This window comes from Alosa pseudoharengus, unplaced genomic scaffold (genome assembly GCF_046254945.1).
Source record: "Alosa pseudoharengus isolate Yale_2024_CS ecotype anadromous, Long Island Sound unplaced genomic scaffold, YU_APseudo_1.1 YU_APseudo_1.1_scf_1, whole genome shotgun sequence".
Lineage (NCBI taxonomy): Eukaryota > Metazoa > Chordata > Actinopteri > Clupeiformes > Clupeidae > Alosa > Alosa pseudoharengus.
The window spans coordinates 15,009,408-15,070,355 of record NW_027468564.1 but is presented as its reverse complement, the minus strand read 5'-3'; the positions used below and the strand labels follow the sequence as shown (position 1 = coordinate 15,070,355).

The window sequence follows — 60,948 nt, the reverse complement described above, 5'->3', positions numbered from 1 at the left end:
CGCATCCGGCCCGCGGGCCGTAGTTTGGTGACCACTGCTTTAAGAGCTAAAAATGTTGATTAGAGAGTCACATTTGAAATGTTGGGTAGCCTAAAATATATAGCCTATAGCTTGTGCATCTCAGAGGAAGAGATTTTGGAGAGAGAGGATTTAGGTGATGATTATTTGTGTCTGGTGGTAATTAGACTTGAGTATGGATACGAATTGTTTTGAATAAAAAAATATAAGACAACAAATGAAATGTGACCCTGCAAGGAGGAACCAGTCGTTTGGTAAAATTTACAAAATTAAGTTATTGTACTCACACGAACGGCCATAAACTAAGCTTTCCAACAATATGTATATCGATGGTATTGCAAATAGTATTGGGTGTTTGATATAGTCGCCGACCCTCATTAGATGTGGATATTTGGAGGTTAGGATAGCCTTCAAGAAACAAGGTTATCGCAGTTGCTGTGAGACATACGGCCCTTCTCCAGTCTCTCTCAAAATCAAAACACACCCAATTCACGCTTGGACTTTACGATTATGTTTCTAAATGTTGGGACTGATGGACACTGAACTCTGGGGGTTATTTGAACGTTCGTTGTGAAGTGGTTTACTGTAAAAGGAGCATCGGATATCCCGCCTGTCTTTGCACAATTATAGGGCCATGATAATGCATGCGCTAGCCTAAAGTCGAGAGAAAGCCTAAATAAATATGCAGACATGTTATGGGCAATTCAACAACTGCACGCCTGACATATAAAAGATATAGGCCTAGCCTACATTATTGTGTAGTAAATTGAGTTCATCCAACCTGCTGGCAAGCCAAAATGCGTTGCACATGGCTTTATCATTGTCATCTAAAATGCAATATAAGTAACTATATCACACATCCAGTTTGAACACCCTGATGGACACTGAACTCTGGGGGTTATTTGAACGTTCACTGAAGTGGTTTAGGCTACTGGAGCGTAAGAATTTCGCCCGTCTTTGCGCAATTGGCCATTGATTGACGGCCATTCATTAATTAATATAGGTGGCCTGCACGCACAGAGTTTGTTTGATGCATGGAGTTTCCGACCGTTTTCCCCTGAGAGCTTAGAAAATAAAATGAGGAGAGCTACCTGTGTTTTACATAATGTGTAACATTTATTCACATGGCCAGTTCAAAATCACCTAAGGTTTTGACTGAAATGTGTGCCGATATCAATTATTGGGAAAAACATTGTTTGGAGTGGATGGCGGGTGGATTGTTGATGTAGCTGCAGGTGCAGATGACATGACTACAGCTCATCCATGCATCTAGGATGTTGGAAATTTGATAGGATACAGGAACTGCAGAGATAAATTGAAAATGAGGATTGGTAGCCTAATGTCGGAATAGCGGTACTAAAAAAAATCGGAGTAGGGGCATGTCTAAATAGAGGCATGTCGTAATAACGGTATGTCGTAATAGAGGGTTGTCGTAATAACGGGATATCGTAATAAAGAGTGAACCCCGCAGAATATTCAATGGCTACCCGACAAAATCTCAGTGCAAATTCCAAAATTGTTTGTCTATTTATTTCCACGGTTCAACAAGACTGAACACCCAATGTAGCCTACAGTAATGTGTACATTAGCCTATAGAGCATAGTTTGGCTGCAATGGCTTTATTCATTTCTGCCAGTTAGTGCATTTTTCCCTGTGTATAAGTTACTAAATGCATTATTGTGTTTGACACTGAGGATAGCCTATCTGAGACGGTGGTCTGGTTCAAATGAGTTACGTTGTGAAATTGAGAATGGCACTCCGATTACATCACTATTTCTTTGTGTTGTGAAATTGAAATGAAATATGGACCATTGCAATCAATATGTTGAAATTAACTAAAAGGAATACATTTCTATGGAAAAATCTCTGTCTGTTGTGTGCATGTGTAAAGTTATAGCCTAGCCTATGCGCATGCTGCGCAAAAGCGCCACTCGCGCCTATAATATATCACCTTTAGGCTATGCGCCGGATGTGCCAACTTTTATGAAATAGAGAGACCCCCTAAAAGACAAAAAGATAATTCGAGCCCTGGTTTAGACGGTGAATCAACTGCCGTCTTCTCATTAGGGCAGTGGCATGGTTTTTCAATTCAGCAGGTAGGGGAGGATGATCATCTCATCCAGGGTCCTTGCGCATCTCCTCCTGTCGCATCAGCATACCATGGCTCAGAGATATGTTGTGCAGCACACAACATGCCAAGATGATCTGGCACACCTTGTTGGGCTCGTATAGCAACTTCCCTCCCGATGCATCCAAACACAGCCACCTTCCCGTTAGCATACCGATAGTGCGTTCCACTACCGACCGCACTTGGGCATGGGCGGTGTTGAAGTGGGCTTCTTCGGGTGTCTGTGGGTGCGCCACGGGGGTAAGAAGCCATGGCTTCAGAGGATAACCTCTGTCACCTAATGGGTGGGTAATTTAAGGGGTCATTTGGTTATCTCATGCGTATTAAAGCAAGAAACGAGAAAGTAAAATATAAAAAGTGTTTACCTAGAAGCCAGCCATCTCTGCCTGCTTCAGCCTCTAGATGATTCCCCACACTGGAATTGCGCAAGATGAATGAGTTGTGCGTCGACCCTGGCCATCGTGCAACAGCGTTAACAATTGCCATACGAGCATTGCAAATGAGCTGCACGTTGATTGAATGGACGTTCTTCCTATTAACATAGGCATACTCATTCACATGGGGTGCTCGTATGGCAACGTGAGTGCAATCTATTGCACCGATGACGTCGGGGAATCCGCAAGAAGTCTTCCTTCACATCTCGCTGTTCTTGGACAGTATAGGGAAACTTGATGAACCGAGGAGACAAACGAATGAGTCCTTGAAGAACATCAGGCAAAATCCTGCTGAAGGATGGCTGGGAAATACCTGACAGGTCTCCCATTTCTCTTTGGAACGTTCCTGTAGCCAGGAAACCAAGAACTGTGCAGATTTGCACCTCAACAGGTATGGCCTGGTTGCGTCTGGTGCGCCTCTGTAAGTGCGGGCCCATTTGGGCACAGAGGTCCAACAGAATGGCTCTTGGTAAGCGGTACCTGCTCATCAGCCATTCGTCGTTATGTGCCAAGAAGTCCGCTCGGTCGCCAAAAATTCTCTCTCGCCTTATTGCGCGGTTGGCAATATCTTCTAACAGTGCCAATGCTGCCATAGTTCCTCTCACAAATCACGGCCCTATTGAACATTTTATAGCATGTTGATTGACCAAAATGTTTTACACGTGTGGACCTAATACATGAATTTTCCTGAAGGATCATGTGTCAATTATACTGTGCTTACGTTTACTTAATTGCTTAATAACTTGATTGTGCAGACCAAAATGTGATCCGTCTGGCAATACACCTAAAATACTAATACTACTAGTACTATTACTAATAATGATAACAATAATAACACCTATAACTATTAATACAGATGACGACGTGGAAACGGCAAAATACATTGTATAGCTTACATTGAAATATTACCTTTCTGTTACGGAGCTGGGAATAGGCCTACAGTACCATGCATGAGGCCAATATACTTTTCCTTTCCTAAACGTGGGCAATAGGACATTTTATGGTCAATATTACATTGATGAGAACACGAATATACTATATCACCTGTAAGAATGTTTCAATCACTCTACCATAGGTCTTCGTGTTTTTTTTTTTATGAAATAAGTAAGCTACGTTTGTTTTCACTCTCTTAAGTGAGGTTAGTTCTCATTAGCAGTTTTATGCCAAACCATGAAACATTAAGCTGTGTCCAAAAACGTCTCTGAAAATCTTCTGATATTGATCATGCATATGGCAAAGAAAGACATGAGATCATTGGTTTTGGAATTTTGAAAATGCATCACACTTAGACCTCAGATTACTTGCAGTACCCCTTGTATTACCACAAGGAAATGGTCGTACGTCAAGTTTGAACCTGACGTGGAGATAAGCACTTTTCCACGTCAAATACAGTTTTTATCATTCTGAGCGTTGGCATGGATTTGAGCGTACGCACGGTCTAAGATCAAATCTGTGCGTAAGAACGCTTTATAAACGAGGCCCCCGGTGTGATAATTCAAAATCCCCATGCTATTTTCCCATAGGAAAAATCGCCAGATACCGGATGTCAAAGATGGCAGCTTTTTTGTAGGCGAACTTCAGAGGTCTATTCCACTGATAGCCCAGTTACTCATCCTCCTTACACAAGGGAGTGCAAGCGGCCATCGCTCTATCGCAATCTCCGCTTCAGGCATTCCAGGACCACGGCCAGCTATGATGCCAAACACGCGTTTAGCTTATACCAAAGTCCCTCCACTTGGCGGCCATATTGCAACGCTTTTTGGGCACTCATCGGGCATCCTATTTGGCAAAAAATGCGTGTGCGCAAGGCTTCATAACACCAATCTTGCTCCAGCGGCAAGTTCACACCATATGATTGGCTCAATGTATTCACATGTCGACGTTTTGCTGAGTAAGGGGTGGGATCTATGTAGACGTTACAAACTCGCCCCATGCATTTCTATGGAGGATTTTTTGAGTGCTGTGTCTCCTCATTAGAAAGTCTCTGCTTATACCAGTCCCTCCAGGAATTTGCGATGTTGCGATCGCAACAATTAACGCAAATTCAGCAAATCCTCGTGAATTCTGGGCGACCTCGCAATTTTGTCCAAACACTGCAACTTTTTTGCAAATTTGACCAATCATCATGGTTTCCCCGTGAAATTTCACCTACCACAACAGCCCCTCGCGCAGAATATTGACCTAGGCCACACTCACTTCTGCAGACACCAGAGACTGCCCTATAACTTGTTCACTCCTCTGCAGTTTTGATGACAATAAATAGAAGGCTAACGTTAATGATCTGCTTTACTTGCATCTGTCATCTCAACCTAGTGTTGCTAACCTGCCTAAGCTATGAAAGTAAGTTAATTAAGGCCTACTTGGTTTACTGACATTTGAGTAGGCTACAATATGCATGGCAAACGTTTACACCTGGAGATGTCATTTTAGCTCGTGTCATGTTTGCTAGCTTGTGGGCTCAGTTTGTGTAGTGCAGTGCTACCAAAATCATAGAAATTAATAACATTGTAAGGCATTTACCTCTTCTATGATCCAGGAATGATTTCATACAAGTTATTTTTTAACATTTATTTTAACTAATGACATAGAAAACATCCCGAATTCTATCCACATATCGTGATGCACTATGCAAAAAGTTATTTCCAGTCGTAGCCGAACACAGTGAGATGCAAGCGTTCCAATCCACTTAGATATGTTATTACGCTACTCTCACGTCCTTAAAGTGGCAGGCAGTCAATTAGACTTACACACCACCAATGTAATAACATTAAAGAAAAGTGTAGTCTAATAGTTTAAAATCAATATGAAATTACTAGATACTTAGTTGGCTATTAGTAATTATGCAAGTCACAGAATATGAATTATTAAAAAGATATGAACTTAATATGAATTACAACATATATGAATGTATTGAAACATATGGCATTATGCCATCTATTTAGGGGGCTGTCTTTTGGACAGTTCTACTAAAGGTTATACTGCTTTGTGAATTACCCCAGTCAAAGTATTTACACAAATAAAGAAAAGTTTGATTTTCTGTAACCCCCTACTATTTACCTTTACTTATCCTTTTTAATAAGCATCAAGATAATCAGTGTAATTTTGGTCTTACTAACCTTAATTACCCCTCAATTAAAAAATAATAATAAAAAAAAAAATCGCAACTATTTTTGCAATTTTCACTTCCTCTCGCAATTTCTTCACAACAAACAGCTAAAAACACCGCAACTTCCATCGCAATTTTTTAGAAAAGTTGTCGCGAAATCAGCCATTTTAGATCGCAACAATCTCAAAAAATCCTCCCGAAATCCTGGAGGGACTGTTATACACTCATAGCAATCACTATGATAGCATAGCAATCATACTGACGGCCGAACTAGTGAATCCAGAATTGCAAAAAGTGCAATGTGATGTACACAGTCAACATCACTGATCACCAAGTAGTTTAATTTAGTGAATACTAGTAGTCACTAATAAATTACACAATGCATAACATGGTAATGTGAATCATAAAATGGTAAAGTGTATCATAATTCATAACATGGTAATGCAGGGATTAAAGTGAAAAAAAATCGTTTGACTGAACTTTTTTCAGGCCATAAGTCATACGTTGTTCATATGTACCTATAGAGATAGCACCCCTTTTGCGGTCGCGACCTATTGGTTTTTAATGTGCAAAAAGATGCAAACAGCAAAGTAAAGGGAGTATTCGCCTTATTCACACGGCGGCCATTGTTTAAACCAAAACGAGGCTACAGGGTACACTTACTATATAATTAATGCCACCTACAGGTGAATGCATAGAACATAACAATCCTATGGTTTGTGTACCCTGTAGCCTCGTTTTAGCCGCCAATGGCCGCCATGTGAATAAGGCGAATTGAGTGTTCTTGATTGAGATTGAGTTTTCCTGATGAACAAAAATATTTTTTAGTACCATCCCTGACCATTGCTGATTAGCCATTGCTGTTCTTTTCTACTGCAGCAATATTGTAGAAAGGCTTTAACACACTCTTATTTAATTACTTCAGGCCAAAAGTGTTTAAAGGGGAGATTTTTTTCTTGTTAATATGCAATTCAACACCAAGTAAAATCTATAAAATCAAGTTTGCAAGACTTCCCATTTCCTCATCAAAGTAACGAATCAGAACATTCTAGATATTGTTCATATTTCCATTTGTTGCCTCATCCGCATTTAATGAAAACATGGTAATTTTGAGTTTCAGACAACTCAGTTTTCCAATGAGCAGTCTCTCAGTCTGTGTGTGCTCATGCAGGAGGTCTGCGCATTTCATAACGACAATCTGGAGACGGTGCTTTTGTCTTCAGCAACAGATTGTATAAGGTTGACAAGAGGTTGCGATATGGTGAGGGACAGGTCGTGTTGTTGCGCTATGAAAGAACATGCGTAGCCTACTTTCTAAACGTAAAAACGGTCAGCCATAGATAAACGTAGCCTACCTCTGTCGTGGTGGCTAGTTGCACCAGGTAGGGAAGATGTCCTGAAGTGCACGAACGTTAACCTTATGGCGGTCTTCTGATTGGTGGCGTGCTAAAACTTTTTCCTATTGCATCCATAAACAATTTTCTTGCAGCGAACCGCGCAAAAGCAAACCCCTGGCACTTTAATTTCTTTACACCATGGCTTGTTAGTTCTCCCCCGTTTCCAACAGCTGCCCATCTCCATTTATTTTTTAACTTTTGACACCTGCCTTGCCTTCCTTTAGCAACAACGCATCCATGACAGCTAGTGGCCTTGCCAAATAGACGCACACAAATCATGACGCTAATATGCGAGGTTCTGGTAGGCCTACTGGTTATGGTTTTGTGCTATAAATTAATAATATTTTATAGCAAAGTTTTAAGTTGACTATTTTAATTGTATGGTTATTTTTTGTCAACATACACTCACAACCTACTGTCGTTAAAAGTGAGGCCTAAGCAAAATAGGCTACAAGGCTGTCTGTGCGTCACAAACAGACTGACCCCCTCACCAGTGTTGGGCAAGTTACTTCAAAATCGTAATGTACTATGCATTACTTATTACTGTCATTTCAAAGTAATTTGTTACATTATAATATTACTGTCTCTGAATTGTAAGGCATTACACTACTATTGCATTACTTTTAAGTTACTTTCACCAAAATATCTAGAAATATGGATTTGCCATTCTAAATGCAGTTTATTACGCTCAATGCAGCTTGCTCTTCCATGCAATGGAGGGAGATGTGGTATAGCATAATGACTGAGCTAGGCTTAAGGCAACAGTAGAATGCAATAGGCGCAGTACTCATAATGCAATACAAGGAACAATCATAGTCAGAATTTTGTTAAAAACCGACAAAAGGTCAAAGTCTGGTAAATTGTGATAGAAATACTGTAACTTTAAGGCCTAGGCCTACTCATTAAAATCAATAGAGAGCCTACTATATTGTAAATCAAAGCTTAAAGGAACCGTATGTAAGATTGTGGCCAAAACGGGTACTACAATCACTTTCAAATTACTGTAGAGCGGTGTATCCCCTTCCCCTCCCCTCTGACTGGCAGAGTTGGCAACTGGATGACGAAACACTACTGACTTTGTGATTAGTAGATAGGTGGAGGGTGGCACATTAGGCCAAAACACAACATGACAACATCAACATCAGTTGAGGGCTGCAACTTCACTTTTTAAATGACAATATCCTGGCCAGACTACTGTTGTCAGTGATATAAGAATTTGAAATGAACATGATTTCTTAATGTCTAGTGACATATCAGTGCAATTTTATGATTAATTGAAATACATTTTTTACATACGGTTCCTTTAATAAAGACATGTCAAGATGGTGGCCTGCTGGCCATTTCGGTGCCCTATGTGAGTGGCTTTGAGTGAGTGACATTTAAATGATAACTCAAACACCTAAAGTAAAATAAAAGGCCTATTATTTACAGACCATTACTGTGTATTTTTAAACATTAATTTCTGAAGAAATGCTGTTTTACTTATAAATGGTGCACTGTCACTTTAAGAGCATTGATCTTTACGTTGTCATAATGCCCTTTTGCTAGCTCTTGTTTACAAGCCTTATTTGTTTGAGTTACATTGATAGCACAATATTAACAATAATATGCACATTGTTAAGTTGTTTTAAGCAACCGTCATTGCTTTGGAAATGGAAGTATGCAATGACATGTGGCTTCACATTTCGTTTTGTGAATACAAGTGAATTATGAGCCTGGTATCCACCTAGCTATCTGAATGGAATGCGTTTCAGTCGACTCAGCATATCATGTGCTTCATGTAGCCTAAATGCTTGGAAAACGAATGATTGAAGACCCACCAATTCTAGTACTACGTGGTAATTGAGAGAACCCAAAAGGTATCAAACTTGCATGTAACATCGTGTTAGTGCATTTTGACATTGTAAACGTTATTGATGAAGAGTGAAACGCAGTTTGCAGTAAAGCTACTATTCATTGGTTACATTTGGGTGCCCCCTCTGTCCTTTGGTGCCCAGCGCAAAGTGCGTGATGCGCGTGGTGGGAGCGGTGGCACTGCCAGGCTACACAATCTTTTTCTGCATTTCTATCCCTTTATTCTCTTCAATTCAAGTTCACAACACAAAGCTGACATGCACAACAGCATAGTTTGTGTTTTATCAAGAATCAAAAAGATTAGCGTGGCACTACTTTAGATGTTTCATTAATTTACTTGTGCTATTTCGCGAGCTGAGAGATATTTCGGTTTCGCACACAAAGTGCACTAACTATTATGTTCTTCATAGCCTTGTCTCTGACAAGCTGAAAATAATGAGCGTAGGCTTATGTCCATCCCGCAAATAGAGTCCGCCTGCGAGTCTGCTGCAGCCACAGTCATATTCAACCAGTATCAGGAGATAACGTTCTACTATTTTGCGCGGATTTTTTCTCCTCTGTTGTTCTCGCGTGGTGTTTGCGAATATGTATCAAAACAAAACAAGCGCTTAATTTTGGGTTAAACTGCATTGTAACGCGCGTTACTGAAGTTTGTACCGAGTAAATATTACCCAATTTATTTTTTGTAATGCCTTACATTACCGCGTTACCGCAAACAGCAATATATTACAGTAATTACATTACTTTTGTAACGCATTACTCCCAACACTGCCCCTCACTCAACAGTTCGCGATGATGACAGTGATATTATTATTTTTTTTATGCTAACACGCTCAGTCAAAACCTTCCGTCGCAAATTGTGAAAAACATTGTTGTACATGTCATAACAGACGGGATAATAAATTACATAGGCTACGGTTCATATTGCGTTGCTTTACACATAATGTTAGTTGCATTGATTAAAAACTGTAACAATAATAGTAGCCTACATCAGGTGGCATAGCAGGCTATCTGTTCAAGTCATAGGTGACACCCAAAATGAATGACCTCCCCTGACAAGAGTTCGCGATAGAACACAGCCTACGCTTCTTCTCCGAATTCGCACATAGAGCTCACAATATCATATCCAAAAAAGGATTGGCCAACCTCATCAGCTGTCTCTAATGTGTCACTATAATCCAACTTTTAGACCGTTATAGTCCTCCATACGTGTTCTTTTTTTTTTTTAAGCAAACGCCCGAGACAAGTGTGTAGTTACAACATAAACAAAGCGAAACTCATGGCTGACGTAGGCTATCTTCTTGAGCGGTCACTGATTAAGACACAGAAAGTTCTCAAGAACACTATTAGGTCTTTAAACATTTACCATCACACACATTAATTCATCGGACCTAATATTTGTAGTTGCCTTAAAAAAGGAAAAGCAAAGGTGATAGTCCCCCCCCCCCCCTCCTATTTTTTTTTCTAATCGGATCTGCATGATCTCAAATATGACATTTCTAAAATCAAATTGACGGAAATCCGTCCTACGACGGAGAACTTTAATCCTTGGGTAATGTGAATCATAAAATGGTAAAGTGCATCATAATTCATAAAATGGTGTTGTGTATCATAATAAATTATATATATATCAATGTATCATAATTCTTAGAAATATCCCTGTGTGTGGTGGGAACAGGAAATGACCCGGGCTGGACCCAAACCTGCATCCCCGTGGGAACTTGGACCCAAATATGCTGTTGCCATGGTCACGGTCATTTATAACTGAGCAATTGTGGTAGCATAGGGTGTTTATTGGTAGCTAGTGACAACCAGATGGTCAGCATGATAACTTAAACTATACAATGCATAACAAGGTAATGTGTATCATAATTCATAAAATGTTAATTCTATCATAACATGGTAATGTGTATCATAATTGATCATGAAATGGTAATTGTTTCATAAAATGGTATTGTGTATCATGAAAGAAAACTCGCACACACGTTGCCTAAAACTAACGCATCCGCACGGCCTTGAGTATTTGGCACCCTACCTGTCTAACCTGAACTATTGTGTATCATGATGCATAAAATGATAATGTTATCATAACATGGTAATGGGTATCATAATATGGTAATGGGTATCATAATATGGTAATGGGTATCATAATTTAGCATATGGTAATGTCTAGCAGCATAACATGGTAATCTCTATCATAATTCACCATATTCCTATGAGCTGATAAAAGTTTCTGGTACTTGTAAATTACATTTAATGGCAATTGTACATTAATTCAGTTTCTAGTGACACAATAATCACTCCATATTTATGATGTACATCACATTATTTCCTCTGTCAAGTCAAGTCAAGTAAAGTTTATTTATATAGCACATTTCATACACAGAGGTCATTCAATGTGCTTTACATGAACCAAACCAAACAATAATAACAAGTAAAAGCATAGAAGGGCAACATAGTCAAAGAATAGTTAAAAGGTAAAGATCATAATACAAAGAAAACATAAAACACAAGGTAAAATCATTTAAAAATAAAGAATAATCAGTAAGCAAAAACAAAGGCAAAAGTAGTAAAAAAAAAGTAATAAAAGACAAGGTAGAATAATTATCAAGGCAGATTCAGAATGTGTAACTCTTGTAACTCTGTGCTCTTGTTCTGACGGTAGGCAAATCGGAAGGGGTCCAGTGAGGTTGTAGCCTAGAAATCTAGACACACCCTAGCGGCAGCAAATATAATTTGCAGCCAGGGTAGTCTAGCAACTTTCTGTTAGCTAGTGAGCTGGAAAAATGACATTTGAGTTTAAGTTTAGTTGCTGTTTAGACTTCACGGTCACGTTATGCTTCTTCTCTCTCGCTTAACTGATTTCATTTCATACATGCAACAAACCCCATAAAATTAACAAAATAACCCCTACCCCAAACAGAAATATATACCGTATTTTCCAGACTATAAGTCGCACCGGAGTATTAGTCGCACCAGTCAAAAAATGTTTAATGAAGAGGAAAAAAACATATAAATAAATATATATATGTTGCACCTGAGTCGCAGGACCGGCCAAACTATGAAAAAAAGTGTGATTTATAGTCCGGAAAATACGGTGGTTCAGTCCAAGCATGTACATTTAAACTTGACCACTTTGTTCTACAAAGCACCAACCCCAAAGTCATATAAAGCGCTACCGCAACTCCTGGTGCGCACAATGTCCAACAGAAAACAGTTTCGAGTCGCTCCTCGAAACAGAAAAATGCAATAATCCAATAGTCCCGTAATCAAAAATCCACAAAAAATAAACTGGAGGCCTACAGCGTAGGAAAAATAAACACAGCGGTCTCCCCACACCGAAGGCCTGAATGTCATTAATGTCCCGCCGCTTCTCCGTTTCTCCCCAGACAGTAGCCACTCCAGCGAGAGAAGCGTTTATCCTTTTTTTCGCACGAAATGTGCCGAGAATAACCTGCATGCAGCGTGTATTTCAATAATCTCTGATAAACGTTTACTCTCCCAAAAAGCAATTCCCGTCTGGCCTCCCCGCTACCCTTTTAAAACCTCCCTCCCCTCGGGAATAGGCCAGGTGCATATCTCACATGACCTCTCTACGTACAGGTACCAGGTAGCCAAAACAAAATACATTTTCATTTCAAACAAATATTTCATTACAGTTCAGTTCAATTCTGTGTAATAATCATAAAACTCAAAGTGAATGCTCCTACCAACATCATATTCAGGTAGGAAATGAAAAACATTTCAGTTATTATCCCATCTTATGCATTCTTCGATTCATAGGACAATAAACATATGCACAGGTTACATATTCCAATTCATAGGACAATAAACATATGCACATGTTACATATTCCCTGCTACTTGAAAACAATGAAGATGGATGCTGCTGCTGGCGAACAGCGGTCATAGAATCACAATTCGAGTTAAACTTTTTAAAATGGGCAAAAGTTTGATCAACTAGCTCCGCTGGTGGGAAAATGCATGGGACTCATGAGTTGTAGCGCTATCCTATTGCGTGCAGAGGAAATTTGAAAGACAACCGTTTATCCCGCCCCTCGGATTGAGTAGGGCCAATGGCGAGTTCCCAGACCCTACATCTTGATGTAGGTTTGGCCCATCAGGCTAGTGGGGGTAGGGTGGTAAGCAGGTCTTGAGATGGGCCAGGACCAGAATCTCCAAGCCGGCACACAGGGTAACCAGTCCCGATTTTGAGTTGCGTGTCCCGAGTTCCAACAAAAGCCTGTCAGGAAGCTAAAATGTCCCGGTTTGCACCAACCACTATTAAAGTGTGGTTTTATTATAGCCCAATCATTAACTTAATCCATGTAGAAGTTGGGGCCAATCTCAAAAGAGTGAAGTCCAACAGCATCTAATAAATTTGTTGAACTTTTTTACAGCTCGTCTGATATGAATGCTGCATAGGCCTACTGCTGCCGACTCCTCGGATAGGTCAAGGCTATTACAGGTATCGATTGCTTCTGATGTCAAGTAATGACCATTTGGATATTATTGTAAAATATCGAAGGAGTTGTGGGATGTTTAAATAGCAAACTGCATGTTTATTTTGTCCCCCATCCCTGTTTCATTCACCCGGACCAGGAGGTAGGCTGCGAACGAACATAGGCATGTTCTGCTGTTGTTGAAATAATTCCTGAACGGTTTTATTCCGGGCTGAAAATGCAATGATGGCCTATTTGACAGAAGACAGGTTGCTAGTGACAAAATATTAGCTTTCAGTGTGGTACGATCTCTGTTACGTTAATTCAAGTGTTTCAATCATCCCACTCTCCCTTATGGTTGGCTAGTGGTATCTCGTTTCCAAGGGGAATATTTTCACCCCTATGTCTTGCCACTCTGTTTCGAGGGACAAGGGCTAGGGGTAAGATGAAGGGATAGGGGAAGGGGTAAAACAGAGAATTGCGATTGGCCCTATAGCCTTAACCCTCTAACCGCCCATGTCGCAATATTGCGACAAGCGTCATTACTGAATAAAACAGACGATAGACGCGAGTACAGTGTAAAATCTCATTTGTACTCTTGACCACTAGTTGGCAGACACCCAGAGTTTCGATTCAAGCTCAACCTTTTTTTTTCAAAGTTTTCAGGAAGCATGTGAAAAACACGTGAGAAACACATAAGAAGACGTGCATTTCCTCCATAACACGGAAGCAATGCAGGCCATAGTTTTGCACAAATTGAAGCAGAAATACACCAAATGTTGAAGAAAAAGTTAACATGTGATAAAGTCTTGGGTCTGTTATTTACCTAGTCTGATTCTGAAGGAGAATATCTGCCTTTTGGAGAATATGAGCGATCGTCTAGTCACGCTGCGTCTGTGAATGGAGGTGCGTCATTTGCGTCTTTCCGACAGTGTTCACTAAGCATACCACGCTTATGTTGACCCTCTGCCCAACGTAGCTGAAGGTGCCAGTGGTAAAGGTGATGATAGTGTCCGTAATGGACGTAGTAAAGACAGCAGGGGTAGTAAAAATAGGGCTCTGAAGAACTACAAAGTCACCCGCGATAGGAACTGATTTGACCAGGCTACTTTATTGTATAGTAGAATAAGGTTTGTGGTAATAGTAATAGTTTACTATTGTTGGGTTTACATGTGACTGTATTCCTGTTCATTTGTTATGTCGGTGAAATGACAAAAAAAGAAAGTAAAACTGCTCAAATATGTTCAACATCTAGTATTTACTGAAATGTGCATAATTCACGGTGGTTACCATCCAGTGACGTCATAATATGCAAATTAGATGAGTAAATTCACCCCCTTCATAAACTTCTGTTCATACTAAATGATTTTCACGTTTACAGTAGGACTTTATCTCTGACCACTTGCAAGCCATGGCCTTTTGAAATTTTGATGTACAAATCCAATTTATTCTTTTTAAACCCTGGCGGCTAAAGGGTTAAGCGTCTGGCGTATGATGATGGGGCAGCCGTGGCCTACTGGTTAGCGCTTCAGACCTGGAACCGGAGGGTTGCCGGTTCGAACCCCGACCAGTAGGCACGGCTGAAGTGCCCTTTAGCAAGGCACTTAAACCCTCACTGCTCCCCGAGCGCCGCTGTTGTTGCAGGCAGCTCACTGCGCCGGGATTAGTGTGTGCTTCACCTCACTGTGTGTACACTGTGTGCTGAGTGTGTTTCACTCATTCTCAGATTGGGATAAATGCAGAGACCAAATTTCCCTCACGGGATCAAAAGAGTATTTATACTTACTTATACCAGCCAAACTATGAAAAAAAGTGTGACTTGTAGCAAAGTCCTTTTAGGCAAGTACCTCCACTCAGCGGAGTGCTGTGTCTCCTCATTAGAAAGTCTCTGCTTATAGTCTGGAAAATATATGTCAAGCTAACATTAGCTAGCTTTCTTTCACTGTGTAAGCAGCGATCCAATTTAGGCTAACGTAACTGCCAATGTTCACCTACTGTCTACTGAGTCAAGTACATGCGCTACATATGTCAAGCTAACGCTGTCCTTCACTGCTTATGACTATGACTACGGCGCAGGTGAGTTCTGAGATTTGATGATTGGCTGAAGCCCTTGCCACATTCAGCGCAGTGGTACGGCTTCTCTCCTGTGTGAGTACGCTGGTGTATCTTAAGAACTTTTGGGGTAGAGAAAGCCTTTCCACACTGACCACAAGGGTGAGGCCTTTCTCCGGTATGAATGCGTTGGTGTTGTTGAAGGTGACCTTTTTGAGTGAAACCCTTGTTGCAGAGAGAGCAGTGGTACAACCTCTCCCCTGTGTGCACCCGCTGGTGTATTTTGAGCACATCCACCCGACTGAAACTCTTGTCACACAGGCTGCACTGGTGCACCTTTTCTCCCGTGTGTATGCGCTGGTGTACCTTGAGACCTTGCGCAAGAACGAAACTCTTCCCACACTCAGTGCAGTGGTGCAGCTTCTCCCCTGAGTGACTGCGTTGGTGAGTTCTGAGATTCGATATTTGGGTGAAACTCTTGTCACAGTCAACACAGTGGTATGGTTTCTCCCCTGTGTGAATGCGCAGGTGCATCTTAAGTTCCTGCCCAGAATGGAAATTGGTACCGCACTGAGTGCAGTGGTACGGTTTCTCTCCTGCATGAACACGCTCATGTCTTGTCAATTCCTGTTTATTGGTGAAACTCCTCTCACACAATGTGCAATTGAATGGCCTCTCTCCTGCATGTATACGCATGTGCTGTTTGAGACCTCCCAGTGTGGTGAAGCCTTTGCGACACTGGGAGCAGTGGTATGGCCATTCTCCAGTGTGAAGTTCCTTATGTGTTTTGTAGCCAAACATATTAGTGAAACTCTTGCCACACTTTGTGCAGTGGTATGGCTTCACCCCTGAGTGACTGCGTTGGTGGGTTTTAAGATTCGATATTTGGGTGAAACTCTTGCCACACTCAGTGCAGTGGTATGGTTTTTCTCCTGTGTGAACTCGCACATGCACCTTAAGTTCTGTCCGAGAAGTGAAACTTTTGCCACAGTGAGTGCAGTGATGTGGTCTCTCTCCAGTGTGGATGAGCTGGTGTCGTTTAAGAGCGTCACGACTACAGCAATATTTACCACACTCAGAGCAGCAGAACCGTGTCTCCCTCTGAACGCGCACCCTATTGGCCGATGAGTTGGATTCTACAGTGGAGTTTTCGCGCTGTGTTTCGTTGTTGATGGGTTGTGGTTGACTTCTGTAAAATGGGGTGCTCAGAGTCTCTGGTCTGATATCTCCAGATCTCACCATCCGTGTGTACTCTTCATGGTGGTTTAACTTCATGTGCTTGTGGAGGTAGATTTCAGCCGTGTAGGATTTTGGACAGAGGGAGCAGGAGAACACCTGAAACGCTGTCAGTCCTGAAAGAAAGAGGAAGACAGAATTTCAGTAGCTGAGGGGGGCGGGACATAGCGAAGAGTCAATTGACAGGATGCAAAACTGGCTGCATGATTGATTGGTCTGAGAGTGTGAAGACGCATGGACGTCGAAACGCTAGTCGGTTTGCACAAATTAAAAATCACTTAAAGCTTTGTGTGCTCCGGTCCCGCTCCTTGGTCTTTTTTTATTTTTATGATGTACAGCCCAGCAGTCACAACCTTTGTGTGTGTGTGTGTGTTTGTGTGTTTGTGTTAGCAGTGTAAAGGTACACAATATATTCAAACCAAAACTAAGCCTTTCTATGAGGAAAGAGAAGGGTTAATCGAAACACACTCTGATGAATATTCTTGTCTAAACCTTTCATTGTGGAAAGTGAAGGGGTAATCGAAACACATATTCTTGTGTGAGTACAGACCTATCTTTGGGGTGCCTGACATCCAGAGTTTGGCTGCAGGACGCCTGGGGAGTCTGGCTCGGTCTGGGACTCGTTCAGGATGTGGGGTGTCGGGGTCTCCTTCAGGAAGTGGAGTGTCGGGATCACTTTCAGGAAGTGGAGTGTCGGGATCACTTTCAGGAAGTGAGATGTCGGGGTCACTTTCAGGAACTGGGATTATAAACAAAAGATTATGAGTTTACATTGTGATACAACTCAAAGGTGTTCAATACATCACTATAAGGCTGTATAATAAACGGGTGTGGGTAGTGCACATCACTATAAGGCTGTATAATAAACGGGTGTGGGTAGTGTACATCACTATAAGGCTGTATAATAAACGGGTGTGGGTAGTGTGCAATACATCACTATAAGGCTGTATAATAAACGGGTGTGGGTAGGACAGGGTAATGTAGAGGCTAGGGATATTGGCTAGCATGTAGTAGCCTGAAAAGTTCTGGGTTCAATACCCGGCTTCCACCATTGTGCCCTTGAGCAAAGAACTTAAAGGCACACTAAGCAGGTTTTTTTTAGCTTAATATGCAAGTTTTTAGTTTAATTGACCTTCATTTACCAGCTTCAGAGTCATTAGAATGGTTATATGATTTTTTTTCGGGTTGAATGGTGGCCGCCTCGCTTCTCTCTAGCGCCTGTGAGCGGAAAAACCACCCTTGCAACTGTGGGCCGGCGTGCCGACGGTCTCAATGTCAGGAAGTATAACGAGTGCAACGAATTGCTTTACTGCATTCAAATACACATACAAGCCAGGCACCGGCTAGAAAAAGGTAGCGATGGAGTTTCATAGACATACATCATTACAGAGCCAGCGAAAAAGAAGAAACCGAGAAAACAGTAAGGAAATTGCCAATACTGCATAGTTTACCTTTAACCCCAAGTTTCTTCAGGGACGATGGCCCTTGTAATGTAATCCACATATATAAGTTGCTTTGAATAAAAGTGTCTGCTAAATTTTTTTGTGTGTTTAATTTAAGGCCATTTCCGTAACTTAGGCTATCGTCTGCTAAATGAAATGAATAAATAACCCAAATATGAAAAAATATTTGCATGCATTGAAGTCATTAGAGATAAAGAGGAGACAGAGGTGCAACTCACCTAGTTTGTGTTAGTCAAGTAAGTGCAACTCATCTAGTTTGTGTTTATTAGGGGTCCAAGAAGCGAAGCTGCGGGACTCCTATTGTTTTTGTTCTGCTTTTTAACCATTTCATGAAATTCAGTGAAATTCATGACATGAATGTTTCCACAGCAAAATCGTATCTACAGCCATAACCAAAATAGGTACAGACACAAATGTTTCACCTTAGGTCCCAAATAAGTGCATTATCTCACAAAAAAGCAGTTACCAATACCTGTCCCTAGGGGGTGCTTTAATATGCATATTTACATTTTTATTCCTATTTATCACCCGAAGAGAAGAAGCACTCTTTTCTGATTGGCTGGCGGGGTGGCTTTTAATTCTGAATAACGGGACACCTATGAAGTAGATCTGGTAAAAAAAGTTTAATCGCCGTTCCATATCAATGCTTATGAATGGCAACTATAACAACCATAGTAGGACGACGGTTGAGCCCAAAGATTCTAGAACAGAGCTCTGGAGTTGAGCCTGGAGGCAGGCTTCGCAAAAATGGAATCAACTGTTAACAAGCTAACTTTGCGAAAGTTGTAGCCTACAACAAGCTGTGGGCTTCTTTTTAAATGGAACCGCGTGTTTCCTTTGTGTGCTATGAAGGCATGGCTTTACAGTGGCAACCGGGTGATAAGCGGGATAACGGCCTTCGAGGTCCAGTTATACGGAATTAATGGACTCGGGCTGCGTGTCTTTGCCCATTAATTCCGGATAACAGGCGGCCGTTATCCCTTACTTCAGTACCTGTACCTATAGGGGTGCTTTAATAAGCAAATTTACATTTTTATTCCAGGAACCGTATGGAGTTTTTCACAACTGTCTCTTTCCTTTTGTTCCTTCGGAGCTCCTGCATCCAATTAAGTTGCCATGGCAATTTGAGCATTGGTAAATTTTCCCACCATTTTCAAAAATTTTCAAAAGTAAAACTAATCTCCGATTAGACTGTTGATCCAATTCAAACAGAATTCGGTACACATTATCTACAGACCAAGTCTAACAGATTAGCTTTTTCTGATTTTTGATTTGTCACTCAGTTTCAAAGTTACGCATCAATCAACTTATAGGACGTGGCTAAATAGTATCCTGTTAAGGTCCAATCCTATTCAAACTTGGTACACAGAATTAACACAACATTCTTTGAACGCACAACAAATTTCCTGAAATTCTGTCTTTAGGGGGCGCTCTCATTAAGTAAAAAATGTAGTCTTATTCAAACTTGGTACATACAATCAATAGGGCACTCTGAATTTCATTAAATTCTGTCCATAGGGGGCAATTAGTGTCTGCAACCATAACCGGTGCCAAAGGTCCAAAATCAATGTATGATTTCACAAAACAAAAATGACCCATTTCTGACCATAGGGGCGCTATAATAAATCTCCAGAAGCGTAAGGAATTTTTTACTAATTATTCTTTCCTCTTGTTCCTTTAGAGTTCCCGCACCCATTTCCATCATTTACTGTACGTACACACTGCCGCCGATTTGAGCTGCAAAAAGATACAGGAAGTCATTCATTTCCAATGGAAGCCGGCTTCTGTCGGCGTTGCGTTTTGCCCGTCTTGAGCGACCAGAGCATCACGCAGAAAGTTGAAAGTTGGTCAACTTTATGCTAATGAGCTATGATGCAGTTCAGCGGCAAACAAGCAACGTACAATGCTGCAACGTCAGAGTGGCCAAAAGTGTCAAAAGCTTCCCTGTACTTTTGACAAGTGTACTTGACAAGACGGCCAGAGCTTCTTTTGCAGCTCAAGTTGGCGGCGGTGTGTATGTACAGTTACATTTTCCTTCCATTTAAAAAAATAAAAATAAAAAATGAAACTAATCTATCTCCTCCTAGTCCAATTACTATGAACGTCAGTACACATCATCTATAAACCAAGACTAACAAGTTGGATTTTTCAGTACACATCATCTTCAGTCTAATAAGATGGATTTTTCAGTACACATCATCTTCAGACTAACAAGTTGGATTTTTCCAATTATTTATCACTCCATCTGAAAATTACACATCAATCCACTTTTTTTTAAAGTATATTTATATCTATATTTGGCCTTTGTATGTCTTTAATTACAGGACAGTGGAAAATGACAGGAAACGAGTGGGAGAGAGAGTATTGTATTATATCGTATTATATCGTAATTTATAAAAGGTCCATTCCTATTCAAACTTGGTACACACAATCAGTACTACAATCTCTGGATGCACACCAAATTCCATACAATTCGGTCCATAGTGGGTGCTACAGCCTCCACAATTTATTCTGCTAAAGGGCGCTTCTTGGAAATTGCTTGGACCCCGGCAATTACCGCTTGTGGGTATGTTTATTATTATGATTATTATGATAATTATTATCATTATTAATAACTCACCTAGGGGGTATTCCATCAACCTCGCTAAAGGCCAAACCTGGCTTATTTCGGTAAGTCTCGCTAATTTTAGTGAGAATTCCGCTCCATTAATGAGGTTAACGTGAATCCCAGCTTAGTAACTATGGGAATTTATGCCACAGAACTAACCTGCTCCGTAGCACGTGGGTGTCGTTCTAGGGATCTTGCTACTCTGCGTCATTTACATTCTGTGGTGGTGTAACGTGCAGCGAGATGACACAGCAATCGAGTTACATTCTTGCGTGTTCACAGGTTCGCTTCCCATACGAAGTTACATAGGCTACATAGCTTATCACCTTGATAATGACATTTTTTGTTATACTCTTTAATGAAAGACATAAACTGTTGATAAAGGGTCATGCACATTTGGTAGGCTGTTCATTGACAGTATATGCTTTGCCAGTGGGCTGTATTATATCTGATGCAAGCCAAAGGATAATTCTGTAGCCTGTAGGCCTATAGGCAGCTAATAATTAAAAATGCTTCATGTGTCGATGATTGTTCATGAATGTCAAATCAACTGTGTGCTACACAGATTAAATACTAGGCATAAATGACAAATTGAAAGCCATTGCATTTCAGATAATTATATTTCAAACACTTTGGGACTTATGGGAGACAATACTAATATGTTGATACTAATTTATTTTATGACCACCTACACCTAGATAATAATTTGAACTCTTTTACAGTAATCTAAGAACGTAGGCTATAGTATAGATAGTTACTAGATAGATAAAAAAGTTGTTTTTGAGTTTATACTATTTATTCATTCAATCGTTCAAGCATAGACTGTATGACTGTATAGAGCGAAGCTAATCAAACTCGCAATTTATTTCAAACCATTAGCATTGTTGTTTTAAATGTAGGCCTATGCTTTTATTATTCTCCAATTTCTGTAGGCAAAGTCTATCATTTTTTTTTCCTCTCGATGTTAAATTTGATGACTTTCGATGAAAATCCAATAGATGGCGCTTGCCAAATCGAACAGAAATTATCTAGTATTGTCTTTTATGACATATATCCTCTTTTCGTCAATCTACTGTTTTGGTCTACTGTTCTACCTCGTGCACGAGCAGAGATGAAGCTGAACTAAACCTTGCTTGAATAAACGAGGCCAAGGATGCCGCTAACTTGAGTTAATGGAACGGCTTCAGCCCCAAGTGAAAGTCTACGTTAGTTCAAGCCAGGCTATTTCTGTTAAGCGCGCGCCTTCATTAGCGAGGTTGATGGAATACCCTCCTAGTTTGTTTTATTATTATTATTATTATTATTATTATTATTATTATTACTATTAACTCCTCTTGTGAATCATTTGTGTTCGTGACTTCAGTGCAACTCACCTAGTTTGTGTTTGTCTGTATTGGTCCCTTTAGATTTGTTGAGTTTGGGTTCATCTTTGGGTCTGTTGAGTTTGGGTTCATCTTTGGGTCTGTTGCGTTTGGGTTCATCTTTGGGTCTGTTGCGTTTGGGTTCATCTTTGGGTCTGTTGAGTTTGTGTTCATCTTTGGGTCTGTTGCGTTTGGGTTCATCTTTGGGTCTGTTGCGTTTGGGTTCATCTTCGTCCTTGAGCTCCTCTTCCTCTGCGTGTCTCACTCTGGGTCTGTTGTCTGGGTCTGTTGTTGACTGGCCTCCCTTCTTCTTCAACCGCATTCTCTTTGACACTCCTGACAGACACACAAAGCAAAAATGTTAGTTGTAATAGTTAGTTGTACTCCATGTACAGTACCATGCTGCACACAAGTAATACACTGTAAAAAATATAATCTAACCAAGTGTTATTAATCTAACCAAGTGTTATTAATCTTATATTAATTAAAAATAAAATACAATCTAACCAAGTGTTATTAATCTTACATTAATTGCCACATCGCTCTTTTATACCATTACCACGCTCAAAATACAATGATCGCGGACGGATACAATACCATATTTTCCGGACTGTAAGTCGCACCAGTCAAAAAATGTTTCATGAAGAGGAAAAAACATATAAATATATATATGTTGCACCTGAGTCAGATATATAGTCGATATATAGTCCTGAAAATACGGGTAATAAAAATAGCATATTAAAAAGATATTCCCAATCCGGGTGGGCACGGGCCCAGCTAGCTTCAGTGGTTTTGGGTAAAAGCGCCAAATAAGATAATACTTATCCTACCGGGCTCAGGCTGTTCAAATGAATAAGTGAGTAATATCTCACCGGTCTCAGGCTGTTCAAATGAATAAGTGAGTAATATCTCACCGGTCTCAGGCTGTTCAAATGAATAAGTGAGTAATATCTCACCGGTCTCAGGCTGTTCAAATGAATAAGTGAGTAATATCTCACCGGTCTCAGGCTGTTCAAATGAATAAGTGAGTAATATCTCACCGGTCTCAGGCTGTTCAAATGAATAAGTGAGTAATATCTCACCGGGCTCAGGCTGTTCAAATGAATAAGTAAATAAATATCTCACCGGTCTCAGGCTGTTCAAATGAATAAGTGAGTAATATCACACCGGTCTCAGGCTGTTCAAATGAATAAGTAAATAAATATCTCACCGGTCTCAGGCTGTTCAAATGAATAAGTGAGTAATATCTCACCGGTCTCAGGCTGTTCAAATGAATAAGTAAATAAATATCTCACCGGGCTCAGGCTGTTCAAATGAATAAGTGAGTAATATCTCACCGGTCTCAGGCTGTTCAAATGAATAAGTAAATAAATATCTCACCGGGCTCAGGCTGTTCCTCCTCTTTTTCGTCCTCTTCCTGTGTCCCTCGTTGTCCTCGAGTTGACCTACTGCAGTCCTCCTGCACCACTGGTTCCGTCTTTAACTGGACACTGGAAACGTTTCCTTCCTCTCCACTACACGGCCCGTCTGTGGTGGGGGTGTGCTGGTGTCGTTTAACCTGGTGTCGTTTAAGCTTTTCTTCTTCAATATAATACTGGCCACACTGAGGACAGGGGTACGGCATCTCTGCTGTATGAAAACTCTGTTTCAGACTTGACTCTAATAACAGGGAGCGATGATCGTAGATTAGGCTTCTCTTCAGTGCCTCCGTACTTATGTCTTTTAAGATCTCCACCTAAAATAAAAGACATAAAAAGACATGTCTCATTCTGATCACTGTAGTAGTTGCCGATGGTAAGTTGCTACATACTACAGGTTAATTTGTGCCAGTAGCAGACAGTCAGGGCCTACTAGGACTTCTAAGGCCTAACTATTTTGAAATAAATGAAAAATACTATCAGTAATATTTAGTTTATTGTTAATTCTGAGCCTGCCTCGGTTTTTCAGTCCATATCCCTGCGCTCTCATTTCCCTACACAAGATTCACAAGTCCGAAGCCCTAGTAGGCCACGCCTGCCCCAACTTGTGCCTTTTAGTTTTGTATGTGATGTCTTTTTAGTTGTTGTTTTTTGTCTCAATGTGACTACCCTGGCTAAATAAAGGATAAATAAAAAATAAATAAATAAATTTGAAGGCCTTCGTGCTGTGACACGAAAGTGGCTCTGTTTTAGAGTCGCTGTATCACCATTGTGTCTTATGCGGTCAACCAAACCTGGTCGGAAGCAGGTTATGTGCTCAATAGCTCAAATCGTGTAAAACTACCGCCCACTGACCAATCAATTATCTTGAAAAACGAAGTTCTCTCACATGTAGGATTCTGTCATATATCTTAATGGGCGTTCTTTAATCTTGTATGTATTGGGCGGGTCGTTCTTTAATCTTGTATGTATTGGGCGGGTCGTTCTTTAATCTTGTATGTAATGGGCGGGTCGTTCTTTAATGTTGTATGTAATGGGCGGGTCGTTCTTTAGTCTTGTGTGTATTGGGCGGGTCGTTCTTTAATGTTGTATGTAATGGGTGGACCATTATTTAATCTTGTATGGAGGGCCGGCGGAAGGCATGGGCATTCTGGGCAATTGCCCAGGGCGCCAAACTACCAGGGGCGCCACAGCGTGGCGAGCTATAGGCTACAACATTGAAAACACATTGATTGTCAAATAATGACAGACGGTTTATGCGGGAGCAGTAAGTAATTCATTTTCAGCGATATCGGTTAAATAACATAATGATACGTTCAAAGCTGCAGAATACAGAAACGTGCGCAGGTTAAAAAAAAATCCCGCATATGGGTGCTGATCTTCAGCCTGAATCGGCAGGTTGCTAGCAGTGGAACGTAGCAGAGGGACGACAATGTAATAAGGAAAAATCTGAATCTCACCATGTCACCGAATCAGGGGAGCAATGACCTCGTTTCCCCGCAATAAGATGGTCCTCTCGCGGGGTGATGGGGCTACGACAGGTATTTGAGTCATTTGCAGATGGCTGCACACTAAAACTCCGAGTCAAAATCGATGGATTGCCCTTATTCAAGAGTAGTGGGATTAAGGTGTGGCCAATTTTAGGATGTTCAATACGTTTTCCAATTAAAGAACCTGTTGTCATTGCATTGTTTTGTGGACCACAAAAACCAATTCTGAGTTGAAAGAGTTGGAGAGTGGAATTGACTTTGAGGCCAAAAGGATTTCTGTTAAGTTAAATTCTGTCATTTGTGATACCCCTGCCTGGGCTTTTATAAAAAACATTAAGAGTCACAATGGATATTTCGGATGTGATAAATGTTCCCAGAAAGGAGAGTATGTATCTGGCAGAATGACCTTTCCCTTAGTCTCTTGCCCACTCAGGACAGATGAATCATTTGGCCAAAAACATAATGAAGAGCATCACCAGGGCCCTAACCCTTTCCAGGGGTTGAACGTAGGGATGATATCTCAGTTTCCGGGAGATTATATGCATTCTGTTTGTTTAGGTGTCGTTAGGAAGCTTCTGAACATTTGGCTTAGAGGGGCTCTCAGGTTCTGTTTACCTGCTTCAATTGTTGACCGAATGTCTGACAGTTTAACAGGTTTGCGCCGTCATATTCTGTTGGAATTTGCGAGAAAACCAAGGACATTGAGGGACATTGACAGGTGGAAGGCAACAGAATTTAGGATGTTTTTGCTGTACATTGGACCTGTAATTCTGCCTTCATATTTGGACACTAATATTTACAAAAATGTCATGCTGCCGTTTTCCAGCATTGCCATTTTAGTAAGCCCAACCTTGTCCTCAATGCACTGGCAGTATGCCAAAAGGTTGCTCCATATGTTTGTTACACATTTCGGAGAAATATGTGGCAGAGACGCAATTGTGTACAATGTTCATTCACTTATTCATTTAGCACAAGATGTAGGACACCATAATTGTCTCGACAACATATCAGCCTTTCCATACGAGAACCACTTACAAAAACTCAAAAGACTTGTCAGAAAACCCCAACGCCCCCTCGCCCAAATGTTACGTCGATTGTCTGAGCAAAATACTCATCAAATCACTGATAGAATATCAGTCTGTTTGAAAAAGCCCCACTTTGTTGGACCAGTTCCAAATGACCTTGCTTCTAAAAAGGTTAAAGAGCAGTACAGCCAAATGGTTACTGACGATTGGACTATCAAAGTTTCAACAGGAAACAATGTATTTGCCATTGCTGATGACATTTGCAAGACCTACAACATTGTTGAGTGTCTTGATGGCATTTAATTAGTTTATAAAAGGTTTTCTGATAAGTCCATCTTCTTTACATACCCATTCAGCTCAGACATTCTGAATATCTACAGTGTCTCTGAAATATCGGAACAATACATGTATGCCAAAGTGTCTGCAGGGGCATATAAATGTGTACTGCTCACCCACAGAAGAGGTTTTTCATCCATACCAGTTCTACATTTTGTGAAGTAGTTTGCAATTTAGTTTAGTGTAGTGTAGTTTAAAGTAGTTTGCTGTTTTTGAAGGATCAGTTGTTTGATAAATTCTAGTTTTTAAGTATTTTTGGGTAGGGTGATATTACAGGTGATAGTCTGTTAGTTGTGGTTAGATGTAGTTTTTTCAATTTTTATGTACATGTACACTTTCATGACACCAGTAAAATGTATTTTGTTAAAGGAATTATCCGGAGTAAAATGCACTTTAGATCGATTTCCGGATGATTGGGGGTACATACGTTGAGTTGACATCAAAATTATGTCATTCGGATGTGTTTTGAGAAAGTTCGATTGTACCGTTTTCAGTCACAACTCGTAGCCTGGAAGTGAGCGGGGCATTTCAATTGCGCCGCTACAAAACGCTATTTTTATACCTCTTCTACAGTTCCAAACAACATAACACTTACGTGGTAGTGAGTAGAGGGTCCCTAAAGCCAAACCGAAGTATCCCGAGGTCTTTATGTGGTCGAATAGAGAGTCCAGAATGAATTTCATCAAGCCAGTACCTTTCCGGAAATGTTGCCATCTTTGCCGCCACCTTCAGGGGAAAGTCCGTAGGAGTCTTATTGCTGTGTAACACGCTCTGGAAATTCACAATTTCGTCGCCGTTTAAAAAAAAAAAAAACATAGTCCAGTCCATACAACTTCATTTCAATTTCGAAAGAAATACTGGACTATGTTTTTTTCTTTTAAAAAACGGCGACGAAATTGTGAATTTCCAGAGCGTGTTACAACACACTCAGCAATAAGACCGTGCCCGGTCACACACTGAACAGTAATTTCTTTTGTTTTTTTGCGCTATGGCGCAGATGCCGGAGGAAACTATGAAGTTGACGTTCATTTAAGTGTGGGTAGCATTGACTTGTTGATGCTCATGCAAATCAAACCAGCTAATAGGCTAACTGAAATAACACCCATGCCAATCTCTAGGTATGGTGAAGGGTATGTGATGTGGGGCTATTTTAATTCCAAAGGCCAAGGTAACTTTATCAGGATGCACAGTATTCTGGATCCATGAAATAACTGGCCTTTAAAAATAAAAATCTGCCTGTCTCTATGGGAATTTAACATAGGGGTGGGAATACTTATGACCCCTGTATTTTAAGGAAGAACATTTATTTATTTATGATACATTATTCATTCACTAAGAAAATTGGTGTCTTTAAAGGTTAGATATTTCCTCATTTTTCACTTAAGGCATTAAGATCAATTTCCAAAAGATGATTTTATATTCCTCTTTTCAGTCAACTTTAGCATGGGTGCCAATACTTTTGGCCAGCACTGTAAATGGGTTAAGGGAACAGGTCTTTGCCAAAATGTGGTCAATTCCATAACTCATCACACTTACAGGAAGGCTACACTGCGCACGTAACTGAAGCATTCAGTTTGCAGAGCATCTGTTGCAACAATTGGCTTCCACTGTAGTCAATGGAACTGGTTACACCAGACGTGATGGCGTACAGTATGTTTAAAAACATTGGATTAGTCTTCTAAAATTATTTTTACGCTCTGCGAACCGAGTGCTTCACTTGCGGACTCGGTGTAGCCCAGGCCTTACAGGTGGTAGATTTTGTCACAGGTAGACAGAGCAGATAGCAGCCTGCTGGCGGCGGTGGCTTTATATTCATGTAGCAGACATTCCGTTTAAAAGTAGGTAGTTATGCATAACAACTCATTTTGTTATGCTTCTATGATAACAGATGCTGTGAGAGTCGGTGGTTCAACCAGCCAACAAACAGGAAAAGCTCAAGGCGGAGTCTTAACTGTCAGCAACTCTACCCAAAAAAATCAGGCTACTGTTATTTCCCACTAAGAAAAACAGTGGTCTGGTATGAAGGTTACCTGTGTTTTGGAACATGTTCTTACACTCTTAAAACGAATGTGTTAAAAATCAACACATTTCTTGCGTAATGGTGATTTCAACAAATGTTGTGTTAAATCTCAGCTGAGTCTGAGGAAAACTGCACAGAAGTTCTAGCCTACGCAAAAATGTATTAAATGCAATGGCCAATCAAATCATCAGATGAGCCAATTGCTGTATCCAGATGCGTGAGAAGAACCTGCTGCCTCCTCAGTTTGATTTCTTACGGTAAGTGAAGCTGACATTAACGTAACAATGTTTATAATTTACTACCTGACAATTTACACTGCTGTATCACAAATGAACACGAATATATTAGCTTTAGGCCTACTATGTTTTTGGCGTACTGGTGTAACATACTGAGAACATAGTGTTAATCGTTCAATGACTGCACGCTAACGTTAGCAAACTAAAGAATGTTAACGTAGATACATACAGCTAGCTTCTAGCCTACAAAAACGTTTCACCAGGCGATAATAGGGCTGTTATAATACAACATTTAGGTTGCTCATTTACGAAAGTAAGCCAATGACACTAATTGATAAACCTATTCAATTTAATGAACACGTTTGTTAGTTTGCTTTCGCATGCCTTCAGGGGTGAAAGTAGTTTTCATTTCTTGGTGGTACTATGATATAGAGTTATAATGCGCGCATAGCGTGCGCCGAAAATTTCACTTAGCCTAATTATTTATTATTTATTTATTTGTTTATTTACTGTATTATAGTCTACTTATCAAGCATTCACTAGGACTTCTTATCACTCTAGTATCACTCTTTAACCCACCTACAGGCTTGGAATTTCACCATTCTGGGGGCAAGGCCACTTGGCCTTCAGTTGGGCATATTTGGTGGGGGGCACAAAGGCCACATGTCAGGGCACCAAGGCCAAAGTTAACTATACAGTAGTAGGCTATAAAAATGATCAAAGTTGTATTTGGCCTATTCACTGCAGTAGACCTGCATCACTGTATGAAACATTACAAAAACATGAAACATGACATATTACATAGAACTGTAAATCATCTGATCATCTAATATTTACAGATATCTAGGCTATATATAACATTTATTTTATATTTGGCCTGTTATGAAATCATGTATTGAACAATTTAAGCACAGCTCAGCTTTAAGAGACTCAAATAGCCTAGATGCATGCCTTTTGTGATCAAATGCTTTCACAAACTCTTAGTCAGCTGTCCTATAATTTACCAATATCTAGGCGATATTTGTAACGTTTATTTTGTATTTGGCCCGTTATGATATCATGTGGAACAATTTAAACACATTGTAAAACGCAAAGCCCAAATTTGGAGACATCCATGCATGTCGAAATTTACTGCAAATTCAAAACTAGATTACTCTGGAACGGCTAACTGTACAGGGGACTGCTTTACACTTTTGTGTTCGGTAAGGTCTGCTGTTTATTCCGATATATGGTTTGCCATGTGTTAAAAGAAGGGTTCGTGAAGTATTCCACCGAGATGAATGGGTAGGGAGATCATGGGACGCAAAACCTTCAGTAGAATGTATGATTAAATTGAATTATATTTAGGCCTACTTTTCTCGCGAACCGTTCAACACAGCAATTATCGGCTAACATCGTTTAAAAGCTGAGAAAAAGCTCTTTCATGTGATACTTGTGATGTCTGTGTGATGTATAGGCTACTTCGCGAGTAGTTCAACTGAGAAGAATGGGTGAATTGGACGCACTTTCTTGCGCTGTCACTTTCTCCACTGCGTAAAAGACTAAATTAATTTGCGCTGTGAATGCTAAGATTATTTTGACAGGCCACAGGCTAACTAAAAATCGCTATTAGTAGGACGCAAAGCAGAATATTGAAAGAATGGGGCACCAAGGCCACCGTGGCCTGTAAACCTCTGATTTTCAAAGGGGCTTCACGGCCAATGCAAGGGGCTACGACGGCCATGGCCGTCGTGGCCGCCGTGAAATTCCTACCCTGCCCACCTGTATCTGTTTTTGATTATGAATAAATTGCAAACACTTAATTTCAACATTTATTTATTTATTTAGCCTAGTTACTCTGCTCGCTCCCACTTCCAATCGTTTTTTTTTTAATATAGGCTACTGTATATCATGAAACACGTTTCTTTGAGTCATGCCTTTTTATTTGGGAGACTGCAACATACTTCTGTCCGCTAAAACACTTTCACTGCACACGTAAAACTAGAATAGGCTATTGAAACATCAACATATTTTTCTTTAGCCTGTATGTTTTTTATTTGGGAGACTTTCCAAGAAACGTCCGTCTGCTAAAACACTTTGGATACCAGTGCACGTTGGCGCAATTACTGTAGGCTACTGTACGCGCGCTATAGCTTGCTCGTTGTCTGTCCAGCTGCACGGGAGGTTTAGACACAATTCAGATACAGTTCAGAACGATGTATATGAAATATATTTTGGGGGAAACGTGTTGCTTTTGGTAATTTGACATTAGCAGTTGTGTTGTCATGCTGAAAGTGCAATATTTATCAGAGACAGTATAGTTTTTTTTTCGGTACGGCGTACCCTCTCCGAATATTTTAGTGGTACTCCGTACCGGCCAGTACCGGCTTACTTTCACCCCTGCATGCCTTGGATGCTAACTAATTTGACCTCAGTCAGTAATGACGATGTCACACTGCTAGCGACATTTTGTTGCCTTGACATTAGTCGGCTAGCTTTACTGACTTTAGTTCGCATTAGTTCGGTAAGATAGGTAAGTTAATGTAATGGAGTTTGGCCAAGTTATGATGTGTAGGCTATTTGCACAATACATTGTCTTATGAATACATTTGTCTTTTGTAGGTGTATTTTTTTACAACTTGTTGGCGGCGCCATGTCGGGACTTCCACAACCAAGGTATGATGTATTTGCAAAGTGCATTGCCTTATGCCTAAATTCGATTTTGTAGGTTACAGTTGCCTTGGATGCTAAAGTTGCCTCAGTCAGCAATGTTATACTAGTCATGCTGATGACTTGCATTACTTTGCCAAAAAAGCCAAAGTAACTTGGCTTGTTAGTTCAATAATGCATAAATAAACTGTTTTGAAGTTTGGCCCAGTTAGGACCAGTTAGGGTAACGTCACTTCTGTTGATGTTCAAACCAAGTGGGTAGGTACTATGGGCGGCTACCGTGAGATGAGGTACGAAGAGCCATATATGTCAATGTATTAATGCAAACAGGAAGTTGATAGGGTAGTAAGCACAAATCCTAAATTAACTTGTGCATAGAGTGTATTAATTATGTTTCAATGTTTAATGTGTCTTAATTGTTGCTAAAATTTGGAGGAAAATTTAATGTAAAGCTCTGAAAGGGATGACGGGAACATTAGAGAAGCTTAAATAATCTTATTAGGCTGTCTGTTTTATGTGATTTTTTTCTCTGTAGAATCAAAGTGCTTTAGAGGTCTCAAGATGCTCACCTATTACCTGCCCCTGTGAAATGCAGCGTGAAGTCCACTCTGTCTTACATCTTGGACATACAGCCAGTAAGTTAACTTTAATGTCTGAATCAGTCAACTTTTAAAGATTTGTCCTTCTGTTACATGGGATAGGCATGGGGCGGTGGTGGCGTAGTTGCTAAGGAGCTGGACTAGCATGCCGTAGCTAGCCTGGCTAGCGTCATACCCTCATCTCAAATGAGACGGGGTCTGGAAACCACATGCTCATTTCCTCGTATTTGAGGCGTGCTTTACGAATGCCCAGAGCCGTTTATTGGGCGCTACGAATGTCTGTCAAATGCGCCTGTTCCTAGTTCATAGCCAATCGTTTCAATTGTACTTGATGACGTGACGCTAGCCAGGCTAAAAGCCTGTTGGTAGCAGGGCAAAAACATCCTTCTTGGTCACGAAATGTTTCAACGCCAAAAGTTGCTCTTCTTTCAAAGTAAACTTGCGTTCCAAGCTACTTAAAACACTATCTAAGGCTGCGTCGAAAGGTACCTTCGCTTCGGCTGCCATGTTGGATGTAAACAAACTGCTTCGGTGTGTCGCATATTCGACGTCATCGTCTTGCTGCACCCTCCCCGCTCTGTGATTGGTCCCCTATCTCAGGCGAAAATTTGCTCCATGGTTTCCAGGCTGCCTTGCAGCGCGAATTGAATCGCGCGCGCAAGGCAGCATGGGAAAACCCAGGCTATGCCGTAGCCTGAAAAGTTGTAGGTTTAATACCTGACTTTCACCGCTGTGCCCTTGAGCAAGGCACAGAACCCCGAGTTGCTCTGGGAACAATGGCCTGCGTAAAGTAATTTGACATATGCAAGTCACTTCGGATGAAAGTTAAATGTTAAAAAAATTAAACAAATAACTAAATGTGTGTTTTGTCTGCCCTTTGTATTTTTCAGACTGGAACAAGCATCAGTAATCTGCAAAATCCTGAGGCCCAGACTGGAGAAAACCAACCCCGCCTTGTCAGCTTAGGACATCCCAGCACATCACCCCAATATGTCATCTTACCCAGAAGAGATCGCGTTGCAATTCCACTTCTGGATGAGGGCCTAACGTGCAGTCTGGACAAACTGTTTGAACTGTATTGGGAATGCAACCTGGCCTTTCCTGTGCAACTTGCCTCAGTCTTTGGGTTCATGCAGCATGTTTATGGCCAGCCGATAACCTCTGGTGGGAAGAGGTCCAGAATCATGAAGCTTGCTGAAAAGCTCCAAGTACTGTGAGTGAAGTTGCCATGTACATTTGTCCAAATGTGAGACAGATCTGGACAATTTTGACTGTACCACTGTGGACAATGTGGACACCACTGTGGATTGCAATTTTCAGGTCCACAAGAACTGTGCAGCATCTTTTGTTGACAAAATGTACTCATAAAACACTACACTGACTGACGTTCAAAAAAGTATAACTTGCACCAAAGAGTTGCTTGTCAAAACACTGGACTGCTTAAAAGAAAAAAAAAACATTTCTATGCTTAATATGTACTCCTATTTGTGAAAGTGAAGAGGTGCTCATGTTTCTCAGACTACTAACCGTTAAATATTTTGAAGAGCACCTCCACAGGCAATGGAGAAGAAAGACAAAATTTGAGAGATGTTGCAGACATTTTACTAATTTATTTATTAACTTATTTATTTAATAGTGATTCTGAAATCCACATAAATGAGATAAAAAGGTTTCATTGTATGATTAGTACTATTACTAATAAAAAATTATGGTAAATGTATCTGGTTTGTTTGTGATTTGTTTTCAATTGTAGTAATTATAGTAATAATTACAGTATTGTAGTAGTAAATTTAGTAATTCAAGTTGACACACACGTGTTGATTTTGTGTAAGAATAACGCAAAAGTGTGTTATAAAAAATTACACAAAAGCTGTGTAACACAATGTGACACTAGTGATGTGTTAGAAATAACGCACGGATACGCAAAGGGACCGCCGCGGTGTCTGATCGGATCCGCAAGCCGCCATCGCGGCGGATACGCCGCGGTGTGCAAGTGGACACAGTTTTGGATCCGATTTCTGGATCCGTTACGGAGTTCACCGTACCTCCGCGGCGGATGCGTTTCGTAGTCCGTTTGCTGTCTGGGAATATATTTTGCTGTCTGGGTAGTTTGAGCATACAGTAGGCTACAGGCCAAAAGTTTGGACACACCTTCTCATTTCAATAGACTTCTCCAGAATATATCCCGCCTCCTAACTTCCGTATCCATCCAACTTCCGGGCGTGGATTGTCTATGGGAAATAACATGGCGTTTTGAAAGATCGTACCTGTCAAACTCTGTAGGTGACAAATTAAAAAAAGCTGCTGGGCAGATTGACCTACACACTTCTGCCATCTAGTTTCCACTGGATTTTTTTGATTTTCGGTGCCGTTTAAGTAGTATAGTCTATAGTATACTACTTAAACGGCACCGACAATCAAAAAATCCAGTGGAAACTATATGGCAGAAGTGTGTAGGCCAATCTGCCCACCAGATTTTTCAACTTCGCTACCTACCTATGTTTTACCGGTATGATATTTCGAAACGCCATGTTATTCCCCATAGACAATCCACGCCCGGAAGTTGGATGGATACGAAAGTTACGGAGGCGGGACTTATTCTGGAGAGGTCAATGTGTTTTCTTTATTTTCATGACTACATTGTAGATTCTCACTGAGAGACCGGTTTTTGGTGACGAAGTGAGACGGTCGAGGGTGGAATGGCGGCATCTGGAGGAAAGGAGCGTAGACGTTTGTCTGTTGATCGTGAGCTACAGGCGGTTGGCAACAACTGGACTGTGAATGGTCAGAGGTCAGGAAATGACGGATCAGGAAGTGAGGATGGGGAGATGGATGTTGGACGCGGGAGGTTGGATGAGTGGAAAGTAATCAATAGGAAACGGAAAACTAAAGATAGAGACGAATCAGATTATAGTGACATTGATAAAGAAATAAAAACGGTGAAAAGGAGTGAAGATGAGTTCAAGGTGTTTATCAAATTGTTACAAGAGGGGACTACTTTTAACGAGTGGAGTCCAATCCAACTAACCAAAAGTCTGCATAAAGACATTGGGGAGGTAAGGAGCGCTAAACAATTGAGGAATGGTTCTTTACTGGTAATATGTAAAAGTGATGAACAACAACAGAAAGCAATAAAGACAAATAAACTAAATGGACAGCGAGTGAAGTGTTCAATGGCATATGACAAAAACTTTGTTAGGGGTGTGATCTCTGGGATTCCTCTAAGTGAGTCAGTGGATTCAGTGAAAGAAGGAATACAAAATGTTAAAGTAAGGGAAGCAAAGCGACTTAAAACAAGAAGGAATGGAGTTATATGTGACAGTCTATCAGTACTGTTAACTTTTGACGAAGCTAAACTCCCAGGAAAAGTCTTGATTGGTTACATGAGCTATGATGTCAAGGTTTACATTCCTCCACCACTGCGGTGTTTTAAATGTCAAAGATATGGGCATGTAGCGGCGATATGCAAGGGCAAACAAAGATGTAGCAAATGTAGTGGTGAACATGAATATGGAAAGTGTGAAGAAGGGGCAAAACTAAAATGTTGCAACTGTGGAGGAGAACATAGTGCAGCATATGGAGGTTGTGAGGCTAACAAAAGAATGCAGGAGGTACAGCGAATTAAAGTAGTCCAAGGGGTTTCCTATGCAGAGGCAACTAAGAAAGTCCCAAGAGGTGTAGGTGTACCGGTAGAAACAATAAAGGATGGGACTAAAGATGTAAAGGAATGTGTAAAGTGTGATCAACTAAAAGAAGATACGTTGATTGTGAGTAAAGGTGATTTTGTGCTCTTCATGGCTGAGATAATCAATTGCTCAGCACAGACCACTAGTAGAACTGAAAGAATTAAAATAATTGTAAAGTCAGCTGAAAAATACCTGGATGCAAAGGGAATGCCTTGGGAAAGAGTAAGAGATATTCTTAATGATGAAACACAACAATCACAGTCATGGAGTGGGCCTGCATAATGGTTTTAATTATACTTCAGTGGAATGCTAGGAGTTTAATTGCAAACGGCCAAGAATTCAAAAACTATGTTGAAAATTTACAAGAGAAACCTAATATTATTTGTATACAAGAAACCTGGCTAGTGCCTAGGTTGGATTTTGTAATAAAGGGGTATGACTCTATAAGAAGGGATAGGGAAATAGGTAAAGGAGGAGGAGTTGTAATTTTTATACAAAGGGGACTTCAGTATAGAGAGGTAAAGAGGGGGAATGACTTGGAATACATTGCTACAGAAGTATGGACAAATGAAGATAATGTGACAATTATAAACTTTTATAACCCATGTAGACAAGTGGAGATAAGGCAACTGGAGGATATTTGGAAGGATTTGTCAGGGAAAATGATCTGGTGTGGGGATTTTAATGCACATAGTACATTATGGGGAGAGAGGGATGATGGGAATGGAAATGTAGTCAAAGAATTTATGGAAGAGAAAGAGTTAGTATGTTTGAATGATGGATCTGGGACTAGAATAGATGTGGCAAGGGGTACAGAGTCAGCAATAGATCTAACTATTGTCACAAAAACCATTGCAGATAGATGTGACTGGGAGGTAGTGAGGGAAAGCACAGTAGGAAGTGATCATTATCCTATTAGAATTCAGATAGGAGTGGAATTAAGAATTGAACATGACATAAGAGAAGAGAGATGGATTTTAGGAAAAGCAGATTGGGGTAAGTATAGAGAAGTAAGTGATGAATTGTTACTATCTATTGATAAAAATCAGGATATTGAGGAATTGTGTAATGAAATTGGCAGTGGAATAATTGTTGCAGCAGGAGTATCAATCCCAAAAACTAAGCCTAAGACGTTAACTAAAATAGTGCCATGGTGGTCTACAGAATGTAAGGAAGCAATTAAAGGTAGAAATAGAGCGTTTAAAAAGTTAAAAAGAACACATAATTTTCAGAATTTAGTTCAATATAAAAGATCTCAGGCAATAGTTAGGAAAACAATAAGACAAGCTAAAAAAGATCATTAGAAAAAGTTCTGTGACTCTATTGGTCGAACTACTCCAGTGGAGAGAGTTTGGAATATGATTAAAAAAATGAAAGGGAATGGAAGGGAATATGGATACCCAGTGTTGGTTGAGGGGCAAAGAACGATCGATCACCAATAATAAGGAAAAAGCAGAGGTTATGGCTAAAACATTAGCCAAGGTGCACAGCTCAGGGAATTTAAATCAAGAAGAAAAAAGAGGTAGAGAAGTTACAATTGAAAAATATCGCAATGTGTTTGACATTGAGGATAGCGAAGAAGGGGTATTGGATGTGTTATTTACGAAATCTGAACTCAATAAGGCATTAAGTAAATTAGGTAAGTCATCTCCAGGGATGGATAAAATCTGCTATTCCATGTTGGAGAACTTAAGTGATAAGGGGAAGGAAGTTTTGTTAAGTCTATATAATAAAGTATGGATAGATGGCTGTATTCCTAGAACATGGAAGGAGTCTATAATTATTCCTATTAGGAAACCTGGGAAAGATCCTAAAATAGCAATTAACTATAGACCTATTGCATTAACATCCCAGATGGGAAAAACTATGGAAAGGATGATTAATAACAGGCTTACATATTGGGTTGAAACGAAAGGATTAATGAGTCATTATCAAAGTGGATTCAGGAAAGGTAGAGGCACCATGGATCCCATTGTATGCCTTGAAGATACAATAAGGAAGGCTCAAGTGAACAAAGAAAATGTAGTGGCAGTGTTTTTTGACATTGAGAAGGCATATGATATGTTGTGGAAAGAAGGTATACTGATAAAGGTTAAAATATTGGGAATAAAGGGACGGATGTTCCAATGGATTAAAGGGTTTTTGTCTAATAGAACAATTCAAATTAAAATAAATGGAGAATTAAGTGAGCAATACAGTGTGGAAAATGGTGTCCCACAAGGAAGTATTGTTAGTCCACTATTATTTTCAATAATGATTGATGGTATTTTTAAAGACATACAAAATTCAGTTGGGGTGGCATTGTTTGCAGATGATGGAGCAATGTGGAAAAAAGGAAGAAATATAGATTTTGTGGTGGGTAAGATGCAACAGGCAGTGAACAGAGTCCAAGAATGGGCCCTTCAATGGGGGTTTAGGATCTCAATAGATAAAACAAAGACTTTATTCTTCTCTAGGAAGAAAATAAATGTAGATGTTAAAATCAAATTATCTGGGGCAGATTTAGAAAGAGTGGAATTCTTCAAATATTTAGGAATGTGGTTTGACAAACGATTAACTTGGACAATGCATATACAAAAAAATATTGAGAAATGCAAGAAAGTGTTGAATGTGATGAGGTGTCTGCGTGGAGTTGAATGGGGAGCAAGTAGACCTGCTTTAAAAGCCATTTATACAGGGCTGATGAGATCTGTATTTGACTATGGGTGTGTAGTGTATGGGTCTGCTGCTAAAACATCACTTAATAAACTAGATGTAATTCAGAACCAAGGTTTGAAGCTATGCTGTGGGGCAATTAAGACCACGCCAGTGGCAGCAGTCCAGGTAGAGATGGGAGAGATGCCTCTCTATCTTAGAAGAGACCAGCTGTCTCTTGTGTATTGGACAAATCTAAGGGGTCATAGTGAAAAACACATGAGTCAATCAGTCTTATGGCAGTGTCAAGAGAGAGAGAGTTACCTTATTAAAAGTTTTGGTTGGACAATAAAACAAAAGGTAATAAATATGGGAATCAGTGCTCTTGAAATAAGCCCTACAGTGGCATATCCTGTTGTTCCTCCTTGGCTGATGTCAGAGGTTCCAGTAGACTTGGGCTTATTAGAGGAAAAGAAGGATGTTGAAGTGGATCATTACAGGGTCCAGAGTTACATTGCGAGCAAATATAAAGAAGCAGTCATTTTATATACTGATGCATCTAAGCAGACTGATAAGAAAATGGGAGTTGCTTTTGTTATCCCTCAATTAAACATTGAATCTGGAAAGAGAGTCAATGATGATTTAGCTGTATACACAGCAGAAATTATAGGAATATGGATGGCCTTATTGTGGGTAGAGAGCAATAGACCTAAGCAAGCTGTGATTGCGTCAGACTCTAGCTCAGCTTTAATAAGCCTTAAACGTTGTCACTCTGAGTCTAGACAGGACATAGTATATGAAGTAATGCAATTAGCCAACAATCTGCTTAAGTCTGGTATTAGTACTACATTTATATGGGTACCAGCTCATATAGGTGTAGGAGGTAATGAATTAGCAGATAAATGTGCAAAGAAAGCAGCAGGGAAGTCTGACATAGAGTTGAATATTAAATACAGCAAAGCTGAAGTCAAAAGTATAATCAAAGCTAAAATAAATGAAAAATGGCAATTTGTATGGGATAACGAACAGTCTGGAAGACACCTGCATAGTATTCAAGGAAAGGTGGGGAGGAGCAGGAATACATGCAGAAGCAAGCAAGAAGAAGATGTGGTGTCCAGAATGAGGCTAGGACATACAGGATTAAACAGAACATTAGTTACCATGAAAAAGCATGTTGATGGAATGTGTGAATATTGTAATAGTCAAGAGACCATAGAGCATGTAATTATGTTTTGTCCTGAGTACCATCAAGCCAGACAAAGATTTATCTCACAACTTGGTGAAATCCAGATGACATTAAATTTGAATGAAATACTGCAAAGAGAATCAGGTGAAATTTGTTTTTCTTTTTTGTTTTCTTTTTTGAAGGTAACTGGGTTATTTAAAAGAATTTAGGAAAGTGTAGGATGACCATTTGATCCACACTCCAGTCCAGATGGTGGCGGTAATGCACCAAAAAGCTGGTTGCCAACCGCCATATAAAAAAGAAGAAGAAGAAGAAGAAGAAGAAGATTCTCACTGAAGGCATCCAAACTATGAATGAATGCAAAGTTATTTGGCCCACAGATGAATATTTGTCATGCTTGCTGAATATATGGTATTAAATAAAAAAAATAACAACTTTGAAGAAACTAGAATATAAGACATGTTTTCAGTTATTTCACACTTTTTTGTTAAGTAGGCCTACCTAATTCCACATGTGTTCATAGTTTTGATGAATCTACAATGTAAATAGTCATGAAAATAAAGGAAACGGATTGAATGAGAAGGTGTCCAAACGTTTGGCATGTAGCCTAGCCTACTGTAGGCTACTTGAAGTATTGTTTTGATGTGTTGAATGGAAGTCAATGAGAGTTGTTAATCACTAACTAGCGGCGACAACGACAGTCACAGAGCCCATAGGCAACAAATCAGGGAAACAACTTACTTTTCAAAGGAGAACCACGGTGGTCTTGGTCACGCCTTTCTCCTCCTCCTCCGTTGTCGTTGTAGCTACTTCACAAATGTGGAGTTTAGTTCGTCTGTTCAATCTGCTTTCGTTTCCCAGTAGGCTAAAGTTAAAACGGGACTATGCCCCAAGATTAAAATCCCCACGTCGTCCTGTTGAAGTCAAATTGTCTCAAGCGATATTAGCTCGCACAGTGACGCACGGTAAAGTCCAAGAGTCGCGGCGTTGTTGCGGTCGTGGTATCTCTTGTTTCCTTCCGTTTGGCGATGGTATAGCCCAGGGGTCGGGAACCTATGGCTCGCGAGCCACATGTGGCTCTTTTGGGAACTGCATCTGGCTCTCGGACAAACCTGCCATTTGTTTACTCAATAAGTCATGAATAATTTTGGTACTGTATTAAATTAAAAATGGACCTACTGAAATCAAAATGTTAAAATAGTGTTCGAAATATAATATATGTTCACGTAGTTTAATCCATCCCATGTCTGTTCTCTACCGCTGAAGTTCACGGTTACGTCGATGTACTGTACAGATATGAAAAACGCTTTTTTTTATTGGACAATGCTGTGCCGAGATAACATTCCACCCGCTGATGCTTTACTTAAAAAATCAGCTAGCTAACGGTTGTATCCAAAACAAAGAAAATGGCGAAGAGAAAAATAGATGAACGAGAACACTTTAATTGTTATTGTTGATGTGCGCTTGCTGTAGGCTAGATAAGGAAAATGTCAAAAAGGAAACGTCAGTGACCACAGCTTGCGAGCGCGAACACAAGCGGGCTGAAGTGGGAAAGTTTCCATCCGAAGACTGATTCTGAAAACGCGAAATGAACTGCCAGTTATATATCGCACACTGCAACGAGTTAGTATTGCTGTGATAACCCTGTTCGATTCCACTTGCATATGAGAAATCTTTCTCACATATGAAAAATATAAAGACAAACCTGCGCTCACGTTTAAGGGCAATTCCGCGCAAAACTGTCACATCCATAACGCCAACACAATGCCATGTTGGCGTTATGGATATATGACAGTTTTGCGTGGAGTTGCCCTTAAATGATGACAGCCTCAATTCTTGCCTGAAACTTAACCTCACTGAATATGAGCCAGCCAGACTCCAAGGCCATCATCAAATCTAATCTCTGGTACAGTAGGCCTAATGTTCAATTTCGCCAATGACATGTCATGTCATGAAAATTGAGTGTTGTGTTGTTAACTATGAGGTTACTTTGCATACATACAAAGAACACTGGGAAAATAGGGGGTGGTGTTTAGCCTACATGAGAAGCCTAAGGCCTATACTTCTGTCATTCCACTTTACATTTCAAGTTACTTGCACATTACTTTTAAAACTACTGTAGTAGAACATGTATTTAAAAATCCTCTGTTGAATGAAAGTAAATGTACGTTAAATATCTAAACTTTTTCTTGTAACCGTCTTTATGTGGCTCTTCTGAGATTAAAAAAAAAAAAATTTGGTAAAAGTGGCTCTCCAGGCAAAAAAGGTTCCCGACCCCTGGTATAGCCTGTCTCAAGTAAATTCACGCACGATGACTGCTGCAGTGTCACCCGTTACAACAAGCTAAAAGACATGTGTTAGTTATAGGACGTTCGACACTGAGGCATCGAAGCTTGTATCCCTCCGGTGAAGCAAACTGTTTCGACAGAGTGTGTTGAAGCTTGAGTCAGTAGCCTACTATCGATGCTGCCTGCACGATGCAATCTGCACATGCGCAAGATGTTCGCGCAGCTGTCAAAACAGCTGTTAACTTGTACCAAATTGGCATAATTGGCATGGTGATGTCCGAAGCTTCAAATAGACCTCTGAAGTTCGCCTACAAAAAAGCTACAATCTTTGCCCATATATAAGGACGTTACCTTGGGGATTTTGGTAGTGATGGCGAGCTGAAGCTTTCTGAACCAGATCAGCTCAATCCAGTAGCCTACTCGAAGCCTTTTTGAACAAACGCCCCCTGACTTCATCATGAATCTCCTGATGCCCCCCACCCAACACACGCACTTGCACTCACACACACACACACACACACACACACACACACACACACACAACGATATAGACCACTGATATGCTCATAATTGCCTAATGATGGTGATAATAATAATAATTATTATTTATTATTATTATTATTAGCCTACTACTACTACTACTACTACTACTACTACTAATAATAATAATAACAAATGATTGTATAAGTGTTGGAATCAAAGTGGTCTATGAGTAGTCAAATTAAGGTTTTGTTTGAGATAAGACCTCGAGTGAGTAGCCAAGGTTTTGTGCTTGAATGCTGTTTGGCCATAGCCTGGGTTTTCCCATGCTACCTTGTTAGCCAGGCTAGTTTGGCCAGATCTGTGGAACATGATCAAATTCTTGATAATACTTCATTTATGTTTTGTGTGTGGTCTAATTGTTTCAGTTCACTAGTAATAAGGGAAAAACATTGCACAAGAATTGGGGAAGTTTGAAAGTATGTATTTGCACATTCAAAACGCAACACCAGAGATTGATGCAGGTCTCTGGTAACAGACATTTTAACATCAATCAATCACGTGAACAGCATGCCTCTTTGACCAATGACAATAGCGTTCGGTCACGCACTCAATTAAGCTGATTAGCAGCCATATAAAATAAAATTTGAAATCGCCGTTATTTAACTGAAGGCGGGGGAAGACGACGGCAACAGCCTGTCGCCAATTTTAAACAAGAAAAATAGAAATTTGAGGCAAAGAACTTCGATGAAATGGACATTCTGTGGGATAATTTTTATATGTCTCTCATTGAATGTTTAGTATACCTTACATACATGTAGTGAAATCTAATTACCATCCTCTTACTCTGAAACTTGTGCCATCTGAAACCCCTATGTTGGAATGTTTTGACTTAGGAAAGCTAAGATAACCCCTGTGTCACCGAACTAGGGGTGACCCTCAAGATGTGGGGTCGTAAACATTTCTTATCTCTGTTAAAATACCAGATGGTTAGGTGATCACTGGAGGGTGACAACTTGTGATTTCTGTGGGTGTGTGTTAAGGGTATAGAGTTGGCTTCATCCACAAATGTGTGGGCTTGTTACTTTGACATTTCATGTGTGTAACATGCTCCCGGCGTCGTGAATAAAACTGCAGTCTCACACCAGTTGTCTTGGATTAATGTAGACCACATTAATGGCGACGAGGATGGGATTACCTATCTCTGATGTATAGCGAGGAGGACCAAAGGCGCAGGACCCCAACCATGTCGACTGGAGGGAGATCTCTTTGTGATCTTGGGAGAAGGCCGTCATTGGCAACAAACACTGCTCTGCGGCACCCAGCCTGGCCAGAGGGAATCCTCCTGTGTCTCGGATATGGTAACGACTGGATTTGGTGGTCACAGACAACTTGGTGGTGAGTCCCTGATTTTACACTTTTTAGGGCTATGGTAGACAGGGTAAAAGAAAGTAGGGCTGCGCAGAAGAGAGGCAAAGGCTATACGGAGGACATCATGGACTATGTTATGAGCCAGCTTGTTACTTGGAGTATACAGTAGCAGCTCTAAAGGAACTGAACAATTGAAAACGATGAAAGGCTTGAAGGAAGAACATGGATGTGGCTGTGGGGCTAACCAGAGGAGAAGGCCACTCAGCAAGCCACTGTGACAAGGAACATCAGAAACAGTACTGGGATCACCCATCACAGCAGCGCTCTCAAACTCCTGTCTGGTCTCAGCAGGACAAAGCTGAAGAGGACAGAGAGGTCTGAACAGGAGACCCTGTGGTGACACTTCTGATTTACAACTTGAACTGTTTTCCTCAACTCACTCTGAATGCATCAGCACAGCCTACTCAGCCAACTCTCTTTCTGTTAATGGGGATATTTTTCTTTTTGAACGAGACAGGAGCAGATATTAGTGTGAAAGAAAAGAAGGAAAGTGTAAGTATATGACAAGGAAAAGTGCATGTAACAGGAGTATCAGATCAGTTCATATTTGAGAGAGTTCCTTACCCATGGGTAGTTAAATGTAAGGAACATGTAGTAAAACAGCATTCCTCCTCAGCAGTGTTTGCTCCGAAAATTTACTGGACTGGGACTTAATGTGTAAATTATATCTTATAATTTCACTCACACATAATGGGGTTGGTTTAAAGGGACCATTAGCAAACAGCCTAGTATAGTATTAACATCTCCAGTCTCAGTCCAGGAAGATAAGGAAACTCCAGAGTGCTTGCATTTTGTGATGAAATGTTTTCATGAGACCCCGGATCCGGAATACTTAGAAAATGGTACCAAGTAGGACTGTTGACTGAGTAAGACTGTTGAAATAGCCGGCGTAATTACAAGTAAAGCTACTCTGCAGATGTAGTAGACCTGTCATCTGGTCTGACATTGTTTGCAAACTCAATATTCTTATCCCCAGGTTGATTTTTAATTCAGTTGGGGTGTGGTAATGTCCAACACACCTTGGGTTATGTATTATCATCACAAAAGACATAATTTTTCCAAAAATGGTGTTTTTGTAAAAGTCACCCCTGTGCAGAGACAGATCTTTAACAGCTTTCCTTCTCTGCAGGAGGAGGTTGTGACTCAAGTTTGACTCTGAATGCAACGTGTTTCTCTGTAATTGATATAAAAATGCATAAGTTTCAATTAGAGCGGATCCATATTTTAGTTTTGATTTGCGTTTACTTTCTAAAGGACGATGGTATATACTTTGACACATTTGCCACAAAGATACACAGAGTCAGCGTCCGTTTCAAACAAAGCTCTGGTATCTTGCCCCTCAAAATTAATTCCGCTCTTACCAAGCCTCTCCTATGTCGATAATGTTTTACTAACAAGTCCGTCGAGTGAGGTGTGCCAAATTGACACTGTGGCAAAATTAACATTCCTGGCCAGTGTGAGACTGAAAGTCTCCAAACAAAAGTTGCAACTCTGTCAAGAGAGAGTGAAGTACTTGGGTCATATACTCACTCCTGGCTGTCGGGCCCTAGATGCATCTCGCATCTCAGCAATAACTGCTTGTCCCAGACCCAAGACAAAGCAGCAAAAGTTTTGCTTCCTAAGAATGATTGGCTACTGCCGTGCTTGGATTCTAAATTAAACAGAGAGGCACAGCCTCTCCAAGCATGTGCAAATACACAGCCCTCGTTTCAGCCGTCCTCGTTGAAGACGGACGCGGTCAAGACAAGCAAGTTTACCTGTGCAAGTTCACCGAGCACAGGCGCCGACAAAGGCAAAAATGTGCCATTCCACCATATCTGTTATCACCGGCCATCGCAGAAAACGGCATCATGCCAAAAGGGGCAGAAATCTGCTTAACCTCCAGCAACTTAAATGGTCCTCACCTACAGAAAACTCTTTCTCCATGGGCTTGTGGAACTGTCAATCCGCAGTCAACAAAACGGACTTCATAGCTGGCTATGCCAACCATCTTTCATTGGAACTCCTTGCTCTCACTGAGACTTGAATCAAACCAGAGAACACTGCCACCCCGGCTGCACTCTCCACTAACCTTACACTATCCCACACCCCTCGTCCATCTGGACGAGGAGGTGGGGCGGGCCTGCTGATCTCCAACAAATGGAAATTCACCCCGCTACTGCCTTTAAACAAATATGTCTCATTCGAATTCCATGCCATCACAGTGATCGCCCCAGCAAAACTCTACGTGCTGGTCATCTACCGCCCTCCAGGCCAACTAGGCGACTTTTTGGATGAACTTGACACTCTGCTGTCCTCCATCCCTGAGCATGACTGTCCGCTTCTTGTTCTCGGCGATATCAACATCCATTTAGATGCCCCAGGCTCAGCGGACTTTTTGGCCCTGATCCACTCCTTTGACCTCAAACTGGTTCAAAGCCCACCGACACACAAAGCTGGCAAAGAGCTTGACTTGATCTTCACTCGGAACTGCAGCACAGACACCCTCACGGTGACGCCTCTCCATCTTTCTGACCACTTCTTCATCCAGTTCACCGTCAGCCTGACAGAACAGCCTCCGGCTCCTCAGCCGATGGTCACGTTCCGCCGCAACATCCGGAACCTGTCTCCAACGCACTTTTCCTCTGTGGTTGCCTCCGGTCTACCTCCACTCAACACCTTCTCCTCTCTGGAGGTTAATGAGGCCACAGACTCGCTCTGCTCCACACTGAGCTCGTGTCTAGACGAGCTGTGCCCTCTTACCACAAGGCCAGCTCGATCCAAACACTCTCATCCATGGCTAAATGATACCCTCCGATCGCAGCGCACCAAACTCAGAGCCGCGGAGAGGAAATGGCAATCCAAACTAACTGATGACCTCAAAAACTACCAGACACTCCTGACCTCCTTCTCAGCCAGCATCACTGCTGCTAAGACGGCTTTCTACAATGACAAAATCAACAGCGCTACAGACACTCGAAAGCTTTTCTCAACCTTCAAATCGCTACTCAACCCTCAGATGCCTCCTCCTCCATCCAGCCTTACTGCAGATACCCTCGCCTCATTTTTTACAAACAAAGTGGCGGCAATCAGCAGTCAATTCTCTACATGCCCACTCAAAGCATCTGACTCAGATACCGCACTCCTACAACCTCTAGGGACTGCTAGATCATCTTTTTCAGCATTCACGCCTCTCTCCGAGAATGAAGTATCTAGACTCCTGACATGCAGCTGTCCTACCACATGCTCGCTGGACCCTATACCCACGAGCCTACTTCAGTCCATCAGCCCGACCATCGCACCAGCTATCACACACGTGATCAATGCCTCGCTAACCTCCGGCACATTTCCAACAGCGTTAAAAATGGCCCGGGTAACACCGTTACTTAAGAAAGCTTCTCTCAACCCTGCTCAAGTCGAGAACTACCGCCCTGTCTCACTCCTGCCTTTCCTATCCAAAGGCATTGAACGAGCAGTCTCCAAACAGGTCTCTGACTTCCTTTCACAGAACAACCTTCTGGATCCAAATCAGTCTGGGTTCAAAAGCGGCCACTCTACCGAAACGGCTCTGCTGTCTGTAACAGAAGCCTTAAAAGAAGCCAGGGCGACCGCTCGGTCATCAGTACTCATTCTGCTTGACTTATCGGCTGCCTTTGACACGGTTAATCACCGCATCCTTCTCTCTATACTCGCTAACATGGGAATCTCCGGTCCTGCTCTCTCCTGGTTTGAATCCTACCTCACAGGACGCTCGTTTAACGTATCATGGCTTGGTCAGCTATCTGCACCTCACCATCTCACCACAGGGGTCCCCCAGGGCTCAGTACTGGGCCCCCTTCTCTTTGCTATCTACACCACCTCCTTGGGACAGATTATCCGTTCGCATGGCTTCTCATACCACTGCTATGCAGACGACACACAGCTCTATCTGTCCTTTCCACCTGATGACCCCTTGGTTTCAGCACGGATCTCGGATTGCCTCTCAGACATAGCTACATGGATGAAGGCACACCACCTCCAGCTGAACCTCTCAAAGACTGAACTGCTGGTCCTCCCAGCTAAACCTACCATACACCACGACATCAACATCAAATTTGACTCCCTGTCTGTTTCACCTACCAGGACTGCAAGAAATCTAGGAGTTGTTCTCGACAACCAACTAAACTTCTCAGATCATGTTGCCTCAGTCGCCCGGTCATGCCGTTTCGCACTCTACAATATACGGAAAATCAGGACTTACTTAACTCAAGATGCCACCCAACTTCTGGTTCAGGCAATAGTCATCTCACGACTCGACTACTGCAACGCCCTCCTGACAGGTCTCCCAGCCTGCGCAGTGAAACCACTTCAGATGATCCAGAACGCGGCGGCGCACCTGGTCTACAACCAACCCAAGAGGGCACGTTACCCCGCTACTCATCCAGCTACATTGGCTACCTATGGCGGCCCGCATAAAATTCAAGGCTCTAACGCTTGCCTACAAAGTAGTCTCCGGTTCTGCTCCCACCTACTTGAATGCCTTCATACAGACATACGCTACCTCCAGACCGCTGCGCTCCTCAGACGAACGACGTCTAGCTCTACCTCCGGTACGCTCAGGCCAATCCAAACTTTTCTCATCTGTTGTTCCTCGTTGGTGGAACACACTGCCAGTTCCTACAAGGGCAGGGACATCCCTCTCCATTTTCAAAAAACTCCTGAAGACCCAGCTCTTTAGAGAACATCTCCTCTCATAGCAACACTTACAACAAGTCTTGCTGATCCTAGCACTCACCAGCCGTCTTAAACGGACACGTAACTGTTAAAAACAGCACTCACTTATTCTTACTGTACTTATTCTTATGTTTTTAAATTGTCCTAATATTGTTGAGAATTGCTCTAAAACTTAAACTGTTTACCATGTTGTTAGTCGCTTTGGTTAAAAATGCGTCAGCCAAATGTAATGTAATGTAATGTAAATACATGTAAAAAACTTGACTGACAATGTGACTTGGACTGACAATTATGATAAGACCTTTACATATTATAAATAGGCATTAGCCTCAGTTTCAGCTCTTGCCTACTATGACTTACTTGACTTGTTGACTATGATTTATTGGTGTGTGAAAAAGCAGGGTACATGTCGGGGGTGTTATGTCAACAGCATGGGGGTCAGCACAGACCAGTGGCTTATTTATCTAAGCAATTAGATGCAGTAGTGAGAGAATGATGTGGCAGCAGTTGCAAGTGAAGTGTTGTTACATTCACTCACTGTACATGTCCCACATGAAGTACACTCACTGCTTCTACAAGAAAAAAATTAAATCCTACATCTATATAGCAGCATGTGTTATTAACCCTGTGGCTCTTGCATGATTGTGGTGAAGTTATCTCTATGTACAGTACACTAAACCTAGCTCGGACATTTCTAACACCTTTGTCACATCCTAATATTGTTGATTAGGCTAATCTATGCGTTTGGAGTCCGGAGAGGTAGGGACTACTCTGTAGTGAATCAATTTACTTTGACCCATCGTCAAAATTTCGGTGTCCACCACTCTAGTTCATCCAAAACAAACCAGAAAAGGCACTCAAAGTGCTAAATACCGGAATTATCCTTTAAGTCTACCCCTACCGATTGCTGTTAATGAATTTTGACGGACGGGATAAAGACAGAATTTCCCTCACGGGATCAAAAGTGTACAATTCACAGCCCACAGACCGAGCTCGGAGAAATAGATTTCAAACCGATTAGCGTTCACCTCAGCTGATAATTTAATCAAGTAGAGGCAAGCTAGTATGGCGTTTATTTGGCTAGCGATAGCTAACGCTGGCCAAAACGCTAACTTTTGACTCTGGCTAGAGAGAGTTGGGACTGAAACCTAATTTGCTCTCTCAATAGGAAACTTCGGCTGGTGCATATGTGCATTTCCTCTTTTTCTTTTGCATTGCTATTTTTCAAGTTTCCCCGAGCTGCTGCTGTTATCCAACACGAGAGAGCGTGCAACTTCAGTCTGAACTTCCGAGTTCTCCAAACGGCAGCTAGCGGATATCAGCCGTGCACTGTTTTCACGCCGAGTCAGCATACTGCCATGGACATTTAAGTTAAAAATGCCTACAAACTGAATGTTTATTTACTTTGCTTGTGTTTTCTTAATGCCTTAATTCACAGTGTTACAGATCTGTGTATTGAAGTATACAATATAAATAAATCCCATAGGCATATTTATAGTCACTGAAAACATGACATTCATTTTGATGAATGGGTATTGGGTAGATCTACATTAAATGGCACCATACATTTTTTTTATAAATAAATAAATAAGTAAATAAAAAACACCACCATAATCTTAAATTGTATTTTCTGCCGGTCTAGGACAGCAATGTTTTGGAGAAAGTGGTCTTCAAGCAAGTTTGTGACTTTCTTCATCAGAATAATCTACTAGACCCTATGCAGTCTGGTTTCAAGAGTGGTCATTCTACTGAAACTGCTCTTCTGTCTGTGACTGAAGCATTGAGAGTAGCTAAGTCCTCTGCTCAGTCATCAGTATTAATTCTACTAGATTTATCTGCAGCCTTTGATACTGTTAACCATGACATTCTCCTATCTATACTATCTGAACTGGGAATTTCTGGAAAAGCTCTTGACTGGTTTGAATCTTACCTTAAAGGGCGTTCTTTCAACGTGTCTTGGCAGGGACAGGTATCTAAGTCTCATGCCCTCACCACAGGTGTGCCTCAGGGATCAGTATTAGGACCCTTGCTTTTCTCTATTTACACCACTTCCTTAGGTGATACCATTCGCTCCCATGGATTTGACTATCACTGTTATGCAGACGACACTCAACTTTACCTGTCTTTCCCACCTGATGACTCTAGTGTTTCCCACCGGATTTCTGCATGCCTTAAGGATATTTCAGCCTGGATGAAAGATCGGCACCTTCAGCTTAATCTCTCAAAAACAGAGTTTTTGGTGTTTCCAGCTAAAACAGCTATTCCCCAACAGATTAACATCCAGCTTGACTCAACTTCACTGACCCCAACTAGATCGGCACGAAACTTGGGCGTTGTAATTGATGACCGACTTAACTTCTCTGAGCATATAGCTTCTATTGCAAAATCATGCCGGTTTATGCTTTACAACATTAGGAAGATCAGACCTTATCTGACACAAGATTCCACACAACTTCTTGTTCAGACCATGGTCATCTCTAAGCTGGACTATTGTAATTCACTATTAGCTGGCTTACCCGCTTGTGTAACAAGATCATTACAGCTGATTCAAAATGCTGGAGCACGCCTGGTCTTCAATCAGCCAAAGAGGACACATGTAACTCCTCTCCTAGTTACTCTCCATTGGCTCCCTATAGTAGCCAGAATTAAATTTAAATCTCTCACTTTGGCCTATAGGACACTAACTAGATCTGCTCCTAGTTATTTTAATTCAATAATCAAGCCTTACATCCCCAACCGCCCACTGCGGTCTTCTGGTGAGCGTATGTTGTGTCGACCAGTCATAAAAACTGGGTCTAATTCCAGACTCTTTTCTTCAGTGGTTCCATGTTGGTGGAATGAACTGCCCAGTGCTCTCCGTTCCTGTGGTAGTTTTGGGTCGTTTAAGAGGGGTCTAAAGACATTCCTATTCAACATATACTTAGTTGTTTAAGCGCTTATGTGTTATGGTTTATATCATGTTGTTTTATTTTAATTGGGCTGTTAATTAATTTGACATTATTGTTTATTATTGATATTCTCCTTAATGTAGTCTTAGCATGTTATTGTTTTTATATTATTGATTGAATTGACATTATTGTTTTATTATTGCCTTTCCCCTTTTTTACATTGCTTTTTTATTAGGCTATTGATTGAATTGATATTATTGTGTACTACAACTATTCTCCTTACTATATTTGACCTAGATTTTAATCTGTTCCCTGTTCATTTTTAAATATTATTATGTTGTTTTGTATTTATATGTCGCTTTGGACAAAGGCGTCTGCTAAATCCATAACCATAACCATAACCATAGTCACACCTGCGCACCCTAACCAGGAGCCAGCTATATCTGTGGACCCAAGTCCGGAGCCAGCTACATCTTTTGACCTCAATCAGGAACCAGCTTCATTTTATTTATAACGCACTTTAAATCAACTCAATGACTTCAAAGTGCTACAATGCACATAAAACAACATAAGACTTTAAAACTAGCATAAAAGGAAAACAGAGCGAAAAACCCCCCCATTAAAATAGCAGTTTTACAGGGCTCTCAAGTTTTGAGGACCGGCATTGAGTGACATTCCCCGTCGACGCCAAGATTATGCTTCAAAGGGGTTCATATGCAGTAAGCATCTGATTGTCAGTATGCATTTTAGATAACCAAAAGCCCTATGGGTAGTTTCTATAGGGCATTTTACAAAACGCATGAGCATACCTTGGCAAATAATGGTCTAAAGTACTCATATTGTCATTCTATATTGATCTACTTTTGCACACAGCTTCACCAGACCTGATGCTAGGGCTCAGTTGTGTTTCTAAGTCATATCAAGTCAAGACCTAGAGGGCTGAAATGTGGTCAGTTCAGAGATGCTTGTTATCCGGTAGAAAAAGAAAACAATATTCTAGCCTCTGTAACTCTGTAAGTACATCACACAGTTATTCTAATTGTTTTCCAAAAACTACAGTGTCTCAGCTTTCCAAAGAGATCAGGCATTTGATTATCGGCCAAAGTATGTAGGAGCAATGCCCTCCTAAGTAGATGATGTGCAATGTTGGGCAAAAAACTCAAAATGGGGCATAAGTATAATTTATAATTGCTCAGACTTGCAGAACAAAAGATTTGACACATGGCATTGACAATTCAATAACGGACCTACCCTTTTCACCACCTCTGAGCTAGCATCCACTCACCTGGCCTTTATAGGGGGCTTTCCTCTCAGGGCGAATGAGATGATGCTTAATTGTTTTTCTTACCTGACATCTTTGAAAGATAAATGCAATGATTAATGCATCCATGGCCAGGATATAATTAATTATACAATATGACATGATTTTAAAACTAAAAGTGACTTATGACAATATGCAATACAGTTTATTTAGTGCTAATAAAATTGTTAAGCCGATTTGGAGAGAGAGAGATGTTTATAATGTGACAATATGTCAGTCATCGTGTGATAACGAAAATATGACTAGGCTACTTGTTCTGACCAAGTGTTGTCAGTGAACAGGCTGTAAAACTGTTGGCTAAGTTACAGACACTCATGAACAACTGATGCTAATTATCTGGGAAACATTCTCTAGCAGCAGTCACATTGTTGTTTGTGTGAAACAAGTTGTGGATTTGTTGTAACATTAAAAGATGACTTACTCTGTGCTCAAACTGATGCTCAAAGCTCAGTGGTTTCCTCTGAAGATGAACGAAACTTTGGAAACTAGCAGATTCATGTGAACAATTCAGGATACGATACGATTTTTTCATTGGCTGTTGCGTTAAATCTTACCCAGATACAATAGTGCCGGTTCCATAGTGAGAGCGGCGCAGCCAGAGACATTTTAGGCGCTGCGGCAGCATATTAAATATATAAATAGTTTTTCTGCGTGAGAAATACAATGTGTGGCGGGAGTGCGTGACAAAAGACCGAAATGAGTGACTGTCATGCTCAAAGCGTGACACTTGAGAGCCCTGGTTTTAGCTTTGGCTTTTCTAAAAAGATGGGTTTTAAGAGTCCGCAGTCTGTGGTGCCCTTAGATGGACAGGGAGAGCATTCCACAGACGGGGTGCAGCTGAACAGAAGGCGTGGTCGTCCATAGTTCGAAGCCTTGTCCTCAGAGGCTGGAGGAGGTTGGCCTGTCCAGAGCTCAGATGGCGTGAGGAGGAATGGGGGTGATGAGTTGTTTGAGGTATAGACCCTTTCAAGAGAGTTGCATTATCAGCATCACAGTTGGCCCCACCAGGTTTCCATATTAACATTCCATATGTTATCTTAATGCAGAGGAAGTAGATTGGGAACCAAATAGAACATTCAAGCATTGTTTTTGCTTTTATTGTTGAAAGGGTCTAATAGGGGGGCAGTGCCATGTTTAAAAGTGGTAAAAGTTACAGTACTCCATAATTGGTCCAACTTGGTAAATCAAGCGCAACCTTTCTGTGGCCACATCTGTCACAGGAGTAAGAGTATTCATACTCCCTCAGTGCACTGAAATGATGGAATGCTTTCCCAATCTCATTAGTGGAGAATGGGGCTGCATCATTCTTTCTTTCTTCCTATTTCCTATCCTGTTTACACCCTTATCTGTATATGGTATGTTATCACATGCTTATGTCTGATTATACTATGCACAGAGTTACACATTTAAACATGGTTATACTTTGAGCAGCGTTACACTGTAAACATGATTATATTTTGCAGAGTTACACTTTAAACATGATTGTACTTTGCACAGTTATATTTGAAACACGATTATACTTTGCAGTGTTTCCTCTATGTTGATTTTAGTACCGCGGCCCGCCACGGCAAAATTAATACCGCTACGGTATCAAAATCAGGGCAGATGCACAATGTAGTTGTGGTTGCTTTTTAAATAATCCTGCCGACGTACGGTATCCTCCCCCGCTAGCTGCCGCTCACATTGCTAACAAGTTAACAATGAGTAAAACTAGTGCAGTTTCGCTTCAAATATTATATATTGTATTGACGCCCATTTAAAACATTAACTTTCTCCTGCAGTGTTTTCAAAACTACATTTTGTAGTGACGCCAGTGCTTCAGAGATAGGGCAGACGCATAATATTGTCCGGACGCATATAGGCTAAATGCCCTCCGCTGGCTGCAGAAAGTTTAACAGTAAACAGCAATGCTAATCCAAGGTGCCTGCCTAGTTTTATTCCATAAATATATTGTTTTATAGACGTTAGTTGCATGCGTTATCAAGAGCATCCATGTGCTACGCATGTTTGTCAACATTGCAAAAACGAATTTTCGCACAACTTGGTGGAAAGGTGTAGCACAGACTAAGGAAACCCCATTCATTTCTGATCGTTTTGAAAGTATTTCCCATATCGTAGCCTATTAACTCGCTCGCAACAGCAAAAATGAAACAGATGTAGATGGCCTGCCCCCACAGTCAAAAAAAAAATCTACAGGAAACACTGACTTTGAGCAGTTACACTTTAAACATGATTATACTTTGAACAGCGTTACACTTTAAACATGATTATATTTTGCACAGAGTTATATTTGAAACACGATTATACTTTGAGCAGCGTTACACTTTAAACATGATTATAATTTGCACAGAGTTATATTTGAAACACGATTATACTTTGAGCAGCGTTACACATTAAACATGATTATAATTTGCACAGAGTTATATTTGAAACACGATTATACTTTGAGCAGCGTTACACTTTAAACATGATTATACTTTGAGCAGCGTTACACTGTAAACATGATTATATTTTGCACATAGTTATATTTTGAAACATGATTGTACTTTGCACAGTTATATTTGAAACACTTTGGGTAGAGTTACAGTTTAAACATGATTATACACACACACACACACACACACACACACACACACACACACACACACACACACACATATATATATATATATATTAGTATATATTATTATATGTCCAATACTTAACAAATATAGGCTTCTAAGTTGGAACAATCTTGTTATGTTTACAAATTGTTGTTTTGTATATAAAATCCGACATAGTTTAGCTCCACCACCACTCTGCAGCCTACTGCAATTTAGATCATCTGTAACCAGTGTTACTAGAGGGGCTGCTAGAGGTGATTGTGCAGTGCCTTACAAGAAATCAACTTTTGGTCAATCAGTTTTCACTTATAAAGCAGCTGGTGAGTGGAATACAATCCCACAAAACATAAGAGAGTCCAGTTCTTATAGTTCATTCAAATTAAAATTAAAGAAATGGCTGATAGACAACCAAGTCTGTCAGCATTAGTGTATGAGATCAGAAGAGTATGATTGTTGGAGTGGGTGTGTGTGTGTGTATCTTTTGTGGATGTGTGTGTGTTGGGCTTGGGTGGGTTGTAGACAGATGTGTAACACACCTGTCTTTTTTTATATATATTGTAATTGTTTTATTTTTGTCTTACTTGCTTTTTTGCTGTAATTTATTCTTTTAATTAATGGGTAATTTTGCCATCAGCGCATCTCTAGTGTGTGTGCCTCTCTCTCGCTCAGAGGGGAGGGGGAGGCTGAGGGGTCGATCAAGCATGGATTCTAAACTCTGTGGTGGATAGGATCTCTAATTAGGTGTTAATTAATATTACGACGCTAGGTCGAAGTACTCCCAGTGCTATTGTGCCACACATTGTAGTTCTCCTGTTTATTCGCTTGGAAAATCGCCACGTTTCCTGTTGTGTGACCGTAGACATTTTTATCAACTACTCGTGCAACTGTATTTAAGTCGGGAAAACGTGGATGTTTTTGATTACTTCTACGTCTGGCTACGTCTGAGCCCGCTAGCATAGCAACATGCTAACACAGTCGCGCCGCGCACCAGAGCGTTTGACTGCACGTACCGACACGGGAGAGGTATGACTCAACTTGTGAAAGTTAAGGTAAGAACATATTACTACTGACATTGGCTGGCGTGTTCCTTTAATAAAAATGGTGTTTAATAAATTGTTCAGAACTGACATGGTGGACCAGAACGAGTTAATTAAGTTACTGATTATTCAGGGATTAAAGTGAAAAAAAATCGTTTGACTGAACTTTTTTCAGGCCATAAGTCATACGTTGTTCATATCTACCTATAGAGATAGCACGCCATAATAAAATCTTATATTGTATTTCTTTGTTAGTGTATTATTATATTTATTTTAATGTGTGTGTGCTTTATGTTTTCAGGGATAAGAAGAATAGTGTGGAAAATTACTTTCCCAAGAAAAATACAACCCCCTGCACCCCCCGGGGAGGCTGCCATACTAATTGAGAGTGTCGTATCAATGATTGTTAAAGACATGAGGCCGATTGCTGTGGTTGAGGGCGAGGGATTCAAAGAAATGCTGACCACCTTTGAATCAGGTTACACTCTGCCCTGTAGGCGCCATTTCACAACTATGATCGAGAACAAATACGAAACTTCAGTGGAGAAACTTAAAATCAAACTTAAAATGGCCACATCCAAAATCTCCCTTAGCACTGATGCCTGGACAAGTCTGGTCACAGATGCCTACTTAGGGGTAACTTGTCATTTTATTGATGACAGTTGGGATCTTGTCTCATTCAATTTGACAACACTGCCTGAAGAACGCCACACAGCGGAAAACATTGCCTCCTGGCTAGAGAATGTGGCAGAAAAATTTGACATTTCGTTTGAGAATGTCCTTGCTGTTGTCCATGACAATGCACGTAACATTGTGGCAGCTCTCAGAATTTTGGAAGAGAGATTTGGGGTCGTATCCCATCGGTGTGCTGGGCATACACTACAACTGGTAGTCAACCATGCAATGGACAACCCTGTGATTAGCAAGGCACTCTCAGCCACACGGTGCCTTGTACAACACATCAAGAAAAGTGAGCCGGCTACCACTAAGCTGAAGCTAAAACAAAGACAGATGGGCACAGTTGAACATAAACTGATACAGGATGTAGCAGTCCGTTGGAATAGCACATACTATATGATTGAACGTCTTTTAGAGCAGCGATGGCCAGTGGTTGCGACACTATCAGATCCAGAAATCACACAATCCCCCCCCCCCCCCTGCTGAAGGGTCTCCTGAATTCCACCCGAAATAAGTCATTTGATTCTGCTGCCATGACCTTTTTCCAGACCAAAGCAGAAGAGGAGATAATGTCAAGGTGGCAGGAGGTGTTTGTATTTCAAGAGGATGGGAAAAATGTGTCTCTCATTGCTGCTGCTCTTGATCCCCGTTTTCGGAAATTGAAGTTCCTTCCAGTAGATGATGCACTCAAACTACAAGTACAAATCCAGACGGTTGCTCTTGAAATCAAAAGGAAGCAGAGATTGTTACTGGCAGCTGTGGGGCAGGAAGCCTCAGCAAGCTCCCCACCAAAGAAGAGGTCCTGCTCTTTGTTGGACACTTTGTTGGGCACAGATTCTGAGGGGGAAGACGGCAATGAAGAAAACATGGACCGGGAGAATGGTGATGGGGCCGGGGACAGTGAGACAGTAAGGAAAGAGGTGCTTATGTATTTTGGGGAAAACCCTATCCCAAGGGATAACAACCCCCTTACATGGTGGAAGGATAACGCCATAAGGTTCCCTGCCCTAGCTGCAGTAGCCAAATCCTATTTGTCCATACCAGCCACATCAACGCCATCTGAAAGGCTTTTCTCAGTTGCTGGGAACATTGTTACTAAAAAAAAGGGCAAGCCTGACTCCAGAGCATGTCGAAATGCTCACATTCCTCCACTCCAATATATGACTGTATTTTGTCTTCAATGACACACACACACACACACACACACACACACACACACACACAGAGAGACAGACAGTATTCTTAAGGGGAAAGGAAAGTGTCCGAGTCTAAGTTGTTATTTGTTATTTGTGAATGAAGATGATTTTTTCAGTAAGCTAGGCCTATGTTCAACATAACTGTTGAATTCTAAATGTTTATTTTCATTATTTATTTTTTGTTGGAAAAGCACTTTCTGTATTAGCTTAAAGCCCCCAAGTTTACAATAGTTACTGTATTCTTTCAGTAGCTCTAAGAAAGGGTGGCTGGGTGACCTTTTCATTTGCTAGACATCAGAATGCATTATTTTGCTCTTGTACACTCTTACTGGAATTGTATTTTTGAATTTTGAGTTTAAGAAAAAGGTAAGTGGCAGAGTTAAAGAGAGCACCCTCATGTTTACATTGGTTACTGTGTTCTTTCAGTTGCTCTAAACAAGTATTTTGGGTGAACTTTTTATTTTTTTTATTGAATGCTAAACATCAAGTGTTATTTTCATCTGAAAGAAGAATAATACGATGCACTTTTTTCAGTAAGCTAGATATGTTTTCAAGGCTTCAAGGTTTTATGCTACCTCTGACTAAGAATGTCTTATTTTTGAATTTTAGCAATAAATATATTTTGTTAAGGAATTCATGTTTTTTCATTCAGATATGTAAATCAACATGTATACATTGATATTAGTCAATTAACCCTTTAGCCGCCAGGGTTTAAAAATTAATCAATTGGATTTTTACATCAAAATTTCAAAAGGCCATGGCTTGCAAGTGGTCAGAGATAAAGTCCTACTGTAAATGTGAAAATCATTGAGTATGACCAGAAGTTTACGAAGGGGGAAAATTTGCTCATCTAATTTGCATATTATGACGTCACTGGATGGCAACCACCGTGAATTATGCACATTTCAGTAATTACTAGATGTTGAACATATTTGAGCAGTTTTACTTTCTTTTTTTGTCATTTCACCGACATAACAAATGAACAGGAAAACAGTCACATGTAAACCAACAATAGTAAACTATTACTATGATCACAAACCCTATGCTAATATACAATAAAGTAGCCTGGTCAAATCAGTTCCATATCGCGGGTGACTTTGAAGTACTTCAGAGCCCTATTTTTACAACCCCTGCTGTCTATACCACGTCCATTACGGACACCATCATCACTATTGTCACTGGCACCTCCAGCTATGTTGGGCAGAGGGTCGAAATAAGCATGGTATGCTTAGTGGACACTGTCGAAAAAGACGCACCTCCATTCACAGACGCTCCGTGACTATCAGTCAATAGATGATCGATCATATTCTCCAAAAGGCAGATATTCTCCTTCAGAATCAGAATAGGTGAATAACAGATCCAAGACTTCATCACACGTGAATTTTTTTTCAACATTTGGTGTATTTCTGCTTCAATTTGTGCAAAACTAAGGCCCGCATCCCTTCCGCATCGCTTCCGCATCGCTTCCGCGTTATGGAGGAAATGCACGTCTTCTTTGTGTGTTTCTCGCGTGTTTTCGCGAGCTTCCTGAAAACTTTGAAAAAAAAGGTTGAGCTTGAATCGAAGCTCTGGGTGTCTGCCAACTAGTGGTCAAGAGTACAAATGAGATTTTACACTGTACTCGCGTCTATCGTCTGTTTTATTCAGTAATGACGCTTGTCGCAATATTGCGACATGGGCGGTTAGAGGGTTAATGGGGAGATAATCGAGAATCGAACCGAAATCGAATCGGACTGAAAAAATGAATTGTTAGATTAATCGATACATCGAAAAAATAATCGCTAGATTAATCGTTTAAAAAATAATCGTTTATCCCAGCCCTAATCTCAAATATGACATTTCTAAAATCAAATTGACGGAAATCCGTCCTACGACGGAGAATTTTAATCCTTGGATTATTATGCTGTTTATTATGTAGAATGGGAAAAAACAAGAACAAGAACAGGGACACTGGTGTTTAAGTCCGGGACAGTGCCAAGTAGAATTCGGGACAGCTGCGAGACATTAAGAAAAAAAGTTAATTTCGAGCCCTGGCTTCAGTGGTTTTGGATAAAAGCGCCAAATGAATAAGTGAGTAATATCTCACCGGTCTCAGGCTGTTCAAATGAATAAGTGAGTAATATCTCACCGGTCTCAGGCTGTTCAAATTAATAAGTGAGTAATATCTCACCGGTCTCAGGCTGTTCAAATTAATAAGTGAGTAATATCTCACCGGGCTCAGGCTGTTCAAATGAATAAGTAAATAAATATCTCACCGGGCTCAGGCTGTTCAAATGAATAAGTAAATAAATATCTCACCGGGCTCAGGCTGTTCAAATGAATAAGTGAGTAATATCTCACCGGGCTCAGGCTGTTCAAATGAATAAGTGAGTAATATCTCACCGGTCTCAGGCTGTTCAAATGAATAAGTGAGTAATATCTCACCGGGCTCAGGCTGTTCAAAAGAATAAGTGAGTAATATCTCACCGGGCTCAGGCTGTTCAAATGAATAAGTGAGTAATATCTCACCGGGCTCAGGCTGTTCCTCCTCTTTTTCGTCCTCTTCCTGTGTCCCTCGTTGTCCTCGAGTTGACCTACTGCAGTCCTCCTGCACCACTGGTTCCGTCTTTAACTGGACACTGGAAACGTTTCCTTCCTCTCCACTACATGGCTCGTCTGTGGTGGGGGTGTGCTGGTGTCGTTTAACCTGGTGTCGTTTAAGCTTTTCTTCTTCAATATAATACTGGCCACACTGAGGACAGGAGTACGGCATCTCTGCTGTATGAAAACTCTGTTTCAGACTTGACTCTAATAACAGGGAGCGATGATCGTAGATTAGGCTTCTCTTCAGTGCCTCCGTACTTATGTCTTTTAAGATCTCCACCTAAAATAAAAGACATAAAAAGACATGTCTCATTCTGATCACTGTAGTAGTTGCCGATGGTAAGTTGCTACATACTACATTCCAAAAATAATTC

At 40.8% G+C, this 60,948-nt stretch overlaps 1 protein-coding gene across 1 annotated transcript; it reads right to left on the bottom strand.

Moving 5' to 3' along the window:
• Positions 1-11,268: 11,268 nt before the first annotated feature.
• On the bottom strand, positions 11,269-40,372 carry LOC143121759 (uncharacterized). The gene is made up of 5 exons (XM_076282340.1): positions 40,119-40,372; positions 23,479-23,833; positions 22,111-22,434; positions 17,217-17,405; positions 11,269-16,782 (listed from the first exon to the last, which is right to left on the bottom strand). Exons 2-5 carry the CDS (start codon positions 23,720-23,722, stop codon positions 15,425-15,427), a joined length of 2,115 nt encoding a protein of 704 aa, XP_076138455.1. The 5' UTR covers positions 23,723-23,833; positions 40,119-40,372; the 3' UTR covers positions 11,269-15,424.
• Positions 40,373-60,948: the final 20,576 nt, after the last annotated feature.

Bases quoted from the DNA above. Each gene is read 5' to 3' on its own strand.
- LOC143121759 (XM_076282340.1), bottom strand. From the start codon at position 23,722: ATGCCGTACCCCTGTCCTCAGTGTGGCCAGTATTATATTGAAGAAGAA. The intron at 17,406-22,110 runs GTGAGTTGCACT...TTATAATCCCAG, and splicing joins TACAGACAAACACAAACTAG to TTCCTGAAAGTGACCCCGAC. The intron at 16,783-17,216 runs GTCTGTACTCAC...TCTTTCTTTCAG, and splicing joins GTCAGGCACCCCAAAGATAG to GACTGACAGCGTTTCAGGTG.